At 39.2% G+C, this 72089-nt stretch overlaps 1 protein-coding gene and 2 long non-coding RNA genes across 5 annotated transcripts; 1 reads left to right on the top strand and 2 right to left on the bottom strand.

Moving 5' to 3' along the window:
• Positions 1 to 27693: 27693 nt before the first annotated feature.
• LOC127129243 (uncharacterized) lies at positions 27694 to 29784 on the bottom strand. 3 transcript variants are annotated; one of them, XR_007806241.1, is made up of 7 exons: positions 29636 to 29784; positions 29469 to 29529; positions 29208 to 29396; positions 28997 to 29121; positions 28795 to 28871; positions 28322 to 28521; positions 27694 to 28228 (listed from the first exon to the last, which is right to left on the bottom strand). It is a non-coding gene; the product is annotated as an uncharacterized LOC127129243 (long non-coding RNA). The 3 variants fall into 3 exon arrangements; XR_007806240.1 differs by having other exon boundaries at positions 27695 to 28228; positions 29216 to 29396; XR_007806239.1 differs by having other exon boundaries at positions 27696 to 28228; positions 28997 to 29396.
• Positions 29785 to 35476: 5692 nt separating this feature from the next.
• On the top strand, positions 35477 to 42594 carry LOC127131245 (uncharacterized; the record flags this gene model as incomplete). The annotated part of the gene is made up of 8 exons (XM_051060175.1): positions 35477 to 36278; positions 37068 to 37775; positions 38475 to 38651; positions 38772 to 38863; positions 39403 to 40897; positions 40973 to 41617; positions 41720 to 42083; positions 42192 to 42594. Coding segments are annotated over exons 1-8 (4686 nt in total), but the record flags the coding sequence as incomplete, so codon positions are not given.
• Positions 42595 to 46165: 3571 nt separating this feature from the next.
• On the bottom strand, positions 46166 to 48152 carry LOC127129244 (uncharacterized). Its single transcript, XR_007806242.1, has 6 exons — positions 48004 to 48152; positions 47837 to 47897; positions 47365 to 47764; positions 47163 to 47239; positions 46690 to 46889; positions 46166 to 46596 (listed from the first exon to the last, which is right to left on the bottom strand). It is a non-coding gene; the product is annotated as an uncharacterized LOC127129244 (long non-coding RNA).
• Positions 48153 to 72089: the final 23937 nt, after the last annotated feature.

The raw sequence follows: 72089 nt of genomic DNA on the forward strand, positions 1-72089 counted from the left end.
GCATCAGACACTAGTGACTGCTTGAATTCACAAGTGTCGAAAGTTCATACCAATACAATATCATACCTTGACAAGAATCCTTAGGGCACGTCAGGGGCACGATCATCATGCGTTGATCACGTCGCTATGCTCAGTTACAGGCTGGCCAGACATCTCAAAGGAAGAGATCGAGATCTTCTCGAAGACAAATACACAATGTATCAGCAAGAGATCAAACTTGGGGCACCAAGAGTATCCGCATCTACTGCGTGTTCATCATATCATCAACTACCGAGTGTCGGGAAGTCAGATCCTTCCACCAACCGATGGTCCAATCTACATTGACAATTACCAGAAAGACCAAAGCCCACCTCGCTGGCATCCACATAAAACAAATAGAACCAGCATTGGTTTCACAAAATACATTGCTTTTGAAAAGGGAGGCCAATCCCAAACAAACCAATCATCCTTTGCATTCAAACATGCATCACATGCATCATATGCATCACCTCATTACATAAATGCATACATGATATTTATCCATATGACACAAATCAAAATCCAAGTTTTAGTCGTAGGCATCCAGGCCAGCCCTCAGTTGAGTCATTGTTTTTTCTGAGTGAGTTCCTACCCTGCTATCGGGCGTTCCCCATGGAGTTACATCTTTCAACCTTTTGTTGATAAGATGTTATCCTCAGCTAAGTCAAACAATGTTTCTCCAAACACTTACCGTGTTTCGCGTTGAGAAATGCCAGCTTGCATATTTTCTTCACCCTTCACACGTGTCCCTCCGCTCACAATCTCTCAAGACTCTTCTCTCCACTATTTCTCCCACTCCCTCATTTTCGTCCCTCACAGACACTCACACTCCACTCCCCAACGTCTCTCTCCACTGCTAACAACCTCACGCTCTCTCTCTCTAAAAGACCCTCACCTTCCACTCATTTTTACGGACAACCCACAAACCCTTCTTTCACTCTCTCTCACGCAAAAGAGAAAACAGAAAGAGAAGGCGGAAGAGAAGAAGAAAAACCCTTCTTGTTCTCCAACCCCGCCGCAAACCTCCGAACCCTTTCTCCTCTCACTGACCAAAAACCCATCACAACCTCCGTCTCCACTACCTTCAAAACACAAGCTCAGCCGCCGTCAACCTCCACTGCCGCCGCGGATTCACCACCGCGAAACCATCGACCACCCAAAACCCACCGTAAACCTTCAAAATCCCAATCGTCAAACCCTTCTTCATCACAACACATTCACCGCCGCCACTACCTTAAACCTCCAAATCCACCAAACCCTAAACCATCGCTCACCCCCAATCGCCGCTCACTTTGAATCTCCGCCGTTTACCACCAACACCACAACCAACAAATACCCTCCTTCAACACAAACCCTCACACCATCATCGAAACCCTCACTCAACAACCGTTTCAACCATGGCACCACCCAGCTCGGAACGGCAAAACGCGTCCCCAAGGTAGACGTTCCGCCGGAACAGGTGCAGTCAAAAAGCGACGGCTTGGATCTATACCAACAATATCTTGAATAGGATAGTGGATCTGTCGAAGATCTTACGGCGCTCACAAGATACCTTTCTGTTCTAATGGAAATCCCGCGACAACCATGAACTCAGAGCAGCAAACAGAACATGACAATTTGATCATTTTGGTAGTATTTCGGTTAAAGCGTCGGATTTAAGTTTATGTTGTTTCTAATGAGTTTACATTCAGTTTTCAGATAAGCGATATACTTTAAATTTGCTGCTTTTACCTTCTGTATGACTACAGTCTTCACGTTTGAAAATTAATTATGGTGACTCATGGATGTTTCGATAGGGTTTCCAGCTTGGTTTGTTTGTGTTGTTTAAATTGAGGATACGAATGAGTTAGTTTATGGACTGAGAACCTGTAGATAATGAACGACTGTGATCTTGTTTTGATTATAGCATTTGTTTCTTTCCTATAAGTGTTGTATTAAAATGTGATTAGATTACCGCTTGAAGCTTGTTTAGACATTACAAGTGTGTTATATTGACTGTTAGATGTATTAGTTTTGTGGGAAGATTTTTTGTGAAATTAAAGTTTATTTCCCATCAGTGTTATCAATAGAACAAATGGATATTGGTTGAAATGCTGAACAGTTCGTTTCTTTATTCTGTACTAGCTGAATTTGTTTTGCATTAGCTGCACCTTTGAGGTCTCCTTGGACATGATTTATTTCTATTCTATTCTAATAAGAAGTCATAGTAGATGAATGATGATTGTTTGGATTTCATTTGGATAAATAATTGAATTAAAAACTGGGGATTCGATAATCTCATGTCGATTTACCGCCCAAACTTCTGATACATTTTTCCACCGTGTTTCTATTTCACATACAACATTTCAATTCATTGTTGCTATGTATGAACCGATTCCTGAGCACATTTTGTCACCGATTCAATTTTTATAAATCAAAGTTGTCACTAATTTGTTTTTTCATAAAAAATATTATTAATTGAATTTTTGTTTGATTAATTGTTTTTAACTAAATAATCTTAATTAACTTAATTATTTGAGATAATTAAATAATTTTGATAATTAGTTTTAATTAATTCGATTAATCAACTTAAGTAAAATTTGATAATAATTAAAAGATTTTCTTTTCCACCATATTTTCATAATAAACAAATTCAATTTCATACAAAACCATGATTCAAAAACCAATTTCAAAAAGCACAAACAACAATTCTCGATTCAAATATCGAGCCCACTTTCAAATACCCTTGTAAGTCGATTGCTCTTAGCATCGCCATCAACCTCACATAGCTTACTCTTGGGCTTCCTTACAATGAATCCTACTTGATTATTGATTAATCGAGTAGATGAAATAATACACTAAATAAAATTCATTTCATAAACACAAGTTCAAACCACTTTTCAAAATCATTCAATTTCAAAAGAATTTTCTCTTTTAAACATAAACTTGGGATGAAAAGGAGATAGGAGGCGTACGCCTTACTATTTCTCAATTACTCGAATAATTGGCGTACGCCATATTGCGCGAGTTCTTGTCACCCGATTAAATCTTAAATCATAAAGTTCAAATCACATCTTCTAAATCAACTCAAATCCTAAATCCTTTTAATTCCATATTTCAGATGAAAAGAGGATAGGAGGCGTACGCCTCATTATCTTTCGATTATTTGAATAATTGGCGTACGCCACATTGCTCGAATTTTCATCATCAATTCAAAACTACAATCGAATAAACTCAAATCATCTTTCGATCAAAACCTACCAATCCGATATCCAAACATATCTTTTACAATTTAAACTTCGGATGATAAAAGATGAGAGGCGTACGCCTCGCCATCTTTCGATTATTTGAATAATTGGCGAACGCCATATTGCACAAAGTATCGACTTCCGACTAAAACACACTAAATAAACTTGGATAAAGGAATAGGTGGCGTACGCCTCATTATTCTTTGAATAAGCAAGTAGGAGGTGTACGCCTCACAACCGTGCGTATTCAACATCCACAAACAAACTTTCAAAATAATTCGAACGAAAAGGGACTAGAAGGCGGACGCCTTATTATTCCTCGAAAGAATTGGATAATTGGTGTACACCATATTGCTCAATCTTTCGTCGTTCTCCAAAAACATCTCAAACGCATCAACCTAACTTCTCGCCCCCGAACGATCGAAACCAATCAAACACCCAAACATCTCAATTTAACTTGTCACCCCCGCGTGACCAAAACCTCTTCAAAAGAACACTGTCAATCCTTTCTAATGCGCCCAACAAACCAGTGCTAGAGCCTCCACCGAGAGTAGACAACGCCAGCGTTCAGCCGTTAGAACGCCGACCTACACAGTCGTTCATCAAAACAAAACACACCAAATATTCGTAGTAGCCCGGACTACGAATGCTCTGATTTCCTTATTGCACCATAAGGATACGTAGGCAGGAGATTGCTGTATCTTCGCGAGCACACTAATAAAAAACCTCCCATTTCCCCCTCCTGAGGTCTTCATCCATATCTATCATCAATTCTAACTTCTCGAAGCAAGCAGATAAACAGTCAACTAAACAGTCAAAATAGCAAAATCAGACTAAGAGGTTCCCGTTGAGTACAACGGACGTAAGGGGTGCTAATACCTTCCCCTTGCGTAATCGACTCCCGAACCCGAATATGGTTGGGATGACCATTATTCTTATCTTTAAAGGTTTTCTCGATATTTTCATATTCCTTCATTGGAATAAATAAAGTTCGGTGGCGACTCTGTTTCGAACATTTTTTCCGCGTCCTATCGCGAGGGATTGCATTATCATCATTTTTTGAGGTGTGACAGACTGGCGACTCTGCTGGGGACCCTGCTCCAAGCAAGAGAGAGTCTAGCCTAACTTAGTCTGATTTTGCTATGACTGTTGGAAGATATTTTTTTTCCATGTTTATTTCTCTGTATTTTATTTTGATTTCTTGTGTTGTATGTAATTTGTCTCGATACTTTGATATGGGACTTGGTGTATGCTGTGAGATAAGCTCCATACCCGAGCTTCGAGAAAAACTTAGAACCCGGAGTTGTGTAGTATTGAACCGGGGGGTGTACACCTCATTGGGACAATACGAAGACTCCACCTAGAGTAGATCTGTTTGGAGTTTCCATCACAATATGGCTAACCCATCATTGTGGGGGAGGTTTTAAACACGATCTGTGACTCTAGAGACCTCGCCTTAAACCCAAGTTTTGTTTTCATGATTGGTGATTATGTAGTATTGAACCGAAGGGTCTACACCCTGTTCGAACAATACGAGAATCCCACTTAGATTAGATCAGTTCAGAACTCCCATCACGATGTGGCTAGCCCACCATTGCGAGGAAGTTTTGAACTTGATCCGTGAGTCTAAGTTCCTTCCTTGAAAATATAACTTTAGAACCTACCTTTGGGAATTTCTAGTGATCAAAGAAACCTTTGCTTCTTCCAGTTGTACTGATGTACTCGACATGTGGATAATTTTGAGTCTGTATTCCTCTGTGAAAATCATGGCAAAACTTCATGCATTTGCATATCATCAACATGCATTGCATATCATCTCCCAGAAACAAAAACTCACACCATATTCTACCCTTTGTCCAGTAACGCTGACCACTCGACACCGGTACGAGACACGCCGCAACTACAAGATGACACTTGAACAGTTGGAAGAAAACCAGGTTTCGATGAGAACCGACATTGACTCCATGCAGGCAAAGATGGATCGCTTAATGGAAACCATGTTACTCTTAGCCCAAAAGGAAAAGGATGCAGAGACTAGCGCTGAAGTCAGGAAAGTTGCTGCCCAGTTTGGATCGCCATCACTTAGCATCCCTGGAGTAACTGACCTCGATGGTAACCCAACCCAGCTTGGAGGAGGACCGATCCATATTCCTGTTCCCATGGTCAACATGAACCCCCACGAGCATTCTCCTACATCTGCTTGCCATGGATCCATGATGGGTGATGAAGATCCATACGACGCCTTCTTCATGCCACAACCCGCCAAACCTGCTGTTGGGGGTCTCCCAGACCCAACTGTTGATAGACTCCATGCTTTGGAGGAAAAGTTTAAGTCCTTGGAGGTTCACACTACTCCCGGTTTGGACGTTGTTGACATGTGCCTGGTGCCAGGATTGGTGATTCCACAGAAGTTCAAAGTCCCGGACTTTGAAAAATACAAAGGGATCAGTTGCCCGAGAACTCACCTCAGAGCCTACTGTCGCAAAATGGCTGCCCACATCAGTAATGATCAACTCCTAACTTATTACTTCCAAGATAGTCTCAGTGGGGCATCCTTGGAGTGGTACATGCAACTAGAGAGAGGTCAGGTCCAGTCGTGGAGAGACCTTGCTGAAGCATTCCTAAGGCATTATCAGTACAATACTGATCTAGCGCCCAACCGCACCCAACTGCAAGACATGACTCAACGCAACAACGAGTCATTCAAGGAATACGCCCAGCGTTGGAGAGAGCTAGCAGCTCGTGTTCAACCTCCTCTCCTTGACAAAGAGTTAATCGACATGTTTATGGGAACCCTGCACACCCAATACATGGAAAAGATGGTAGGATCCAGTTTCCCAACTTTTGCTGAGGTCGTCTCCGTGGGAGAACGGATCGAGAGCCAGATCAAGAAAGGAAAGCTACCTTGTGCTGCTAATGCTTCAAGTGGGATAAAGAAGCCTTATCCCAACCTCCCAAAGAAGCCAGAAGGGCAGACCAATGCCATAACGAGAGGAGGAGGATATAGGGCACCTCCATATGCTCATACGCCTTATCATCAGGTTTCCACGGTCATCCCAACGCCATATCAGCCTCCACACCAGCAACCATATCAGAAACCATATCAACAACAGTATCAACAACCTTATCAACAGCCGGCTTACCAACAACAATATCAGAATCAACAGCAACGTGCTCCACAACGTCAACCTAACCAGCAAAGGGCAAGGAGGCCAGAGAGACATTTCGATCCTCTGCCAGTATCATATAGCAAGATCCTCCCCTACCTGCTAAAGGATGGGTCAATTGTGCTGAAGGAGATAACACCTGCAACTCTACCATATCCTCCAGGCTACGACGCCAATGCTCACTGTGAGTATCACATGGGTGCCCCAAGGCATACAATAGAGAATTGTAAGGCTTTCAAGCACAAGGTTCAAGATTTGATTGACAGTAAAGCACTTACATTCACGCCAGTGAGGCCAAACGTTGCAACAAACCCCATGCCGGCGCATGCAGAGTCGAGTGAACCTCGAAGATAAAGCTCCCCACCGGCCTGAACAAACAAAGCAATTCCGCCGAAGAATCCAAAGATGAAGGCATGTTCATTTGAATGAAGGCGATCATTATGCCCTTCTTTACCATTTCACATTCTTGTAATTTGATCTTGTTTGTTTAAGTATTGTATGCTTTGAACATTGTTGTTTTTATTTGGTCTTATTAATGGGATAATTATGCATGCTTTGAATCAATCTTTCATATTCACTCATATTATCACATTTGCATATCACAAACACATACTTTTTCACCTCACTTTCTTCATCACACTATTGTTAGTAAATGTTGGAAGGAGGATGACGAAAACAAAATACTCATAATTACTGATCGTATGCTTTCGGATAAAATCCTACTAATGATGTATAGACATTGTTTCAAATCCCCAAACACTGGAGAGATAAGGAGTTAATCCCTAGTCAACCACTTCGAGCCTAGAAGTAGGAGTTTCTTTCGGATCTAAAAAAACCCTTACGCTTAACCTGGGGCAGGGTAGTGTTCAGTTAATTTGACTACACATTTAAATTTACAAGATGAAATATCCCATACAAGGATCAACCATATGACATTCTTCACACACATCTTGAAGTGTCGAAGGAACCATACAAATCCAAATTTTATGTCGGTTGTTCTGTAATGACCAATGACTTGGCAGTCTCAATTTCAAAAAAGGTCAGAGAAAGAGCCCGCTAAGTCCAACACCTTAAAAGGGGACTTAGGAAAAAACAGGGGCAATCCCGATGGATTAAAGCTGCAGACAAAGCGGTCCATGCAAAAGTTAGGGATCAAAACAAAAATCAAGAGACTATGAAAGTCTCCAACAAAACAAAACAAGATTCAGTGACCACCATACCAAAATCAAAGGGTCACCGACATCCAAAAAAACGAAATAAGGTGGCTGCCATTCCAAGAAACCTTGAATCACCATCTTTATCCTTACACCTGCAAAAGACGAATGTGTGTGAATTAACTGAACATGGGATTGGAGATCATCATGAAGAAAGGGTGGGTTAAAATAAACTTTGAGCCTTATATCCTTTTGTTTCAATAACCATGAACCAAGCCACGTTACAACCCTCAAAAGACCTAATTGAAGTAGGGTTTGTTCTGAAAGCATACTATAGCAAGGTTGAGTAAACTGACTCCTAGAGATTTGCTAATATTCTCTTCTCACTATATCACTCACACACTAGCTAAATCAAGCACCGCGTTTGGACACATGGTCCACTCGTCACACATTACCACAACACTCCAAATGAATGATTGTTTTTCAAAGCTTGCATAACTATTGCATTAAAATCACCATTTCTTGGATAACAATTCTTAATTGTCAGTCAGTACTTGACATCAAGAAAATTCCAAGAAGGGGCAATTCAAGAGGCACTTGATCGTTGGTGCTGACACAAATCAAGACCATCCTGTGAATCAGGGGCATGTCATCTTTTGATCATGTTGACATAAGAAGTAGCCAGTATAAGACAAATCTCCAAGCATCGGTTGATCAGGGAGGAAAGACACTTAAATACTCAGGCAGTCCGGGGCAGGTTCCTCAAAGGCTAATCAGGGGCAGACCATAGCCAGATTTGGACATCAGAAAACAAACTCAGACCACGTCATGGGATAATCACTCCTAAAAGTTTCCTGTCAAGGAGAATTCCTTTGAACACCCTACAGTCAGGGGCAAGACGATTTGCAAGGGGCAGATTTCCTTCATATCTTCAAGTCAGTCAAGCAGATTGCATCAGACACTAGTGACTGCTTGAATTCACAAGTGTCGAAAGTTCATACCAATACAATATCATACCTTGACAAGAATCCTTAGGGCACGTCAGGGGCACGATCATCATGCGTTGATCACGTCGCTATGCTCAGTTACAGGCTGGCCAGACATCTCAAAGGAAGAGATCGAGATCTTCTCGAAGACAAATACACAATGTATCAGCAAGAGATCAAACTTGGGGCACCAAGAGTATCCGCATCTACTGCGTGTTCATCATATCATCAACTACCGAGTGTCGGGAAGTCAGATCCTTCCACCAACCGATGGTCCAATCTACATTGACAATTACCAGAAAGACCAAAGCCCACCTCGCTGGCATCCACATAAAACCAAATAGAACCAGCATTGGTTTCACAAAATACATTGCTTTTGAAAAGGGAGGCCAATCCCAAACAAACCAATCATCCTTTGCATTCAAACATGCATCACATGCATCATATGCATCACCTCATTACATAAATGCATACATGATATTTATCCATATGACACAAATCAAAATCCAAGTTTTAGTCGTAGGCATCCAGGCCAGCCCTCAGTTGAGTCATTGTTTTTCTGAGTGAGTTCCTACCCTGCTATCGGGCGTTCCCCATGGAGTTACATCTTTCAACCTTTTGTTGATAAGATGTTATCCTCAGCTAAGTCAAACAATGTTTCTCCAAACACTTACCGTGTTTCGCGTTGAGCGTCCCTCATTGAGTCGTTTCATGTAACCTTTTGTTGATGGAAACTACACCTCCCTAGAGAGTATTTGTTCTGCAACCTTTTGTTGGTGGATACCCCAAGCAAGTCTTACTCAGTAATGTTCCAACACTACTCAGCAAATCAGGTTAACTGAACTTTGACAGTAGCCTTATTTTTCCAATATTTTTTCTCACTATCATCCTTTTGGTGAAAGTCCGTTGAAGAATAATATTGATCATCGTCCTGTTTATGATCACCGTTATCCTTTTGGTAATGGTAAATCCTTGGCATTTGTGAACTTACTGTCATCCTTTTGGTGTCGACGATCCTTGAAGTTTTGGGCCTAACCTTCATCCTTTTGGTGAATGGCGACCTCTGCAATTATTACAGTCTACCGTCATCCTTTTGGTGTCGGCGATCCTTATGGTGATAAGGCCCTTGTCATTTTGGTTCAATCATCATCCTTTTGGTGATGACGTCCAGTTTAATCCAATATCATCCTTTTGGTGATAGAGAATATGGAGTTCAGTTTAAGCTATCATCCTTTTGGTGATGGTGACATTTGGAAAGTCCAACCCCACTGTCATCCTTTTGGTGTCAGTAATATTTGAAGTCATTATAACTTATTATCATCCTTTTGGTGGTAACAAGTTTCAAAGTTATGATCTCACCTTCATCCTTTTGGTGATGGTGATTGTGGATTCATTATCATCCTTTTGGTGATAACGAGTTCTGTTGTTTGTAGTACCTTCATCCTTTTGGTGATGGTGACTATTGACTTATTATCATCCTTTTGGTGATAACAAGTTTTGTTGATTGGTCTTACCTTCATCCTTTTGGTGACGGTGACCATTTGAGTTATGGGCTCATTATCATCCTTTTGGTGATAACGAGTTTTGTTTTGATCTTACCCTCATCCTTTTGGTGATGGCGATCACTGAGTCTGTTTCAGGTTATCATCATCCTTTTTGTGATAACAAGTTTTGAAGTTCTGTCCTTATTATCATCCTTTTGGTGATAACAAGTTCGGTTTGTTTGATCTTACTGTCATCCTTTTGGTGTCAGTGATATTTAAGGTTGTTGACTTATTATCATCCTTTTGGTGATAACAAGTTTGTGTCTTGATCCTACCTTCATCCTTTTGGTGATGGTGATCAATTGCGTTATGTGCTTATTATCATCCTTTCGGTGGTAACAAGTTTCGTCTTTTAATTATACCTTCATCCTTTTGGTGATGGTTATTGTTGACTTATTATCATCCTTTTGGTGGTAACAAGTTTGTGTCTTGATCCTACCTTCATCCTTTTGGTGATGGTGATCAATTGCGTGTGTGCTTATTATCATCCTTTAGGTGGTAACAAGTTTTGTCGTTTGACAATACCTTCATCCTTTTGGTGATGGTGATTGTTGACTTATTATCATCCTTTTGGTGGTAACAAGTTTGTGTCTTGATCTTACCTTCATCCTTTTGGTGATGGTGATCAATTGCGTTGTATGCTTATTATCATCCTTTTGGTGGTAACAAGTTTTGTCGTTTGACAATACCTTCATCCTTTTGGTGATGGTGACTGTTGACTTATTATCATCCTTTTGGTGATAACAAGTTTGTGTCTTGATCCTACCTTCATCCTTTTGGTGATGGTGATCAATTGCGTGTGTGCTTATTATCATCCTTTTGGTGGTAACAAGTTTTGTCGTTTGGCAATACCTTCATCCTTTTGGTGATGGTGATTGTCGACTTATTATCATCCTTTTGGTGATAACAAGTTGGTGTCTTGATCCTACCTTCATCCTTTTGGTGATGGTGATCAATTGCGTGTGTACTTATTATCATCCTTTTGGTGATAACGAGTTTTGTCGTTTGACAATACCTTTATCCTTTTGGTGATGGTGATTGTTGACTTATTATCATCCTTTTGGTGGTAACAAGTTTGTGTCTTGATCCTACCTTCATCCTTTTGGTGATGGTGAGCAATTGCGTGCGTGCTTATTATCATCCTTTTGGTGGTAACATGTTTTATCTTTTAATTATGCCTTCATCCTTTTGGTGATGGTGATTATCATCCTTTTGGTGATAACAAGGTTTTGTTTTGATCTTACTATCATCCTTTTGGTGATGGTGATCATTGAGTTTCGACTTATTATCATCCTTTTGGTGATAACAAGTTTGTCTTGATATTACCTTCATCCTTTTGGTGATGGTGATCAATTGCGTGTGACTTATTATCGTCCTTTTGGCGATAACAAGTTGTGTCTTTTAATTATACCTTCATCCTTTTGGTGATGGTGATTGTTGACTTATTATCATCCTTTTGGTGATAACAAGTTTGTTGTGTGATTATACCTTCATCCTTTTGGTGATGGTGATCATTGAAGTTATTTGACTTCTTATCATCCTTTTGGTGATAACAAGTTTTGTATTGATCTTACCTTCATCCTTTTGGTGACGGTGATCTTTGAAGTTGATGAGTCAACTATCATCCTTTTGGTGATAGCCTTGATACTATACTCTCGGTAATAGGAAACTTTATCAGAATAACCATCATCCTTTTAGTGACGGACATCATCCTTTTGGTGATGAAAACCTTTAGATTTGGATTGTGTTTAACTTTCATCCTTTTGGTGATAGCAAGATTTGTTGTTGATCTTACCATCATCCTTTTGGTGATGGTGATCTTTGTTGTATCCACTGTAACCATCATCCTTTTGGTGATAACTACTGTTGAAGCTCGGTTTATCCATCATCCTTTTGGTGATGACAGTCCTGACAATCATGGTGAATTCTATCATCCTTTTGGTGATGACCATTAACTTGGATTGTCATCCTTTTGGTGTCAGAAAACATGTACAGTTTTGTCTTTACATTAAAAAAAAAAAAAAAAAAACTGTGCAAGATTTGAATGTTGACTCGAGGGTTGGCACTGATCTGACATTCTACCCCTACTACCTTGGTGCTGTTAGAATCCATTGCATTTTCTTTCTGCATCCATTCCATTGCATTTCAAATGACAAAATTCGGATCCTTTCGTATTTAATTACCTTCCACCACGAATGTATGATGACCGTTGTCATTCCTACCTTCTAGTTCAAGATAATTAAATAGGGGCAGCCGTCGTACCCCAATTTTGTCCGGGCATATTTAAATTTTTTCATACAATCGATCTCATTTTATTTTTTTTCATCACATACATACCATTACATACATTTTCATCATGAATAAATGCCTAAAATGTCAGTCGAAATGAATTTATTGGAGAATACAGACAAAATCAGTTGAATCGTTAAAATTTGAGGAAAACAGTGTATTTTTCAAATAATATGTTTTGTGCTGATAATTTTGGTGTGATTGATTTAATTTTCCGAATAAATTTGTACTCGATTTTTGTTTTAATGGGTCAATATTTTTGAAGAAATTAGAATGATATTTAATTAAATATTAGTTAGATTTTTTAAAATATTAGTTAGTTTTTTTAGATATTAATTAGAATCAAATATTAATTAGATTTTTCTTTGTTGATTTTATTTTTCTTAAATAAATAATAAGTATAAAATAAATAAATAGTAAATTATAGCATTGGATTCTTGTGAGGAAATGCCAGCTTGCATATTTTCTTCACCCTTCACACGTGTCCCTCCGCTCACAATCTCTCAAGACTCTTCTCTCCACTATTTCTCCCACTCCCTCATTTTCGTCCCTCACAGACACTCACACTCCACTCCCCAACGTCTCTCTCCACTGCTAACAACCTCACGCTCTCTCTCTCTAAAAGACCCTCACCTTCCACTCATTTTTACGGACAACCCACAAACCCTTCTTTCACTCTCTCTCACGCAAAAGAGAAAACAGAAAGAGAAGGCGGAAGAGAAGAAGAAAAACCCTTCTTGTTCTCCAACCCCGCCGCAAACCTCCGAACCCTTTCTCCTCTCACTGACCAAAAACCCATCACAACCTCCGTCTCCACTACCTTCAAAACACAAGCTCAGCCGCCGTCAACCTCCACTGCCGCCGCGGATTCACCACCGCGAAACCATCGACCACCCAAAACCCACCGTAAACCTTCAAAATCCCAATCGTCAAACCCTTCTTCATCACAACACATTCACCGCCGCCACTACCTTAAACCTCCAAATCCACCAAACCCTAAACCATCGCTCACCCCCAATCGCCGCTCACTTTGAATCTCCGCCGTTTACCACCAACACCACAACCAACAAATACCCTCCTTCAACACAAACCCTCACACCATCATCGAAACCCTCACTCAACAACCGTTTCAACCATGGCACCACCCAGCTCGGAACGGCAAAACGCGTCCCCAAGGTAGACGTTCCGCCGGAACAGGTGCAGTCAAAAAGCGACGGCTTGGATCTATACCAACAATATCTTGAATAGGATAGTGGATCTGTCGAAGATCTTACGGCGCTCACAAGATACCTTTCTGTTCTAATGGAAATCCCGCGACAACCATGAACTCAGAGCAGCAAACAGAACATGACAATTTGATCATTTTGGTAGTATTTCGGTTAAAGCGTCGGATTTAAGTTTATGTTGTTTCTAATGAGTTTACATTCAGTTTTCAGATAAGCGATATACTTTAAATTTGCTGCTTTTACCTTCTGTATGACTACAGTCTTCACGTTTGAAAATTAATTATGGTGACTCATGGATGTTTCGATAGGGTTTCCAGCTTGGTTTGTTTGTGTTGTTTAAATTGAGGATACGAATGAGTTAGTTTATGGACTGAGAACCTGTAGATAATGAACGACTGTGATCTTGTTTTGATTATAGCATTTGTTTCTTTCCTATAAGTGTTGTATTAAAATGTGATTAGATTACCGCTTGAAGCTTGTTTAGACATTACAAGTGTGTTATATTGACTGTTAGATGTATTAGTTTTGTGGGAAGATTTTTTGTGAAATTAAAGTTTATTTCCCATCAGTGTTATCAATAGAACAAATGGATATTGGTTGAAATGCTGAACAGTTCGTTTCTTTATTCTGTACTAGCTGAATTTGTTTTGCATTAGCTGCACCTTTGAGGTCTCCTTGGACATGATTTATTTCTATTCTATTCTAATAAGAAGTCATAGTAGATGAATGATGATTGTTTGGATTTCATTTGGATAAATAATTGAATTAAAAACTGGGGATTCGATAATCTCATGTCGATTTACCGCCCAAACTTCTGATACATTTTTCCACCGTGTTTCTATTTCACATACAACATTTCAATTCATTGTTGCTATGTATGAACCGATTCCTGAGCACATTTTGTCACCGATTCAATTTTTATAAATCAAAGTTGTCACTAATTTGTTTTTTCATAAAAAATATTATTAATTGAATTTTTGTTTGATTAATTGTTTTTAACTAAATAATCTTAATTAACTTAATTATTTGAGATAATTAAATAATTTTGATAATTAGTTTTAATTAATTCGATTAATCAACTTAAGTAAAATTTGATAATAATTAAAAGATTTTCTTTTCCACCATATTTTCATAATAAACAAATTCAATTTCATACAAAACCATGATTCAAAAACCAATTTCAAAAAGCACAAACAACAATTCTCGATTCAAATATCGAGCCCACTTTCAAATACCCTTGTAAGTCGATTGCTCTTAGCATCGCCATCAACCTCACATAGCTTACTCTTGGGCTTCCTTACAATGAATCCTACTTGATTATTGATTAATCGAGTAGATGAAATAATACACTAAATAAAATTCATTTCATAAACACAAGTTCAAACCACTTTTCAAAATCATTCAATTTCAAAAGAATTTTCTCTTTTAAACATAAACTTGGGATGAAAAGGAGATAGGAGGCGTACGCCTTACTATTTCTCAATTACTCGAATAATTGGCGTACGCCATATTGCGCGAGTTCTTGTCACCCGATTAAATCTTAAATCATAAAGTTCAAATCACATCTTCTAAATCAACTCAAATCCTAAATCCTTTTAATTCCATATTTCAGATGAAAAGAGGATAGGAGGCGTACGCCTCATTATCTTTCGATTATTTGAATAATTGGCGTACGCCACATTGCTCGAATTTTCATCATCAATTCAAAACTACAATCGAATAAACTCAAATCATCTTTCGATCAAAACCTACCAATCCGATATCCAAACATATCTTTTACAATTTAAACTTCGGATGATAAAAGATGAGAGGCGTACGCCTCGCCATCTTTCGATTATTTGAATAATTGGCGAACGCCATATTGCACAAATTATCGACTTCCGACTAAAACACACTAAATAAACTTGGATAAAGGAATAGGTGGCGTACGCCTCATTATTCTTTGAATAAGCAAGTAGGAGGTGTACGCCTCACAACCGTGCGTATTCAACATCCACAAACAAACTTTCAAAATAATTCGAACGAAAAGGGACTAGAAGGCGGACGCCTTATTATTCCTCGAAAGAATTGGATAATTGGTGTACACCATATTGCTCAATCTTTCGTCGTTCTCCAAAAACATCTCAAACGCATCAACCTAACATCTCGCCCCCGAGCGATCGAAACCAATCAAACACCCAAACATCTCAATTTAACTTGTCACCCCCGCGTGACCAAAACCTCTTCAAAAGAACACTGTCAATCCTTTCTAATGCGCCAAACAAACCAGTGCTAGAGCCTCCACCGAGAGTAGACAACGCCAGCGTTTAGCCGTTAGAACACCGACCTACACAGTCGTTCATCAAAACAAAACACACCAAATATTCGTAGTAGCCCGGACTACGAATGCTCTGATTTCCTTATTGCACCATAAGGATACGTAGGCAGGAGATTGCTGTATCTTCGCGAGCACACTAATAAAAAACCTCCCATTTCCCCCTCCTGAGGTCTTCATCCATATCTATCATCAATTCTAACTTCTCGAAGCAAGCAGATAAACAGTCAACTAAACAGTCAAAATAGCAAAATCAGACTAAGAGGTTCCCGTTGAGTACAACGGACATAAGGGGTGCTAATACCTTCCCCTTGCGTAATCGACTCCCGAACCCGAATATGGTTGTGATGACCATTATTCTTATCTTTAAAGGTTTTCTCGATATTTTCCTATTCCTTCATTGGAATAAATAAAGTTCGGTGGCGACTCTGTTTCGAACATTTTTTCCGCGTCCTATCGCGAGGGATCGCATTATCATCATTTTTTGAGGTGCGACAGATGGGAAGGAAAAAATGTCAAGTTTCCACACAATACCACGAAGGGTGAGGGAGACTTACAATCTCGCTTACTAGAATGATATGCCTTTAGGGTCAAATTTAGTTCTATGTTAAGCAATCATAGTTGGACTTATGTAGAAGTCACAACTATCTATGGTCGGGTAATAAAAATTTAGGTGTTAATGCATGTTAGAGATTTGGTATGATGAACCAAACTCCTAAAACATACCACACACTAAAAGCAAAGATCAAGAGGGATGGACTTATCTCATCTATACTTGTATTGGTTGATCTGACACAAGGTCATTGATGAAGTAATTAGCCTTAAGACATTAGAGACTTCATTGGTCAATGAAAGGAATGAGAAAGAATAGGGATGAAGATGAAGAGGGAGGGGAGTGAGAGAAACAAAAATTGGTCATGGGAGGAATTTTATCAAATTAAGATCATTCATTCATTTTGGGAGATGAAATGTATATTTCATCAATCCCCTAAATCCAATGATTTTAATCTGACAAAAGCAATCAACCTTGACCAAGGCCCAAACAAATAGTCAAACATCACAAGACCATAAAAATAGCTCAACATAAATTTTACACATTTAATGAATTATAAATCAAATTAAAAATGCATTAAAATACAATTTAATTTGGTCAAAACCTAAAACCTCTTCAAAACACCAAATAAATGGCTAAGAGATTTATTCTAGGTCAAAGGACCTTAGACAAAAAATGTCATGATTTTTGAAAAGTCAGAAGTATTTTTAAACAATTAAAAATATGCACAAAAATATTTAATTCATGAAAAATATCAAAATTAATCCAAAAAATAATTTTAATTCAGAATATGGAAGAGAAAAATATTTAAAGATTTTTGGTGAAAGTCCCATATTTTTTGGATTAAAAATGAAATTAATATGAATTAAACAAAATAAAAGGATTAAATATAAAATCAGAAATTAAAATAAAAATAGAAAAAACAAGGGTAATCAGATCTCCCTCATTAATTGAGGTGGCATATCTGATGGCCACGTGCGTACTATCAACCATAGCCTTCAATGAACGCGTCACATAGTTGGTAATCAAAACAGATGGCTAAGATTAAAACATTTCAAACTGATCAAACGGCCAGGAGACATGACACCACATCACCGGAGCCCAAGCTTCGGTTGTCTTCTCTGGTGGACCTCACTAGACTGGTCCACCACCAACCACCATGGAAATGAAAAACAAGGACATGGATTTAAAGAAAAAATCCTCAGAAGCTCGAATCTGACCTCAATTTTCTCCAATTCCAAGTATATCAAGAGATACAAGGATTTGAATTTTGAGGATCATGAACTGAGTTGCTTCAATTTAACCTCAAAGAAACTCAATTGTGTTGCCTACATTGGTAGGACTTCAACCAACAAAAAATGACAAAGAATATTGAAGAATTGAGTGAGAATCGAAGTGATGAAAATTCTGAAAAATCACCTTCGAAGGAGCTTCAACCTTGCTTGATCTTGCTTCCAATTGTCCCTGGCTTGGCTTCAGAAGCTTGTAGGAGGTGAATTGGACCAAAGAAAAGCTTGGACTCTTGGAGTTTCAATCTCAAAATAGAATGAGATTTGAAGCTCGATTTTCAAATGAAAACCTTCAAGACTATCCTTTAATGGTGAGGGTTTAGATTGCAGGTTCAAAGCTTGGGCATGAGGACCTCAATTCTGAGTCATGAGGGTTGTATTTATAACCAATGCAATTCATTTCCACACACTTCCAAAATTTTCCTTGCATGCTTACATGGGTGCGTGATAGGCCCATCAAGTGATGTATTCAGGTCCAAAATTACTTGAGTTCAATGCTAAAATCATGTCATATGGCCATGCATTTGAAATTGGAAAGTGAAGGTGAAATTCATCCAAATGGACCTTTGAAAAGAGCCCATGCTCAAGTCCTTCATTTCTTAGCCAAATGAGATGATCATAGACTTTTTGGAAAGGTGAGATCAAGGGGAACAACTTTCATGTTGAACACTTTTCCATTTGAAGCTTGGATCATGATTCATTTTGAGGTGGAAGTTTGGAAAATCAAACATATTTGAAAATTTTCTAAGTACCAAGTCAAATGTTCACTTCTTCCGCCTTGAATAATGTTTGATATTGCCTTCAAATGGAAACAGTTCCTTCATCAAAGTTGTATATCTTTCAGACCTATTCAATTTGGTCACAAATTTGACCTAATTTGGGTTAGGCATGAAGGAGTTATGCATTTTAGAAGTTGAGGAAAATCACTTGTTCAATGGTAATGACCCAAAATGACCTATAATGTTTCCTCTTGGCACATGCATTTTCAAGTTGAATTTGAAATTCTTCCAAACCTAATGGTTGAAGAGGACATCTTGAATTCGTTCATGAAACTTGAATGGATTTCATATCATAAAAATTGAGCAAGTTATGGTCCTTGGAAGTTGACCTCCTAACTAGGGTTCAGACAAAATGACCTATAATCATTCATCATAAAAATTGACGTTACGAGCAAAACTAGCTCTTAACTTCAACATGAAATTTTTTTGGAATGTCATAAGGAGTAAGTTTTATCTTGGAATAATTTTCATATGACAAAATGTGTAGGAGATTGGGTCTAGGAAACTCCAGTTTTGACTAGTTGACTTTCTCTGGTCAACCACCATGAACTAACTTGCAAACTTGACATTATATTGATATTTGGGACTCATGGAGGATCATATATGTGTAATATGATGTAATATGAAGTATAACTTTAAATAATTGATCAAATGATGAAGAAACTTGTTGAGGAAGTCACACAAGATACCTAGATGAATTAGGGCTTCCAAGGCAAACAAGCTTCAAACTCTTGATGAATTCTTGATCAAAATGATATGTCAAGATCATGGGGATCCATATATGATGTCTAGAACCAATGTAAACCATCTCTTGATTAGTCTCCTTGCATTGAGGGTCTTAAACCCTATATATAAGCTTGATGGAGCATGGGTGAACACACACACTACCTACAAAAGCAACAAACTATATATTGACATATTTTTGGCATTTTGGTTAGTAAATAATGAAAAAAAAGTATGATACAATAAAATGTGCTTGGTGATCTCTCCCAATGCAAACTCAATGAATGAGGGGTAAGGAGGATTCCAAGGTGTGATCCCAAAGCCAATGCGTATGATGAGATAACATGAGAGGTCTTAAGGTCAAAATTAAGGTCTTATAGCAGCCCCTATTTAAGGACATTCTAACTGAGGATGTGAAGGTTAAAATATTTGTATCAACTCAATAGAATGGACTTAAATAACAACAATAGAAACAAATTTTGGTCCCTAAGAGACCTCATGATGCATATGATATGAACTGTTAAAAATAATCTTTGTGGGGAAGATATTGCCACAAAGGAAAATAATCTGGAGACACTAACAAATCCACAGGAGCATAATTCATTCTATAAGGAACACTTACTGGGGAGACAAAGACCCTAGGGATAAACAGTTGTGCGTAGGCTAGGCTACGACTTAAAAACTATTGGGGACACGAGGGAGACTTCCATGAAAATAAATCAATGGAAGGACTCAGTTGGGGATAAGGGAAATCTGCAGGGGAAATGGGTAAATCAGAATAAAATTGAAATACCTGAACCAAACAGGGGATTGGCGACTTTACTGAGGAAATACACACTCAAACTCAATTGGGGAAGGATAAACTTCAACGCAAGAGTATTAGAAGTATATTATCTACTACCAGTTACTGGGTAGGCAGATAATATATTCTGACAGAGGATCATCCGTTACCGATTAGGGTAAACATATCAAGGATGACTCGCTGAGAAAAAGGCGGTGTATTCGTTACCGTTTACTGGGTAAGAATAGCCTGCTGGGAAAAATAGGATTTACAACTACCTGTTACTGAGCAAAAGACCAAAGAGAGAATATCTGCCACTGGTTACAGTGAACATATCAAGGATAAACTCAAAGGAAGAATATCTGCCATCGGTTAGAATGAACATATCAAGGATAGACTGTCGAGGAAAATAGGAATTATATCTATCAGTTACTGGATAGAATACCAAAGAGAGAATATCTGTCACCGGTTAAGATGAACATATCAAGGATTAACTCTCTGGGGAATGAAATAGGGATTACAACTACCTTTTAACTGGGAAGAAAACCATAAAGGGAGAATATCCGTCATCGGTTAGGATGAACATATCAAGGATAGACTGCCTGGGGAAACGTGAAAATGAATCTGCTGGGGAAAGCAAAGGAAGCATATTACATTTTACCGGGTATTGGGCAAAAGTAATGTACTCAAAAATTGAGAAGAATATTATCAATTACTAGGGTAACATATTCTCAAGGGACCAAAATATCCATCTAGGTAGTAACTAGAAATAAACGGTCAAACAATGACTCAACCTAATGAGGATATAACTCAAGGGGAGTGGTTCCATCCAGATAGTTAACTGGGGAGGAAACTGAAGCAATAATCATCCACGGGGAAATAACTCAGCGGGGAAATAAGAAAGGTTAAACTCGTTCTGCTGAAGGGGATGACACTCTACAATTGAAGGAGGACAGACACACCAATCCTGTATGGGGGAATAATATCACCGTAGCAGGGGATCAAAAATAAGGAATCAAATGAAATAAAATGCATAATGAAAATATCTTATGTTGTGCTTTATGCATGAATATGTATGTATATGATTATAATTATGCAGACAAAACAATCCTAAAGGATACAAATATCACAGATTTGAATCATCGCTGCAACATTCGGCTAATCTCAACAAGATGGAAACACCAACTGGAGAAAAATGTTGGGGATGAACGCAAATCATCTCGCTCTAAATAACTCAATCCTGGTTGTGGAGAGAGAGAAAAGATCTTATGAGGATTCAACTCTACGGGGAATACAGGAGATAAAACTCTGTACGGGGTCTGAGCCATTTGCTGAGGGTGAGACCCTACTACTCAGTTGGGGGAAATGGTTTTCAAAATTATCATCATAAAAATTCAATTTTATTTAACTGAAAATAAATAAGAGTAGAAACAATTGGATAAAAAGCTCAACTTTATTTAATAGGATGGTAGTCTGTAAATGACAATACTCCATAGATCTTTACAAAAGTTAAAAATGGTAATTTAAATGGAAAAGGGCTACATTGAATACAATGATCACTACTCTCCATACCAACTTTAATATCCCTTGTACTCTTGGTTTTGGTTGAGAATGACGAATTAGAACCAAATGATTTTCTCAAAACTGCTCCAATGATCAGGACCAACCGAATGCAGTTAATTGCCATAATCCCTAATTTTTGCCTAGATTTCCCCAAGGTGGGGTACTCAATCTATCGGGATAAATTTTCTGTTTTATGTCTCTAACTTTTGCCTGGATCGCCCTTTCGGGTTTTCAATCCACCGAGACGCTCATTTTTGCCTAAGCCTCCCTTTCGGGTTTTCAACTTAGTGAGTTGTTCTTTTTCTTTTTAGGCGAAGTATTTCTTGACTACATCGGCATTCACAGGACGAGTGAACTCTTCACCATCCATAGTTGTAAGAATCAAAACACCGCCTGAAAAGGCTCTCTTCACAACATATCGGCCTTCATAATTAGGAGTCCATTTTCCCCTAGCATTTGGTTTAAAAGATAAAATCTTCTTGAGCACAAGCTCACCTTCTCTGAACACACGAGGCCTGACCTTCTTATCAAAAGCTTTCTTCATTCTTTGTTGATATAACTAACCATGACACATGGAAGTCAATCTCTTCTCTTCAATTAAGTTTAACTGGTCATATCTGGTCTGGCACCATTCAGCTTCTGTCAACTTGGCTTCCATCAAGACACAAAATGATGGGATCTCAACCTCTATTAGGAGCATAACTTCCATACCATAAACAAGAGAGAAAGGGGCTGCCCCTATTGAAGTGCGGATGGATGTACGGTACCCATGTAAAGCAAATGGGAGTATCTCATGCCAATCTTTGTACATTACAACCATCTTTTGAATGATCTTCTTGATATTCTCGTTTACAGCTTCAATAACCTCATTCATCTTAGGTCTGTAGGGAGAAGATTTATGGTGTGAAATCTTGAAGTCTTTGCAAAGAGCTTCCACCATATTATTATTCAAGTTAGATCCATTATCAGTAATGATCTTACTTGGCACACTATAACGGCATATAATCTGATTCTTGATAAACCTCATAACAACTTGCTTGGTTACATTCGCATACAATGCCGCTCCAACCCACTTTGTGAAGTAATCAATAACCACTAGAATGAAACGATGTTCGTTCGAAGCTTTGGGATCAATCATGCCAATCATATCAATCCCCCACATGGAGAAGGGCCATGGAGAGGAAATGACATTCAACAGTGTCGGAGGAACATGAATCTTATCTGCATAAATTTGACACTTGTGGCATTTCTTCACAAACTTGCAACAGTCAGATTCCATTGTCAGCCAATAGTAACATGCTCTTAACATCTTATTTCCCATAGCATACTCATTGGAATGAGTACCAAAGGAACCTTCATGGACTTCAGTCATCAACATGTCTGCTTCGTGTCTATCCACGCATCTGAGCAGAACCATATCGAAATTTCTCTTGTAAAGCACATCACCATTCAGGTAGAAGTTTAATGCTAATCTTCTCAAAGTCTTCTTATCTTTCAAATATGCCTCAGGCGGGTAAGTCTGACTTTGGAGGAAACACTTGATATCAAAATACCACGGCTTCTCATTGTTAACTTCTTCAACAACAAACACATGAGTTGGCCTATCAATACGTATCACAGTCACATTGGGAACTTCATTTCAAAATTTCACCATAATCATTGAAGCCAATGTTGCAAGAGAATCTACCATCCGGTTTTCATCTCGAGGGATATGATGAAACTCAACCTTTGTAAAGAAAGTTGAAATCCTTCTCGCATAATCTCTATACGGTATGAAACTGGGTTGATTCGTCTCCCATTCACCTTTGATCTAATTTACAACCAAAGCTGAATCTCCATAATCATCAAGGTATTTTATTATGAGATCAATGGCCTCTTCAAACCCCATAATGCAAGCTTTATACTCAAGCATGTTGTTTGTACACTTGAAAGTCAATCTTGCTGTAAATGGAAAATGAGTGCCTTGAGGAGTAATAATAACTACCCCAATACCATTACCATATGAATTAACAGCTCCATTAAATACCATGCCCCAACGGGAATCAGGTTCTAGCCCTTCTTCAAGCAATGGTTCGTCATAATCTTTCATCTTCAAGTATAAAATTTCTTCGTCGGGAAAATCATATTGTACTGACTAGTAATCTTCAATTGGTTGGTGAGCCAGGTGGTCAGCCAAGACACTACCCTTAATATCTTTTTGAGATCGGTATTCAATATCATACTCGGATAACAACATCTGCCAACGGGTAATCCTCCCAGTTAAAGCAGGCTTCTCAAAAATGTATTTGATTGGATCCATTTTGGATATCAACCAAGTAGTATGATTTAACATATATTGGCGCAGACGCTTAGCAGCCCAAGCCAATGTGCAACAAGTCTTTTCAAGCATAGAATACCGAGTCTCACTGTTGGTGAACTTCTTACTAAGGTAGTAAGTTGTGTATTCTTTCTTTCCAGATTCATCTTGCTGACCAAGAACACAACCCATACTTTCATCAAGCACAATCAAATGCATGATCAAGGGTCTTCCTTCAATAGGCGAAGACAGAATCAGAGGCTTAAGCAGAGACTCTTTGATATTATCAAAAGCTTTCTGGTAATCATTAGTCCAATCACAAGACTGATCTTTCCAAGTAAGCTTGAATATAGGCGCACATGTGGCAGTCATATGCGATATAAATCTTGAGATATAGTTCAAGCGGCCGAGAAAACCTCTGACTTGCTTCTCAGTTTTTGGCGTAGGCATTTCTTGAATTTCTTTGACCTTGGCAGGATCGACTTCAATACCCTTCTCACTGACAATAAATCCCAACAACTTACCAGAACGAACACCAAATGTACACTTATTCGGATTCAAGCGGAGTTTGTACTTCCTCAAATGCTAGAATAACTTCAACAAATGCTCAACATGTTCTTCTTAATCACTTGATTTGGCAATCATGTTATCAACATAAACTTCAATTTCTTTGTGCATCATATCATGAAAAAGAATGGTCATAGCTCTCTGGTACGTCGCACCAGCATTCTTTAAACCAAAAGGCATCACTCTATAACAGAATGTTCCTCGGGGTGTAATGAATATGGTCTTCTCCATATATTCCGGTGCCATCTTGATTTGATTATAATCGGAAAATCCGTCCATAAACGAAAAGACTTTGAATTTAGCCGTATTATCCACCAACATATCAATGTGTGGTAGAGGAAAATCATCTTTCGGACTAGCTTTGTTCAAATCTCTATAATCAACACACATGCAGACCTTTCCATCTTTCTTGGGAACAGACACAATATTGGCCACCCACTGCGGATACTCGGAGGTTACAAGAAAACCAACATCAATTTGTTTATGCGTTTCCTCTTTAATCTTAACTTCTATATCAGAATGAGTTCTTCTCAATTTCTGCTTGACCGGCAGACACTCTGCCTTCAACGGTAATCTATGCTCTACAATCTCAGAATCCAAACGAGGCATATCTTGATAGGACCAGGCAAACACATCAGAATAATCTCGAAGAAGATCAATCAACCCCTTCTTAGATTTTGGACACAGTTGAGATCCAATCTTGACTTCCTTCACATCAACCTCGGAACCCAAGTTGACCAGTTCAATCTGCTCTTTAAACGGTCCGATGGCTTTTTCCTCATGCTCAAGCAAACGGGATAACTCATCAGATACTTCATCATCATCAGTCTCTTCCTCAGCTTCGAACACAGGGAAATCAAAGTTTGGAGAGGGAGTAAAATCATTGTATTCAATGGGTTTGAGAACCAACCTGTATAATGATTTGATATTTTGATTTTGGAGAGGTGAAGTGCGAACAAATATTATGTAGATGGAAGATTATTATTTATTTATATTTTTTGTGATTACCATTTTCAGAATAACAAAAATTCAAAATAAAAACATCATAGATGTGGATGAATAAAATTGTATTTTATTGATGATAATAAGGAAAATGCCCAACAATGTTCACTTCTCCCTTAGGCATAGGAGAAGTATTTTTCTTAAAAGTGAAAAACAAATTACTTAGAGCAACGAATAATAGTAGGGACATCAACAACAACCCAATTGTTGCAAGTCTGGCCATGCGTCACAAAGTTGGTGCAAGCTTCGTCTTCATCATCACTGTCTTCAATCACAGTAGTTGAGTGCTGATCATTCCCATGAATGAACCCTCCACTGCAAAAATTCAGTTGCAGATTTTCAGTTCTTATGTTGAACGGCCCTGGTTGAAATCCCAATCCATCCATATTCTTGTTCTCAACAATCTCCATGATACGGCCCCACTGATCAATGCTGCCAGCCTCAATAGCCTTTTGTGCATCCTTTAAAGAGGACATGGGTGCCCCAGTTTTCTTCTCCTCAGCAATATACAAGGCTTGGAACAACATTCCAACCTCCTCCTCAACTTCAACATAAGAAAAAGATGACAAATGGCTCACCAATAGCGCCTTTTCTCCACCAACAACGACAAACTTTCCGTTCTTCACAAATTTTAGCTTTTGGTGTAGAGTAGACGTCACAACTCCATCTTCATGAATCCATGTCCTTCCCAAGAGACAACTGTAGGCCGGGTGGATATCCATTACCTGGAAAGTAATTTGGAAATCACTCAGACCTATCTTTACTAGAAGGTCCACTTCACCAATGACAGTTTTACGAGAACCATAGAACACTTTAACAATCACGCCACTGTATCTCATTGGGGCGCCTTGGTAAGAGAGTCATGATAGAGTTGATTTTGGATGCATATTCAATGATGACCCAGTGTCAACCAGCACATTGGACAGAGCGTCCTCCTTACAATTCATCGAAATATGCAACGCCAAATTGTGATTTCTGCCTTCCTCAGGAAGCTCCTCATCACAAAAGCTCAAGTTATTGCAAGAAGTAGTATTGACAACAATGTGGTCAAACTGATCCACAGTCACATCATGCTCAATATAAACCCGCTCGAGCACTTTCTGCAATGCCTCCCTATGTGCCTAAGAGTTCATCAATAGTGACAACACTGAGATCTTTGACGGGGTTTGGAGTAGCTGCTCCACAATATTGAACTCGCTTCTTTTGATCAATTTCAACACTTTATCATTGTCATACCCCGATTTTGGCCCTGAAAATTTTCCCCATTTCAATCTGTTTAAGCACATCTTCATATCCTTTGGATAGTTATGCATCTACTCATGGTAATCAGAATAATGAATATGAAGAAATTGGCCATAGGAATGAGGATGGTTTTGGTTGATTGTTTCCAAATTTTGTTTTGATGCTTCACTGAATGTGGTAGGCCATAAGAAATATGTTTCAACTGATGCGTCTGATGGGAGCAGCCGGGAAAAGACTTTTGGGCAGTTCTAAGAAAATTGTTGATTGTGATGCTACTCAAAAGCAGAATTTGTGGTCGGCATTTGAGATGCCACTTGATATTATAATTGACAAGTGCTTAATTCAAAAAATCATGGTTGAATACAATTATGTCAGCAAATTAATCATCAATGTGCATCAAAGGCTGGTGATGTTGAGAAGGCTTGGGAATGGTACGGAGCAATGCTCAGAGCTGGTTTGCTTCCGAATGTACCAACTTGCAATTCACTTCTCAGTGCATTTTCTTAGGGTACATCGATTGCATGGTAGCTCTCGGCCTAAGGCTTTCTTTGCAGACATATACTTTGCTTCTCAGCTGTTGTACAGATGCACAATCACAATATGATATGGATTTTTGTTGTGAGCTAGTGTAATCAATGACCTTGAAATGACAAAAAGTGGTAATCATGGAGGACGACCCTGCAACAACATTAGCTTTACTTTTTGGTGTGCCAATTCCCAAAAACAATATTGGTGTTTTGATCTCTCAAATGGTCGACTCCATGACAGATGAACGAAATTTGAGGGCGCTGCAGTTGAACTCATGGCAGTTATTCAGATTACTTCAAACATAATTGCCTAAATTGTCTTATAGAAAATTTTCATGTGATGCTTTTATTACTAATAGTGGACCCACAATTAGTGAATGCGAAAATAGCAAAGAGAAGTTGTTTTGGGTTACTTATATTTAAGTGTTGCCGCTCTTCATGATACCTGGAAGGCTGAAGCAGTCATAAAGCCTAATACTACAGAAGGTTACTACAGGAGATCAAGGTTACTACAGGAGATTCAAGATGTTGAAAATCATACGAAGCCATGGTTTGGATAAAGTGTTCATTTTCCTTGGCATCCTGATCCTTGTCATTAGTATGGGATCAAGTTCCATGATTGAGGAAAAGCATTACATTTGGCATTTTCTAACATCCACAATAAACTTGTTATTTGTTCGGAAAAGCAATACAATCGTTTGACCTTAACAAAACCGTTGGTGATCTCATTTCAGTAAGGAAAGAAAACTACATATTGGGATACTCCAAGGAAAATATTGAAGTTCTTCCGATCAATGGTTCGAATAGAAAGTCATCCCACAATGATAAGAAGATGAGATCTCAAATGGACGTGGATGTCAACGGTGTCGCTGCTTTCATTATCAATGTTCAGTGAATCAGACACGAAATCCGGTCACAAAGATGCGTTGGTGCCCGAAGAAAAAGAAGCTTCCAAAGTCGTCATCAGCAAGAGAGCTACACCTGTAAATACAGAGAATTTGCTATCAAGAGTTAATAATTCAAACTCTGGTGATAGAACTGCAGAAGAAGAGAATGGTTTCTGTGAGGACAAACCTAATTCTGGTGTAAAACTGCATCAGCTGCTTGATGCCAACCCCAGAGCTATCCTACTGCTGCATCAACAACAGCACTAGCTCTAAGCCTGCAAAATGGTGCTTGTTCCTGTTACTGTTACATCACTTGTAATAAATGAAAAAAGTAATAATAGTTATTGTGGAGAATCCGCAGCAACTTTCCTCCACACCAACCATAACCTGCAAACCACAAACACATTCACATCATCCGGAATAGCTCAGGCAAGTTTTAATGTGATTCATCAAACAAGTTTTGGTGTGATTCTTTAAACATATTTTGGTAATGGATGGTATTGGAAGAGAAGAGCTACCCTCACATACAGGAAAATCCAAACTGTTTTGCGATAACAATGGTACTCTAAACGGTAATTAATTGATCAATCAAAGAATTCAGAGTCGGCTTTTCTTGCCAAGAGATTAGTGCAATGCAATGCGAACAAAGTGAAGTCATACCAAATGTTGAGTGTTGCTGGACATGCTGGGCATTATTTTGTACTTTGTTATGTCTCTGCTGCTGCCGTTTGAGTAACCTGCAAAGAATCAAACCAAATTCTCGTGACTTCAGTTGCATCCATACCCAACTCAGAAAAACCAAAACAGCAGCATCAGAATATGAAGATGATATTCTCAAGTTTTTGTGAAGAAAGTGGATTACCTGTTGCCGAAGATGAAACCGTAGATAAAATTCAAGAGAATCCCAAGATAATGACAAAATGCTCTCGTCATTATGCACCTATGAATGGATGGGGAGAAGTGACAATCGTCCAGATAGTGGTCAGGCTGCAGTGAAAAGAAAGATCTCTAAGAATCAGAGAGAATTTGAATTTTGAAGACGGTATTCTAGGAATAATTCAACACAAAAATACCGTGTAACCCGTGCTTGGGATGAATCTACCGATCTGGAGACTATTAACACGCAGCAAGTTCATTCAAGCACTTCTGAAAATGCCACGAATTTATCTTTGGATGTTCATGGTTTGCCCGAAGCTTCGGTATCGAATGCTGAGATCAAGCCAAATGATTCACCTTATCATAATGGTGTTGAACATGTCCTCCTGCAAGCGCCAAGCAACACAATTAGATTTCGATAATCCCAGGGAAAATGTATATTTTATTCAAGTGAATACCTGCAGAAACAATTAGCCAACAAAACCATATCAGAGGTTGCAATGAAGCCATGGAAACGCCCTGCAGTAAAAAAAACGCGTAAACACTCAGTAAAGCAGTAAAATTCCAAAGTTCCCAAATTGGAATTGGGACAAAAAGCGATTGGAAAAGCTTAAGTGCAGATTACCGTTTCGAAATCTATCATCAGATAGGAAAAGCACTTCTGAGCATCCGAAAAGTGCTTCTGAAAGCTTTCTCTTTTGGAACCTTGGAGCATCAATCTGAACCCTAATTTGAAGAGGATAAATAGGAGGGGATTCAGAGAGAAAAAAAGGAGGAATCGGAGGCGGAAAGGAGGAAAAGCAGTGAAAACTTAAAAAACCCTAAATCTAAAAAGAGATCGAGAACAACGAACCTAACAGAGAGAGCTCATTGCAAGCTCGCTGCCACCACCGAGTCATATCCAAAGGTGAGCACCACTTCGTTTTCCCTCTGAATCTCTCTTATTTGGCGTCCTTAGGTTTGAGAGGTTTGGGATGAGAGAAACGCGACTGGAAGGGATTGAGAGAGTTGTTTGCGCTTGAGATAGGTTTGGGATGAGGGACTGGAAGCTTGAGAGGCGCGAGTGAGAGAGTCTTTCGTGAAGAAGACGAACGACTTTGTTGTTTGTTTCACGCGTCTCTATCTCTGTTTTCTTTTATTTTCCAGAATAATCTTTAAAACCTATTTAAAAATCACTTACCTTTTGGTTCCCCTAGGTATTTCTTTTAATTCTGTTGGTATTAGTGTTGATTAACATTTTCCCACCCAACAGCCAGGCGGCTAGGGTTGCGTTTGGGATTCCCCATTTAGTTTAATTAATCATCCATTATTAGACCATTTTTTTTTATTTTTATTTTAATTCATACTTTTAATTTACATTAGTTTGTATATTTAAGTTAGCAGTAAATTATTAGTCAGTTAGTAAGTGGTCTGGTGGAGAGGGGTTAATTCCATAGCCTTAGGTGGAGTGAGTTCGATACTCATGTGTAGCACATTTTTTTTTAGTATTTCTTTTTCTTTAGTTTTTTTGGTATTCCATTTTTCTTTTAGATTTTATTTTTTATTATTTTATTGTCTTTTAGTATTTTGTTTCTTGTAATATTTTTTATGTTCATGTTTCTTTATTAATTTCATCATATATTCGACACCATTTTAAAATAATAAAAATAAATCACCTAATTCTCGATTCAACGTCGAGCCAATTTCCATACCCTTGTAAGTCGCGTGCTTTTAAGCATCGCCATCAACCTCACATGGCTTACTCTTGGGCCTTCTTACAATGAGCGTTTAAGCAATACCAACTTAATTTTCAATAATTTCAAACATTTGTACATTAATCATTTTTAATTTAATTTCAAACCTCGGTACTTTAATTGTTTTAATTTAATATCTAAATCTTTTTCTAAATAAAACGTGAAGAAAAAGATTACCTGGATGTAATGTCCAGTCGTAATCCCGAATATTAGGCTCAAGCTGTAAGAGCTTGTAAGCCGTTAATATCCGTCTTCTCTCTAATATTCAAATCGTTTTTCTAAATAAAGCATGAAGAAAAAGATTACCTGGATAGAATGTCCAGTCGTAATCCCGAATATTAGGCTCAAGCTGTAAGAGCTTGCAAGCCGTTAATATTCGTCTTCTCTTTAACAATCAAATATTTAAACCATTTTTCTAATAAAGTTGGGAGAAAAAGATTACCTGGATGGAATGTCCAGTCGTAATCCCGAATATTAGGCTCAAGCTGTAAGAGCTTGTAAGCCATAAATATTCGTCTTCTCTCCAAAACACCTGTAAATATCTCAAACCATCTTCTTAACAAAGTTGGGAGAAAAAGATTACCTGGAGGGAATATCCAGTTGTAATCCCGAATATTAGGCTCAAGCTGTAAGAGCTTGCAAGCCATAAATATTCGTCTTCCCTCCAAAACACTCCTAAATATTCGAATCATTTTCTTAGCAATATTGGAAAGAAACAGACTGCCTGGGTGGAATGTCCAGACGTAGTCCCGAGTATTAGACCCAAGCTGTAAGAGCTTGTAGGTCACAAGTACTCGTCTTTCAAACTTCAAAATACCTAATTCCTACCTTAATACTTCTTCAATAAAGATGGAAATGGAACATGGTGTATACCATGCACTCCTGAGGCTAGAATTCGAGATGTATATCTCGCTCATCCAAGTTCTCGCCATCACTCAAAATACCTCCAACCAATCAAACTTTTTTCTCGCCGCCGTGCGATTAATCAAAAACATTTTTCATAAATGAAAGATATATTGTCTTAAGTGATACAAAACAATGTTTCGGCCACGATTGTTGAGTAGAGATAAATGACGCTTTTCTGAATGTAGATTTATAAATCCGTTCGATGTGTGGTATGCGTTCACTCCTCATCTATTTTGGGTAAAACGATGTTTTCGTCGATTAATACAATATAGCTTTCGCTAAAATCGATCAACAAACAAACATTTTTCTACCCAGAACTACGTAAGCCTTGATTTCTCTGTTGAGATACGTAGGAGCAGGATTTGTAAATCTTGTCAGGCCCACTAATAAAAAACTTAGGTTTAGTCCTTCGTTAAAAAATCCAAAAACATTTCTTCTCTCTTTTATTCTTTCTTTCCCACCTAATAATTTGAAAAGCCTAACATTTCAAACTAACATTAATGCACACAACTGACCTAATGGTTCCCGTTGAGTACAACGGACGTGAGGGGTGCTAATACCTTCCCCTTGCGTAATCGACTCCCGAACCCTGATATTGGTTGCGATGACCATATCTTATCCTTTCTTTTGTCTTGGGTTTTATCGATATTTCCCCTTTCCTTTTTAGGAATAAATAAAGTTCGGTGGCGACTCTGTTCAGTCCATCATTGCGAGCGTGCGATCGCGCTTCGCTTTGAAGTCGTATCCCCATTTTTTTCGAGGTACGACAGATGGCGACTCTGCTGGGGAATGGTGGTCCCTAAGTGAGTCAAGCCTAGTTAGGTCGTTTGTGTGCCTTTGTGTGTTTACCTATGTGGCTTTTCTTTATTGATTTTGTTATCTTTATTGTCATATTGCTATAACCTGTTATATTGGTTCGATATGCTTTGGTCCTTGGAGAGACTCTGATTGCAAACCTTGTGGGAAAGACTTTTTACCTGAGTCTCGAGTAAAGACATAAGATAGGACGAGGTTGAGTAGTGCGGGTCCGCGAGATGTATTTCTCGTTGGGTCGGTACGAGAACCTCACTTAGAGTAGATTCTTGAGAGGATGTCGTCGCTCGGCAAGTAAGTTGCCGTAAGCTTCGATGTTTTCTTTAGGATCCATGACTCTGAGAACCATTTGTAGAACCTTAGTTCTTTACCCCATTAGGAAAGATGGTTGCGTAGTGTGGGTCTGCGAGATGTATTTCTCGTTAGATCGATACGAGAACCTCACCTAGAGTAGATTCTTTAGATGGAGTTGATGCCCGACAAGTAAGTTGCCGCAGGTAGCAAACAGTCTAATGGATCCATGACTCTAGGAACTTTTTCAAGAAAAAACCTTAGATCATACCTGGTGAGAACCATGTTCTATACAAAGCAATCAGACTTATCCATGCCTTAAGCCCATTGAACCTATACAAAAAAAATGCATCACATTCATACATTGCATCAACATCATAAAAAGCAAACTCTTAGTTACCTCTTATTTGTTTCAGGAATTGAGAACTTGAAAATGACAACTTCAGTGAGACACACTTTCACGCTCAAGTACAAGGAACCTAAGTTGGATAGTCTGAAGGGTTTGATCTCTGATTTGTCTCTCAGCAGACGTGATGATTTTGGAAAGAGCTATGGGAAAATTTTGAGCCTGCTAAATAAGAAAGTGGACTATGGAATCATCGGCTCTCTGGCACAATATTATGATCCACCTCTGCGTTGTTTCACATTCGTTGATTTCCAGCTAGCTCCTACTTTGGAAGAAGTTGAGAGGATCGTGGGACTCAAGTTGAAAGATTTTAATCCGTTTCCAAAGCTCGAAGAAGATATGGGCCCAAAGAAGATAGCTTCGGCCCTAAGTATCAATGTCCCGACTGTTCGAGACAATTGGGCTGAGAAAGGGGGTTGCAAAGGTTTTGCCGCGATGTTTTTAGAGGATTTAGCTCTAAAGTTCAAGAAAAGTGGAAATTGGAATGCATTTTATGCTGTGGTGGCTTTATTGATCCATGGGATTGTGTTATTCCCAAATGTTGAAAAATTTGTGGATCAAGTGGCCATAGAAGTCTTTCTCTCTGGCAATCCAGTACCGTTTCTCTTAGCTGATATTTACTATGCCCTTCACACTCGACATGAAAAGAAGGGTGGAATGTTGTTGTGTTGTGCTCCGTTGATTTACACTTGGTTCATGCAACACATGCCTGAAGAAGGTCCTTTTGTGGCAAAAGAACTTAAGTCTCCTCAGAAATTAGCTTCTCTCACCGCAAGTTCCATCAGATGGTATATCCGCGAGTGGGAAACCCCAGACATTATAGTCAGCTGTGGGGAATTTCCTAATGTACCGTTGTTGGGTACCAAGGGTTGCATCAACTATAACCCTATGTTATCTCGATTACAACACGGTTACTCCATGGATGGTCCTCCTGACGCAAAGGACTTACAACCATTTGTGCTCTCTGACATCCAAGCAAGCAATCCTGATGTAAGAGCAGTACGAAAGGCTTGGTTAAAGGTTGTAAGAATGGGTAAAGAGTTTGGAAAGAGAAACATTCTTGCCAAAGAACCTTACACGCAATGGGTGAAAGAAAGAGTTGAGAAAATCCAGTTGCCATATATCTTAAAGGCTCCAGCTTTTCCTAAAACTCCTGAGCCCGAGCCCATACTCCTTGAGGACATGGAGAAACTCGTTACTAAGGTTAAGGAGCTTGAAGTGGAGAATGCCGATTTACGAATTCAGATGAACCGAGTTATCTTGGAAAATCAGAATTTGAAAGAGGAACGTAAGGGAAAAGCCCAAGAACTTGAGGATAGCAACAAGAGAGCTAGGCTTTTGGAAGACCAGAAAGATGATCTTGATCATATCTTATTGGGTTCCACATCAGTGATCCGAACCCGGAAGGAGGAGCTCAAGAAAGCTGAGTATAGGATCTGTGAGCTAGGGAGATTGTTGGATAAATCTCTTATGGATAAAAAGGAAATTAAGCTTGACTTTGAGGCACAGATCCGTGACTTGAGGGAAGCTCTGAAGAAATGCGAGGAAAAGTTGTCTCGCGAGATCCTCCAAAAGGAAGAAGCTGAAAGGAACTGTCACCATCTCAGGTACCAGTTAGAAGAAGCTACTAGGAGGTTTGCAGTTTTGGAGAGCCAGGAAGGTGATGCAGCCTACTTACTCCTAAAAAATGATTGTGTGTACTGGAAGAGGTTGTACAGAGAAGCTAGAGCAACCTTAGATGAAGATCAAAAGGTCATCAAGGAACTCCAAGAGCTCTATGTTGAATGGAATGGCAAGTTCCGCAACTTGGCCAGGTTTGTTAACCTCAACATGTTGGAACTTCCAGAAAAACTCCAGGAAGCGGATTGGTGTATGTGTCCAGAAAACACGCCTCCTCAAGTTTTCAACTTCGTCAAGTTTATCAAGAAGATGATGAATGAGCTCACCACAGATTTGGCTACGATCTTAAGAGCTGAGACAGAACTTAAGTTTACTTGTACTTGAATTTGAATTGCTGGTGTTTAAATTTTTGTATTCAAATCGTGTGTACTTGAAGTTAAATCTCTTTGTATTTGGATCTGATTTTAATTAATGGAAGTTGTCATTTTAGTTCTCAATTATTACATGTTATTCTTATATTCTAACATTGCTTGAATAAATAATAAAGATAACTAAGAGTTTTGCTAACAAATGCATCCATACATGCATTCATACACTTTTAAAAAAAAAAACAGAGTCTCATTCTGTCCTTTCTTCCTCCAGTTTCACGCTGAATTTTCAACACCAATACAATACTCGTGCCAGAGCTCGTCAAAGAATGGCAGATCAGGAGCATGAATTGGAGCGAGTGAGCTCAGAGCTCGAAGACCTGCGTGGAAACATGGGGCAGGTCATGGAGATATTACAGGTGATCAGGGCAAAGCTTGACACCCAAACAACGGTTGTTTCTGAAATCGCCGGTCCATCGGTTGAACCCCAACCTGCGAGGGCGGTACCAACAACCTGGCCAACCTATGGTTTACCTCCTGGTTTCACGCCTACAGTTGAAGGTGCACCTGGTTTTGCACCACCTGCTCAGCAGACAGCTCCTCTACCGACCATCAATGAAAACCATCCAGTGGTTCACACGTTCGCACCTCCTCTCGTCCGGGCGCATGTGCAACCTTACTTTGAGGACCAGCAACATGCTCCAGACTTTTCAGATGAAGATGAGGAAAGGCAAGAGGACCTAAGAGGGATGAAGGAGAATTACCAGATGCTGGAGAAGAGATTGAGGGCTATGGAAGGTGACCAAGTTTTTGGTGCTACAGCTAAGGAGATGTGCCTGGTGTCCGGTCTTGTGATCCCAGCAAAGTTCAGGACCCCAGATTTCGATAAGTATGAGGGCCACTCGTGTCCTAAGAGTCACCTCATTATGTATTATCGAAAAATGGCTGCGCATGTGGAGGATGATAAACTCATGATACATTGCTTCCAGGACAGCTTGAGGGGTGCTCCCTCCAAGTGGTACTTGAGCCTTGATCAGAGTAAGATCCGTTGTTTTCAAGATTTATCTGATGCCTTCATCCAACATTACAAGTACAACATGGATATGGCCCCGGATAGGAGACAACTACTCAGTATGTCCCAGAAAGACAAGGAGTCTTTTAAGGAATACGCGCAAAGATGGAGGGAAGTGGCCTCGCAAGTCGAACCACCTTTGGCTGAGAAGGAATTAGCGGATTGGTTCATGGATACAGTTAAACCTGTGTTTTATGAAAGAATGGTAAGTAGTGTATCTGCAAGTTTCTCTGACCTGGTCGCTGTAGGCATAAAGGTCGAACTTGGATTAAAGAATGGAAAGATAACGACTACCTCTGAAACATCTGGTAGTAATGCCAAAAAGTTTCCTGGAGGATTTCAAAGAAAGAAGGAGGGGGATACGAATGCAGTATCAACCAGTCAAAGAAGGAGTCAGTCATGGAAGAAACAACACCAATTTTCTCAACAACAACCAATATACCCAGTACAATATGTCCAACAACCGTATGTGGCAGCTGTTACACCAAATTTTAACCAACCACAAGCTTCAGTTTATCAACCTGTTCCTGCTCAACAAGCGCCGATATATCAGCAAGCGCCCGCGCCACCTGCTTATCAACAGCCGAGGGCACAGGCTCCTCGTCCGCAAAATCCTCAAAATCAAAATAGGGTGCCAAGAACTAGAGTCCCGTTTGCTTCAATCCCTATGACATACACTGAATTGTACCCATCATTGCTACAAAAAGGGTTAGTGACGCCCAGATCTTTGGGTCCTCCACCAAATCCTTTACCTCCATGGTACAATCCAGATGCTCATTGTCCTTTCCATGGGGGTGCCCCTGGACATGATTTAGAAGGATGTTATGCTTTAAAGCATATTGTGCGAGACTTGGTCGAAAAGAAGATTCTGTCGTTTCGAGACGTCGGACCCAATGTCAAGAATAACCCTTTGCCAGCACATGGTGATGTCAATGCCGTCGAAGATGCTTCTGATGTGTGTGTAATCAAGAATGTGGAAGATGTTAAAACTCCGTTGCTAGCACTTCATGCGGGATTGGTGAAGGCTAGATTGATTGATACTTGTCACGATAGCTGTGAGGACTGTGTCATTCAGCCGAAAGGATGTAAAGTGGTGCGAAATGACATTCAGAATTTGATGAATCAAGGTGTTTTACAAATCTCTGGTCCAACAATAAATGAGGAAATTTCGGTCATTGAACCTGTCTTTAACATACCAGAACCATTTGAGGTAACTTATCACAAAAGAGATGATGTTCATCCGTCACCCGTGGTGGTATGCATGCCTACACCATTTCCTTTTGAAAGTACCAAGGCAGTACCCTGGAAGTACGACATAACAGTGGTAGATGGAGTGGTAGATGGAAAACCTGAGGCCACCGAAAGTAAGAAAGGTATGGAGAATGTTAACGCCGACATCACCAACATCGCAGGGACAAGCAGGATGACCCGTAGTGGTCGGATTTATACTCCCAATTTTGATGTGAACCCTCAAGAGTCTACAAGGGGAGCTACAAATGTAAATCCTACCCCAGAACAGGGAGGGGCACAGTCGGCTGTGCAAACAGATGAAGCAAGTGAGTTCCTAAGGATAATAAAGAAATCTGACTACAAGATAGTTGATCAGTTGCATCAAACGCCATCAAAAATATCTATCTTGTCTTTGCTTCTGAATTCCGAAGCTCATAGGGAGGCTCTGCTAAAAGTGCTTGCTCAGGCTCATGTTACCCAGGATATCACGGTCGGCCAATTTGATGGAGTGGTCGCCAATATCACAACTTGCAATACTTTAAGCTTCAGCAATGAAGAGCTACCCAAAGAGGGGAAGAATCACAACCGTGCTTTGCATGTATCCATAAAGTGCCAAGAAGATGCTCTTGCCAGAGTTTTAGTTGACACTGGATCATCCCTCAATGTTCTACCAAAGAGGGCACTTGCTAAATTGTCTTACCAAGGTTCGGAGTTGAAACCTAGTGCGCTTGTAGTGAAAGCTTTTGATGGCTCTCGAAGGACAGTAGTTGGGGAGGTAGAGTTACCGATACAGATTGGACCGCATGTATTCCCCATCAATTTCCAAGTCATGGACATAAATCCAGCGTATAGTTGCCTTTTGGGACGCCCATGGATACATGCCGCTGGGGCAGTAACTTCTACTCTACATCAAAAGATGAAGTTCGTTGTCGATAACAAGCTTGTTATTGTCTCAGGTGAAGAGGACTTTATCATCAGTCAACTCTCCTCTTTCCGTTATATTGAGGCTGATGAGGATGCTTTAGAAACCTCTTTTCAAGCCCTTGAAATATCCAATGCTACACTTGAAGAGGTTAAGGATCCTGTTGAGAAAGCTAGTTTGTCATTCGCTTCTTTGAAGAGTGCAAAATCAGCAGTTGAAAGTGGAGGCCCTGCAGGTTGGGGGCAAGTTATCAACGTCAATGAAAAGAATGACCGTTTTGGTTTGGGGTACAAGTCTTCTGCTAATGGAGGAGCCCTGGTCCCTGCAAAGGACCGTGTGCGGAGCATTCAAGAAGTTTTCCTGAGTAAAGGATTTATCCATGGAGAACAAGTTGGTGCAGTGGAAGATGACACTGAAGATGAAGAAGCATTGAATCTGGTATACCGGTGTGAAGCAGCCCTAACAAACTGGGAAGCGGTTGAGATTCCAGAAGTTTTTCCTGTGTCAAAGTAATTGTTGTTTTCCTTTGTGTGTTTTTTGAAAATCCTTAGCTCTGCCCAAGGCTAATGGATCATTTGTAGGGCCCCTTTTTGAATTTCAAAAAAAAATCATTATGACAAATAAAGAGCATTTTGTTCAAATTCTTGTCTTTTCATTTATCTGTTGTTTTTCTTAAAATGGAAATCCTTTCAAAAACTACAAAAATATTTTTACTTCTTTTTGCATTCTATTTCCATTTTTCTAAAAAAACCCATCATTAAAAAACATGCAGAATAATCAATAAACCAGTTGAATTCGATGACCCCGCTACTTCCTATAATTTTGAACTCCCCATCTACCAAGCGGAAGAGGAGAGTGAGGAAGATTGTGATTTCCCAGAAGAACTGGAAAGGATGCTCGAGCACGAGTCAAAGGCCCTTCAGCCACATCAAGAACCAGTGGAAACAATCAACCTTGGCACCGAGGAAGACAAGAAAGAGGTCAAAGTTGGGACTACACTTGAGGCAAGCATCAAAGAAAGATTGATCAAATTGCTACATGAATATGTAGATGTATTTGCTTGGTCATATCAGGATATGCCAGGTTTAGATACTGACATTGTTGTCCACAAGCTACCACTACAGCCAGATTGTCCGCCGGTGAAGCAGAAGCTCCGAAGGGCAAGACCCGACATGGCTCTAAAGATTTGCGACGAGGTGAAACGTCAATTTGATGCCGGTTTTCTAGCAGTTGCAAAGTACCCTCAATGGGTAGCCAACATTGTGCCAGTACCCAAAAAGGATGGCAAGGTCAGGATGTGTGTTGATTATAGGGATTTAAACAAAGCCAGTCCAAAGGACGATTTCCCCCTGCCACATATTGACACTCTGGTAGACAACACTGCTAAGTTCGCAGTCTTCTCCTTTATGGACGGATTCTCGGGTTACAATCAAATTAAGATGGATCCAGAGGACATGGAAAAGACCACATTCATCACCCCTTGGGGAACATTTTGCTACAAGGTAATGCCATTCGGTCTCAAAAATGCTGGGGCAACTTACCAAAGAGCAATGGTCACTCTTTTCCATGATATGATGCATAAGGAAATTGAGGTCTATGTGGATGATATGATTGCAAAATCTCAAAGTGAGGAGGATCATATAGACCACTTGCAGAAGTTGTTTGAGCGTCTTCGGAAATTTCGACTACGACTAAATCCTGCTAAATGCACCTTCGGTGTCCGATCCGGGAAGTTGCTTGGTTTCATTGTTAGCCAACGAGGAATTGAGGTAGATCCTGACAAAGTCCGAGCTATACAAGAGATGCCTGCTCCACGCACCGAGCGAGAGGTTAGAGGCTTCCTGGGGCGTTTGAATTATATCTCAAGGTTTATCTCACATATGACGGCCACATGTGAGCCTATCTTCAAATTGCTTCGAAAAGATCAAGCAGTTGAATGGAATTCTGACTGCCAAATGGCTTTTGAGAGAATCGGACAGTACCTGCAAGAGTCCCCTATTCTAATTCCACCTGTTCAAGGGAGACCACTCTTTATGTACTTAACCGTGCTTGAAAAGTCAATGGGATGTGTGTTGGGACAACATGATGAAACCGGTCGAAAGGAACATGCCATCTATTATCTAAGTAAGAGATTTACCGATTGTGAAACCCGATACTCACTCTTGGAGAAAACTTGTTGCGCTTTAGCATGGGCCGCTCGTCGTCTAAGACAATACATGATTTGCCACACTACTTTGTTGATCTCAAAAATGGATCCAATAAAGTACATCTTTGAAAAGCCTGCTTTGACTGGAAGACTCGCCCGTTGGCAGATGTTACTATCTGAGTATGACATCCAATATGTGTCTCAGAAAGCCATCAAAGGAAGTGTGTTGTCTGATTACCTGGCAAACCAGCCCGTTGAAGATTACCAGCCGTTGAAGTTTGACTTCCCGGATGAAGACATTATGGTAGTGAAAGACTGTGAAATCCCAGGACCTGATGAAGGACCTGAACCCGGATCTCGGTGGAAGCTCATGTTTGATGGTTCCTCCAATTACATGGGGCATGGCGTAGGAGCTGTCCTGCTGAATCCAAACGGTGGATATACTCCCTTCACAGCAAGGTTGTGTTTTGATTGCACGAACAATATAGCAGAATATGAGGCGTGCATCCTAGGCATTGAAGCAGCAATTGATCTCCGAATCAAAATCCTTGAAGTATGTGGAGACTCAGCCTTGGTGATATACCAAGTCAAGGGCGAATGGGAAACCCGTGATACCAAATTGATCCCGTATCGTGCCTATGTCATGGAATTAATAAAATACTTTGACGAAATCACTTTCCGTCATATCCCGAGAACTGAGAATCAAATTGCTGATGCTTTGGCTATGTTGGCTTCAATGTACCAAGTTAGATTCCATAATGAAGCACCTCTCATTCAGATCGAGCGGAAAGTTGAGCCTGCCTACTGCCAGTCAGTGGAAGAGGAAGTCGATGGTAAACCCTGGTTTCACGACATCAAATGCTTTTTGCAAAATCAAGAATATCCAACAGATGCAACAACCCTTGACAAGAAAACATTGAGGAAGTTAGCGTCCAAATTCTTCTTAAGCAATGGTGTATTGTACAAGAGAAATCACGACATGATTCTGCTCAGATGCGTGGATGAACGTGAAGCGGACCTGTTGATCAAGGAGATTCATGAAGGATCCTTTGGAACTCATGCCAATGGGCATGCCATGGCCAAGAAGATTTTGAGAGCTGGTTATTACTGGTTGACCATGGAATCCGACTGCTTCAATTATGCTAGAAAATGTCATAAATGCCAAATCTATGCCGACAAGGTACACGTGCCTCCGACCCTACTAAATGTTTTGACGTCACCTTGGCCTTTCTCAATGTGGGGCATCGACATGATTGGCGCCATCGAGCCTAAAGCTTCCAATGGTCACCGCTTTATCCTGGTTGCCATTGATTACTTTACCAAATGGGTAGAAGCCGCCTCTTATGCTAATGTGACAAAACAAGTGGTTGCACGGTTTCTCAAGAAAGAGATCATTTGCCGATATGGAATTCCAAACCGGATCATCACAGACAATGGGACGAATCTGAACAATAAGACCATGAAAGAATTATGCGAGAGCTTCAAGATTGAGCACCATAACTCTTCACCATATCGTCCAAAGATGAATGGCGCTGTTGAAGCCGCTAACAAAAACATCAAGAAGATCCTGCAGAAAATGGTAAAAACCTATAAGGATTGGCACGAAATGCTACCCTTCGCACTGCATGGATACCGGACTTCCGTCCGCACTTCAACAGGGGCAACCCCGTTCTCTTTGGTATATGGGATGGAAGCAGTTCTCCCAATTGAAGTAGAGATACCTTCAATGAGAATCCTGATGGAGACCAAGCTAGAAGAGGCTGAGTGGATTCAAAACAGATTTGATCAATTGAACCTCATAGATGAGAAGCGATTGACTTCTTTGTGCCATGGACAATTATACCAGAAACGGCTTAAAAGGGCTTTTGACAAGAAGGTACGTGTTCGGGAATTCAGAGAAGGAGACCTCGTGCTTAAGAAGATCTTGCCAATACACAAGGATTCACGTGGGAAGTGGACTCCCAATTATGAAGGCCCATATGTTGTGAAGAAAGCTTTCTCCGGAGGCGCCTTGATTCTCACAACTATGGATGATGAAGAGCTCTCACACCCCGTGAACTCTGATGCAGTTAAAAAATACTATGCCTAACAAAAACCCGCTAAATCGAAAACCTGAAAGGGCGATTTAGGCAAAAAAGGGTATCCCGGTGGATTGAAAACCCGAAAGGGCGGTCCAGGCAAAAGTTAGGGATGAATAAAAATTGGTAGCTCGCTAAGTTGAAAACCTGAAAAGGCGACTTAGGCAAAAAAGAGCGTCCCGGTGGATTGAAAACCCGAAAGGGCGATCCATGCAAAAGTTAGGGGCATAAAGGCATAAACTGCATCAGTTGTTACTGATTAACACCGAAGAATTTGAGGTGGAAGATTAATCCAGTCACTCCCCTCAGAAGCAAGGTTTTGGGAAGTCATATCTAGTAAGGATGTTAGTGGTCACTGAATTCAATGTAAACCTTTCCTTATTGCCATTTTCAAAAAAATGTAACACTCTATGGAGCTACGCCATTTGTGTGCTACCATTCTCGAATAAAATACAAGTTTTCCCAATCATTGTTAATTTGTGTTCATCTATGCTCTTCTTTGTTATGCAAAATGTCATTTATTTGTTAATAATGAAATTTTGAAACTTGGAAAAAGAATTTGAAACTTAGAACAAATTTACTTTGATACATGTGAAAATCGAAGGAAAATCATTTGTTTCCCCAAAAGGCTCAAAGTTTGCATAAATACTCCAGGATCACCAACAAAAGTCCCCATGGAATACAACTCATGAATCCTCTAGAAGGATGGACCTTTGGTTATTTATAACTGTCAGTCATGATAGTTTCTCCTCTGGTTGCGCCTGTTAATTGCACGAGTATGAGTTATTGGTGTTGATAAATCAGAATCTCTGTCTCTACAAACACCCAGTCTGCCAAGTGTCAGCATAATCATGATCATTCATACATCAAAATATGCAAATCATGCATAGCCGAAATGTACTTCATGCTCATTTTGCATTGACCCAGGTCTTGTTGTCAATCCTATGTCCTTGAACCTCTAATTCCAATTTGTCTTTGGTATCCTTAAACCAACATCCGGTTTTCGTGGTCATTTTCAAGTCCAATTGTTATTGGCAAAATCCGTTAAAAGCTGTTTGTAGTCCATTGCTTACGGTCAGAGTCCAATTGTTGTTATTCCGGTGTCAGGTCATACTCGAACCTGTACTGAAGTTTGTTCTCTGTCTGTTCAATCCTATTCAGGTCATATATGAACCTGTTATTGAACTTTTATCCATTGTCAGGTCATATATGAACCTGTCGTTCAATCCTATTCAGGTCATGTTTGAACCTGTTGTTGAACCCTTTTTATTCCGGGGTCCGGTCATACTTGAACCTGCTCTGAAGATTCTTTGTTCAATCCTATTCAGGTCATGTATGAACTTGTTGTTGAACCTTTTTATTCCGGGGTCCGGTCATACTTGAACCTGCCCTGAAGAAGTTTTGTTCAATCCTATTCAGGTCATGTATGAACCTGTTGTTGAACCTTTTTATTCCGGGGTCCGGTCATACTTGAACCTGCTCTGAAGATTCTTTGTTCAATCCTATTCAGGTCATGTATGAACCTGTTGTTGAACCTTTTTATTCCGGGGTCCGGTCATACTTGAACCTGCTCTGAAGATTCTTTGTTCAATCCTATTCAGGTCATGTATGAACTTGTTGTTGAACCTTTTTATTCCGGGGTCCGGTCATACTTGAACCTGCTCTGAAGATTCTTTGTTCAATCCTATTCAGGTCATGTATGAACCTGTTGTTGAACCTTTTTATTCCGGGGTCCGGTCATACATGAACCTGCTCTGAAGAATTTTTCCAATTTTTGTTCAATACTATTCAGGTCATGTATGAACCTGTTGTTGAACCTTTTTATTCCGGTGTCAGGTCATACTTGAACCTGCTCTGAAGATTCTTTTCTCTGTTTGTTCAATACCATTCAGGTCATGTATGAACCTGTTGTTGAACCCTTATTCCGGTATCAGGTCGTACATGAACCTGTTCTGAAGAGTTTTCTCCTTGATTATCCCCCAGCGTTGTCAGGTCATATATGAACCTGTTGTAGCATCTTTTCCTTCATTCGGGTTTAGTAAGTCATGTGTGAACTTATTACCGAAATCCTTTGTACTCTAAGTGTCGTTTATCAAATCTCACTTTGAATACTCCCAGTGTGTGTCTGATTCTCCAGCAGGACTGTCTCCCCAGCAAGTTATTTCTTACCATTTGTTTGTCTCCCTGTGGATCATCAGCATTCCCCACATATTGGTCTGTCTAGTAGCATCTCCTGTCAGGGGCTCATCATATTCCTAGCAGATGAAAAATTACAAAAAAAGAATCATGCATCCATGCATATCATGCATATCATGCATATCATGGCATATCATGGCATATCATATCATATCACGTCATGTCATGGGGATTCAGGATCAAAATCCGGGTCTTCTCAGTATTTAATCATCTCCCACTATGATCATATGAAGAGTGTCCTGCTTCATATTTCTCTAGTTGAAGATACTTAAATAGGGGCAACTGTCATACCCCGATTTTGGCCCTGAAAATTCTCCCCATTTCAATCTGTTTAAGCACATCTTCATATCCTTTGGATAGTTATGCATCTACTCATGGTAATCAGAATAATGAATATGAAGAAATTGGCCATAGGAATGAGGATGGTTTTGGTTGATTGTTTCCAAATTTTGTTTTGATGCTTCACTGAATGTGGTAGGCCATAAGAAATATGTTTCAACTGATGCGTCTGATGGGAGCAGCCGGGAAAAGACTTTTGGGCAGTTCTAAGAAAATTGTTGATTGTGATGCTACTCAAAAGCAGAATTTGTGGTCGGCATTTGAGATGCCACTTGATATTATAATTGACAAGTGCTTAATTCAAAAAATCATGGTTGAATACAATTATGTCAGCAAATTAATCATCAATGTGCATCAAAGGCTGGTGATGTTGAGAAGGCTTGGGAATGGTACGGAGCAATGCTCAGAGCTGGTTTGCTTCCGAATGTACCAACTTGCAATTCACTTCTCAGTGCATTTTCTTAGGGTACATCGATTGCATGGTAGCTCTCGGCCTAAGGCTTTCTTTGCAGACATATACTTTGCTTCTCAGCTGTTGTACAGATGCACAATCACAATATGATATGGATTTTTGTTGTGAGCTAGTGTAATCAATGACCTTGAAATGACAAAAAGTGGTAATCATGGAGGACGACCCTGCAACAACATTAGCTTTACTTTTTGGTGTGCCAATTCCCAAAAACAATATTGGTGTTTTGATCTCTCAAATGGTCGACTCCATGACAGATGAACGAAATTTGAGGGCGCTGCAGTTGAACTCATGGCAGTTATTCAGATTACTTCAAACATAATTGCCTAAATTGTCTTATAGAAAATTTTCATGTGATGCTTTTATTACTAATAGTGGACCCACAATTAGTGAATACGAAAATAGCAAAGAGAAGTTGTTTTGGGTTACTTATATTTAAGTGTTGCCGCTCTTCATGATACCTGGAAGGCTGAAGCAGTCATAAAGCCTAATACTACAGAAGGCTACTACAGGAGATCAAGGTTACTACAGGAGATTCAAGATGTTGAAAATCATACGAAGCCATGGTTTGGATAAAGTGTTCATTTTCCTTGGCATCCTGATCCTTGTCATTAGTATGGGATCAAGTTCCATGATTGAGGAAAAGCATTACATTTGGCATTTTCTAACATCCACAATAAACTTGTTATTTGTTCGGAAAAGCAATACAATCGTTTGACCTTAACAAAACCGTTGGTGATCTCATTTCAGTAAGGAAAGAAAACTACATATTGGGATACTCCAAGGAAAATATTGAAGTTCTTCCGATCAATGGTTCGAATAGAAAGTCATCCCACAATGATAAGAAGATGAGATCTCAAATGGACGTGGATGTCAACGGTGTCGCTGCTTTCATTATCAATGTTCAGTGAATCAGACACGAAATCCGGTCACAAAGATGCGTTGGTGCCCGAAGAAAAAGAAGCTTCCAAAGTCGTCATCAGCAAGAGAGCTACACCTGTAAATACAGAGAATTTGCTATCAAGAGTTAATAATTCAAACTCTGGTGATAGAACTGCAGAAGAAGAGAATGGTTTCTGTGAGGACAAACCTAATTCTGGTGTAAAACTGCATCAACTGCTTGATGCCAACCCCAGAGCTATCCTACTGCTGCATCAACAACAGCACTAGCTCTAAGCCTGCAAAATGGTGCTTGTTCCTGTTACTGTTACATCACTTGTAATAAATGAAAAAAGTAATAATAGTGATTGTGGAGAATCCGCAACAACTTTCCTCCACACCAACCATAACCTGCAAACCACAAACACATTCACATCATCCGGAATAGCTCAGGCAAGTTTTAATGTGATTCATCAAACAAGTTTTGGTGTGATTCTTTAAACATATTTTGGTAATGGATGGTATTGGAAGAGAAGAGCTACCCTCACATACAGGAAAATCCAAACTGTTTTGCGATAACAATGGTACTCTAAACGGTAATTAATTGATCAATCAAAGAATTCAGAGTCGGCTTTTCTTGCCAAGAGATTAGTGCAATGCAATGCGAACAAAGTGAAGTCATACCAAATGTTGAGTGTTGCTGGACATGCTGGGCATTATTTTGTACTTTGTTATGTCTCTGCTGCTGCCGTTTGAGTAACCTGCAAAGAATCAAACCAAATTCTCGTGACTTCAGTTGCATCCATACCCAACTCAGAAAAACCAAAACAGCAGCATCAGAATATGAAGATGATATTCTCAAGTTTTTGTGAAGAAAGTGGATTACCTGTTGCCGAAGATGAAACCGTAGATAAAATTCAAGAGAATCCCAAGATAATGACAAAATGCTCTCGTCATTATGCACCTATGAATGGATGGGGAGAAGTGACAATCGTCCAGATAGTGGTCAGGCTGCAGTGAAAAGAAAGATCTCTAAGAATCAGAGAGAATTTGAATTTTGAAGACGGTATTCTAGGAATAATTCAACACAAAAATACCGTGTAACCCGTGCTTGGGATGAATCTACCGATCTGGAGACTATTAACACGCAGCAAGTTCATTCAAGCACTTCTGAAAATGCCACGAATTTATCTTTGGATGTTCATGGTTTGCCCGAAGCTTCGGTATCGAATGCTGAGATCAAGCCAAATGATTCACCTTATCATAATGGTGTTGAACATGTCCTCCTGCAAGCGCCAAGCAACACAATTAGATTTCGATAATCCCAGGGAAAATGTATATTTTATTCAAGTGAATACCTGCAGAAACAATTAGCCAACAAAACCATATCAGAGGTTGCAATGAAGCCATGGAAACGCCCTGCAGTAAAAAAAACGCGTAAACACTCAGTAAAGCAGTAAAATTCCAAAGTTCCCAAATTGGAATTGGGACAAAAAGCGATTGGAAAAGCTTAAGTGCAGATTACCGTTTCGAAATCTATCATCAGATAGGAAAAGCACTTCTGAGCATCCGAAAAGTGCTTCTGAAAGCTTTCTCTTTTGGAACCTTGGAGCATCAATCTGAACCCTAATTTGAAGAGGATAAATAGGAGGGGATTCAGAGAGAAAAAAAGGAGGAATCGGAGGCGGAAAGGAGGAAAAGCAGTGAAAACTTAAAAAACCCTAAATCTAAAAAGAGATCGAGAACAACGAACCTAACAGAGAGAGCTCATTGCAAGCTCGCTGCCACCACCGAGTCATATCCAAAGGTGAGCACCACTTCGTTTTCCCTCTGAATCTCTCTTATTTGGCGTCCTTAGGTTTGAGAGGTTTGGGATGAGAGAAACGCGACTGGAAGGGATTGAGAGAGTTGTTTGCGCTTGAGATAGGTTTGGGATGAGGGACTGGAAGCTTGAGAGGCGCGAGTGAGAGAGTCTTTCGTGAAGAAGACGAACGACTTTGTTGTTTGTTTCACGCGTCTCTATCTCTGTTTTCTTTTATTTTCCAGAATAATCTTTAAAACCTATTTAAAAATCACTTACCTTTTGGTTCCCCTAGGTATTTCTTTTAATTCTGTTGGTATTAGTGTTGATTAACATTTTCCCACCCAACAGCCAGGCGGCTAGGGTTGCGTTTGGGATTCCCCATTTAGTTTAATTAATCATCCATTATTAGACCATTTTTTTTTATTTTTATTTTAATTCATACTTTTAATTTACATTAGTTTGTATATTTAAGTTAGCAGTAAATTATTAGTCAGTTAGTAAGTGGTCTGGTGGAGAGGGGTTAATTCCATAGCCTTAGGTGGAGTGAGTTCGATACTCATGTGTAGCACATTTTTTTTTAGTATTTCTTTTTCTTTAGTTTTTTGGTATTCCATTTTTCTTTTAGATTTTATTTTTTATTATTTTATTGTCTTTTAGTATTTTGTTTCTTGTAATATTTTTTATGTTCATGTTTCTTTATTAATTTCATCATATATTCGACACCATTTTAAAATAATAAAAATAAATCACCTAATTCTCGATTCAACGTCGAGCCAATTTCCATACCCTTGTAAGTCGCGTGCTTTTAAGCATCGCCATCAACCTCACATGGCTTACTCTTGGGCCTTCTTACAATGAGCGTTTAAGCAATACCAACTTAATTTTCAATAATTTCAAACATTTGTACATTAATCATTTTTAATTTAATTTCAAACCTCGGTACTTTAATTGTTTTAATTTAATATCTAAATCTTTTTCTAAATAAAACGTGAAGAAAAAGATTACCTGGATGTAATGTCCAGTCGTAATCCCGAATATTAGGCTCAAGCTGTAAGAGCTTGTAAGCCGTTAATATCCGTCTTCTCTCTAATATTCAAATCGTTTTTCTAAATAAAGCATGAAGAAAAAGATTACCTGGATAGAATGTCCAGTCGTAATCCCGAATATTAGGCTCAAGCTGTAAGAGCTTGCAAGCCGTTAATATTCGTCTTCTCTTTAACAATCAAATATTTAAACCATTTTTCTAATAAAGTTGGGAGAAAAAGATTACCTGGATGGAATGTCCAGTCGTAATCCCGAATATTAGGCTCAAGCTGTAAGAGCTTGTAAGCCATAAATATTCGTCTTCTCTCCAAAACACCTGTAAATATCTCAAACCATCTTCTTAACAAAGTTGGGAGAAAAAGATTACCTGGAGGGAATATCCAGTTGTAATCCCGAATATTAGGCTCAAGCTGTAAGAGCTTGCAAGCCATAAATATTCGTCTTCCCTCCAAAACACTCCTAAATATTCGAATCATTTTCTTAGCAATATTGGAAAGAAACAGACTGCCTGGGTGGAATGTCCAGACGTAGTCCCGAGTATTAGACCCAAGCTGTAAGAGCTTGTAGGTCACAAGTACTCGTCTTTCAAACTTCAAAATACCTAATTCCTACCTTAATACTTCTTCAATAAAGATGGAAATGGAACATGGTGTATACCATGCACTCCTGAGGCTAGAATTCGAGATGTATATCTCGCTCATCCAAGTTCTCGCCATCACTCAAAATACCTCCAACCAATCAAACTTTTTTCTCGCCGCCGTGCGATTAATCAAAAACATTTTTCATAAATGAAAGATATATTGTCTTAAGTGATACAAAACAATGTTTCGGCCACGATTGTTGAGTAGAGATAAATGACGCTTTTCTGAATGTAGATTTATAAATCCGTTCGATGTGTGGTATGCGTTCACTCCTCATCTATTTTGGGTAAAACGATGTTTTCGTCGATTAATACAATATAGCTTTCGCTAAAATCGATCAACAAACAAACATTTTTCTACCCAGAACTACGTAAGCCTTGATTTCTCTGTTGAGATACGTAGGAGCAGGATTTGTAAATCTTGTCAGGCCCACTAATAAAAAACTTAGGTTTAGTCCTTCGTTAAAAAATCCAAAAACATTTCTTCTCTCTTTTATTCTTTCTTTCCCACCTAATAATTTGAAAAGCCTAACATTTCAAACTAACATTAATGCACACAATTGACCTAATGGTTCCCGTTGAGTACAACGGACGTGAGGGGTGCTAATACCTTCCCCTTGCGTAATCGACTTTCGAACCCTGATATTGGTTGCGATGACCATATCTTATCCTTTCTTTTGTCTTGGGTTTTATCGATATTTCCCCTTTCCTTTTTAGGAATAAATAAAGTTCGGTGGCGACTCTGTTCAGTCCATCATTGCGAGCGTGCGATCGCGCTTCGCTTTGAAGTCGTATCCCCATTTTTTTCGAGGTACGACAATCATCATTGTTAGTCTTCAGTTTGATGGATTCACCAGACTGACACACTGAAGTACTAACCGAATTCGCTACTGGAATCTCTTCCTTCTTACTTGCTACAACACCTTTTACCTCTTTCGGAAAAACCGGACCGAACACACGATCACTACGGGTCACCTTTGCAACATCAGCAATATTCACCATAGAGTCTGCAACTGGTAGAGGAACCTCTTGACTATTTTCTACCATTGTGGTGTTGTATTGATAAGGCACAACTTTATAAGATGCATACAGAACAGGGCCCGCTAACCGTATAACCAATGGTGATACCAATTTGTTGTCATTGTAACTACTGCTGCTATCAAACTGGATAACTACCCGCTCAGGGGTCTTGAATACTGGCGCGATCATATTCACATCACCAATATCTCTTGAATGGAAAATCTGAATAAGTCCTTCATCCATCAACCTCTGAATATCCCTCTTGACAATAATACATCCGCGAGGGTTCACGCTACAGATCACACAACCATCAAGGTCATGCTCACAGTCACTCACCAAACAGATATCTTTATGAATTGCCACCAAAGATTTTCTGATATGGCGAACATCATAAACCTTGTACTCACCAGGACAACCATCTACCATGTTGACTGAAGCATTACCAAGAGCATGCAACGAATTAGCTTTCACATTAGGCGCTCTATCCTCAAAGGACACCATCCCACTCTTCACAAGCTTTTGTACTTCATACTTCAACAGATAGAAGTTCTCTATGTCATGGCCAGGGGCTCCCTGGTGAAAAGCACAGTGAAGTTCGGGTTTGAACCACCATGGAAGTGGCTCAGGAATTTGTGGAGGATTTCTTGGTTGAATGAGGTTCTTGAGAACCAAGGATGCGTATAATTCTGCATACGACATAGGAATAGGGTCAAAAGAGACCTTCTTCCTCTCAAAGCTTTGTTGGTTATTATTGTTGTTGTTGTAGCTGGTTCTTTGTTGCGGTTGTTGTTGACGTTGTTGTTGCTGAATTTGAACTGATTGATTGTTGGAATTGTTGGAAAATACAGGGATCGCTGATGAAACTTGATGTTGATGTTGACGAGGTTGAGAACTCTTTCTGACATGAGGCCTCCTCTGTCTCCCCACTGACACTGAATAAGTTTCTCCCTCCTTCCTCTTGGAGAAACTCCCACCATACTTCTTGCTAGACGATGCTTCTTATTTAGACAGACGTCCTTCACAGACCCCTTCTTCTAGCCCCATCCCCATATTTACCATTTCAGTAAAGTCATTGGGGGCACTAGCAATCATACGTTCGTAGTAAAACGAACTCAGCATCCTCAAGAAGATCTTCGTCATCTCTTTCTCTTCCAATGGTGGACTTATCTTGGTAGCCAACTCCCTCTATCTCTGGGCATACTCTTCGAATGTCTCCTTATCTTTTTGAGGCATAGATCTCAGCTAGTCTCTATCGGGCACCATATCAACATTGTACTTGTACTGCTTAACAAAAGCTTCACCCAAGTCATTGATAGTATGGATACTTGCACTGTCTAAACCCATATACCATCTCAAAGCGGCACCAGTTAAACTGTCTTGGAAGTAGTGAATCAGTAACTGATCATTATCAAATTGAGTAGACATCTTTCTGGCGTACATCACAAGGTGGCTTACCGGAAAAGTGTTCCCCTTATACTTTTCAAAGTCAGGGACCTTGAATTTCATCGGGATTTTCACATTGGGTACCGGGCAGAACTCAACAGCGCTATTCCCAAACAAGTCCTTTCCTCTTAAGGTCTTCAACTCTTTACACAGTTCGAGGAACTGATCATTCATCTCATCCATTTTCTCATACACGTTTGGACCCTCAGATGGCTCATAATGGTAGATAGTGTCCTCAACACAAGGCAGAGTGTGAACAACTGGAGGAGGCACTGACATGACCGGGCTAGATGCCGGCAGAGAAACAAAAGTGGGTGAATACCCTTCTGGTATAAAGTTGGATGGCATCCACCAAGGGAATCCAGCAGGCATTGAAAGACCAGATTGGCTGGCAGCAACAGGAACGGTTGAGGTAGCAAACTCAAAGATGACAGTCCTCTGGGGAGGAGTTGCAGGAGTTGGTGAAGATTGGTTTTGTGCAGCAATGACAGATTCCATTAGCGCCGCTAACCTGGAAATCTCATCCCACAAATCTCTGTTCTCTTGCTCTAGATGCTCCATTATCCTTGGTTGATTAGCGTGAGTGTTGTATCGGTGAGTCAGCTTGGCTTAAACACATAAGAATAATCGATAAGACATCTGGCAGAAGAAAACTTGTTATGCAAATGATGCATGAAATGCAATGTTTTTGTTTGTTTTTAATTTCAAGGAACATATGATGTTCTATTTTCAAATATAAATTTAAATAACAACAATAGTAACAATTTGATTGACCATAAAAATATCTTTTTATTCATAAAATTTTGGAAGGATTACACTGAGTACAATTTCAGAAACCCAAAATACAAATATAAGAGAAAAGGAAACTAACCATCCTAAGGATCCCTTAGCAACAATATCAGATGATTTGGCTGCAGGCGCATACTTCCTTCGGATGCGTCGAATCTCGGACTCAAAAGATGTCTTCATCTGAGCCTTCTCAAGAACTAGATGATCAACAATCTTCTTCCAAGCACCAGAAGGTTGAGGAATACTAGAGGAAGGTAAACCTTCTGGATCTCTCTGTCTCTTCACTGCTCGGTCTTCAAGAAGTTCAATACGCGCATCCTTGTCTTTCGACTCAAGCTGCAACTCTTCGTGTTGTCGGCTCAAAGCATGGAACCGCTCTTCCCACATATCTTTCTCTTGCTTCATCTTGGTGAGTGCATCTTCCATCTCCTCTACATCTTGGTTAGGGAGAGTTGATGGCTCAGCCACAACCAAAGACATGGGTCTTTCACAAGCGTAAGGCATCTTCAGCTCCAAAGCTCTCTTCTTCACCCAAGTAGTGTAAGCTTCCAAAGCTACACAGTTGCACGGACCAAGCTCGGATATTCCTTTCCTATGCACATTATTCCAAGCATGTATCATCTTCTGCTTCAAATGTTGGGGTTCTTTACCCTCTTGATAAAATAAACCTTTTAACTGAGTGTTATTGGGTTTATCTTCAAGGGGAACCCAAGTTGACGATGAGCCAAAGTACGGTTGTAGTTGATTCCTCCTTCTGTACCAATGAGAGGCATGTAGCGGGGTTTTCGTTACCTTTAGGTTTATTGACTAAACCAAAAGTCAACATATAATTCGAGTCGCCACCGCACTTTTATTTGTCCAAAGGAAAGGCTAAAAAGCGAACAAAAGCCAAGTAAGAAGTTTTTCAAATCAAAAACTAATAAAAATGTCAGAGATCTGGGTAAGGGGGTTGGTTATTAAATGGGAAGGTTTTACGCACCCAAAACATCCTTAGTACTCTAAGGGAACCCTTTTTGCAAATATGTGTTGTAGGTTGGTATTTGTGAAAAGATTTGTACAAAAGATTGGTGGGATGAGAAGAGAATAGATTATATTTACAAATTTTGTTGTTTGAATGGATGAACCCATTGCCTACGTACCATCACAAAGGTAGGATCAAAACCTCGTAGTTCGGGGTAAACATCTCAAAGATTGGTGAATTGATTTTACCAAAAGCCTTAAGGTCTTTTGTTATCAACGAGAGAAAACTCAACCTAAACCAACAATCCACCATATAAGGAAGGCTTCAACATGCTAGTGAGGGGTTAACCCTATAATAAGCATGGAAGACTTGTAATCCAACACTAAGGATGAGGTGAGATTTACATCAACCACTATGATAACTCAAACCTATGGCTAATGTTTTTGAAACGTTTTAACAAGTGGTCATTGAAACCACAAAAACAACTTGAAGTGAGTTATATTTACAAGTTAGATTTATTTACAAAATGAAGTCAAAGTTGGATTAAGATTTATTCACAATGAGTATTGATGAAAATGGTTTTGGAAAAGTCAAAGGCTTAAGGCCTAGGTTTCTAATTTGAAACAAAGTCAAAGTTTAGAAAATGAATTTTGGCTTGGTTAGAGTGGGGAGAAGAAGAGAAGGGCTATTCCTAAAGCATACAAAGATAGGAGGGGAAAGATAAACCCTTGGAGTTCCTTTTTCTTGAAGTCATAGAGATGACTCAAGATGCTCCTTTCTTTTGGACTTAGCACTCAAGCAAGCAATCAAACAAATTGAACTCAAGCTCCTAGGATTTCCATTTGGCTTTGGCTCTTAACTTGGCTACTCATGACAATGGTTCTCTTTTCACAATCTCAAGATGGGATCCCTATCACACAAGAGCAAACATCAAAAAGTTCACAACACAATAAGGGGAGTGGACAAAGAATAAGTTTGAAAGAGAAGTCCTTTTGAGATCAACTTGGAATTTTAGCATTCTAAAGGCATGAGGCCTAGTTGCTCTTCAACAAATTTTGCATTCTAAAGGCATGAGGCCTAGTTGCTCTTGAACTCCTTTAAGCATAGGTAAATCCTAATTCTAAGTCCTTTCTCCTTTTGCATTTGGTTCACACAAAACAAACACAAAGCAAACACAAGATAGCAATATATTTATACACAATAATTGGCTCAAATGAGCAAAAGAAAAATGACATAAACATAAAATATGTGCTCAAGTGAGCAAAGTGAAAATCAATATGAATAATGAGCAAGAAATAAATGACATTAAAAGTAAATGACAAGAAATTAAATGCTCAAATTAAAGTTAGTAATTAGTAAGGTTATGTTAGCTTTTCATAAGACAATGTAGCGCTATGTTAAGCAATCGTAAGTGGACTAATGTAGTAGTCACACCTATCTGAGGTCGGTCAATAAAAATATAGGCAAAGAACACAAGTTAGAGATCATGACTAGTAAGTCAATCTCCATAAACTTGCCATGCCAAAACAAAAGGGGAAGGGCCTTGTATTGACTTTAGGTTATTTGCTTGACCAAGAAGCAACCTATCTTTGACACAAAATAACTCACTTGATCATGGATCAAGTTGAGTTTGGTTTGGATCAAAGAAGGTTAAACTTCTCATTTGTCAAGACCAACCATAAGACTTTAACGCATTGGCCATTGATGGAAAGAAAGGGGTTAAGATGAAAGGGAGGGGAAAATAAGACCACAACCAAATTCAATTGATCAAATGTGAATCAAATCAACATCAACCAATACCAAATAGAAAAGAAATGAAGATAACAAGTCAACAAGTCAACAATATTTTTTTGGTATTTTTTTGAATTAAAATAAAATGCAAATATAAAATAAACAACTAAGGTCAAACCTCAAATTCAATTCAAAACAATTTGAACAAGTCCAATTAAATTCTCATAGGTTCAACATAGTCAAACAAGCTTTGACTAATTTTCTCACAAATTTTTGAAACCAGAAAGTATTTAAAATCAATTAAAAACAATTAAAAATAGTACAAAATGAATTAAAATCTCAAATAATCTCAAATCAAATAAGAAATTGATGAGACTATTTTTCATTGACTTATCATGATCCATAAATGCTATGAAAATATTTTTGGATTTTTCAAAAGTCAGAAAGTATTTTAAAATGAATTAAAACTATTAAAAACCAAATAATTCACAAAAAATATTAAATGAAGTCACAAAAATAATTAAAAATCAAAATATGAAACTAGATTTTTCAAGAAATTTTTTGGAGTTGGTCTCATATTTTTATGACTTCAAATCATGGAGAACACGGTGAAATTAACTGAAATTAAAAGAAAATAGAATAAATGGAAAAAACCAGCGCCACAGGATGAAGATCATTAATTGACGTGGCAAGGCTGAATGACTCAGATCATGGAGAACACGGTGCAACCAAGTCAAACGCGTAGCAATATGTATTAAATGAAGTAAACATAATGGAGGATCAAGATTAGAACGTGGAATCCATATCCAATGGCCAGGAGACAAAACACGTAGTGGTGGTGGTGGAAACCACCGTCTTCTACGGCGAGTCAACAGAATCCGACCACCAGTTGTAGAGAAAAAAAGTTTCATGAAAATGGAAAACAAGGACATGGAAATGAAGCTTGTGTGATGGAGATTATCACTTTACCATTGGATCTTCTTCACTCTTCCTATATTGAGAGAAACGTGAAGAAGAAAATCATGGTGTTCCAATTGTAAGCTCAAGAAATGGTAAATTGAAAGCACCAATGGCTTGCCTCAAGTGTGAGGACTTCAGAAAACCACACAAACACAAGGATACTACATTGAATTAAGAGTTCTAGATCCAAAAAGTTTGAATGTATACCTCTGAATTAGAGCACTTCAGGCCACGATTCCTTCAAGATCTTGGCTCCTCTTTGCTCTAGGGATGCAGTGGAAGTGAAAGGCTAAGGAATTAAGCTTTGAAGATCAGCTAATGATGCTAAATTTCAAGCTCGAAAGTGAGAAAAATTTTGAACAAAATTCCTTTGGTATGGCTATGGTTTCAATGCTACAGCAATTCAGATCTCCAAAAGGTTACTAAATGAATGAGAGGGAACCTTTATTTATAGCTCAATATGGCTGATCACACACTTCTCTCGTGTGCATGAAATTTGAGCTTTGATGTGCATGGGCCTGTACAGGCGTGTGGAAGGCCCAATGATGGATGCAAAAGCTTGTTGAGTTCACCTAGAAAAGATTTGGACGTGCATTTTGGAGGGAACTAGCTTGCATACCAAATTATAACATGAAATGCCAAAATGCACATAAATAGAAAGGTCTTCGAAACTCCCAAATGGTAAGTCCAAAAGAGCATTGTGAGTAATAGTTGGAAAACCCTTGAAATAAGGAACAAAAGTTTTGTTGGGAAAAAATTCATTTGGCTTTTGGAAATTGATGAAAACTGGCTGTAAAAATCCAAGTACAAAACATATTCAAAACACTTTGAAAAATTTCACCAAAAGCAAGCTTAACCAAACCCCTCTGTTTTCATGATGAAAGCTTCAAATGGAAAAACCTCCAACATCAAAGTTGTATATCTTTTCAAGATGATCAATATAGACTCAAAGTTTTCATCATTTGGATTTTCTATAACAAAGTTATGGGCATTTGAAGTTAGGTATTTTTTCAAATTCAATGCATTAGGTCCAAGATGACCTATAATGTTTTGTATTATCACATGTATTTATTTTAGGATTATGAAATTTTGTCCAACATAACATTTGAATTAGACATCGTAATATTTCCAATGCATTTGGTCTCACCTCAGAATCATAAAAATTAAAGAAGTTATGCCCTTGGTAAGTTGACCTAAAATTAGGGTTTCAGTCAAAATGACCTATAATGTTTTGAAATGAATGATGACCTTCCATGTATCAAATGGATTTTTGATGAACATGAAAGTTGTTCAGATGGTTCCTAAGAACATTTTTTGTTTTGGGGTCATCTTCATTTGACAAACACATCAAAGGTTATATCTCAGTGATCCTCAATTTAGTCAGATGATTTGACTGGTCAACTTTTCAAGGCCAAACTTCTAATCTTGATGAATAAATGATTGAGGATCCTAAAATAGGCTCATATATGCATAAAATTATGAATTAAATAACTTCCCTTGATTAAATTTGATAATAGGTTGAGGTTGCTTCATGGGCAAGGCACGGTCAAAACACAGTTGATTTAGGGTTTCCTTGGGAAACAATCTTCAAGCCCCTTGGGTTATATTGACAAAATTGGCAAATTGAGATACTTGGGAGACATATATGATGATTAGGAACTTTGTGGACCATTCTCATTCTTTTTCTAATCTTCATCTAGCCATTTCATTGGGCTTAGGAGCCTCCTAGGAGCATTGGAGCACATGATCACTTGAGCTTCAAAACAAAAAGAGTTAGTGACATATTTTTGTGCTTTTGGTTAGTAATCAAATAAGAAAAGCAATAACATACAATACAAGCATGCTTGGTGATCTCAAAACACTCAAACAAAACCTACCCCTAGGGTTTAGGAGCCAAACATGCTATGATCCTTGAGGCAATGCACTTGTGCAATAACATGATGCCATGAGGGATCTTAGGTTCAAAATTAGGGTCTTACAGATGCCCCTATTTAAGTTCGTTCTAGCCGGAGATATGAAGGTTAAAATCTTCGTCTCGACGAGATAGAATGAGCTTAAATAATAACAAAGAGACGAATTTTGGTCCCTAAGAGACCTCATGATGCAAATGTATGCATGCAAAATAAAATCTTCATGGTGAATAATTGCCATAAAGGAAAAGAAATCAGAAGAGACTGGACAATCCATAGGAGTAACACACTCACTAGGGAGACAGAGGCTTTGGGGGGAAATAAGGTAAAAATGCGTGAGCAGGTCACGACTTGAAACTTGCTGAGAGACACGAAGGGATTCCACGAAAATAAATCGATGGAAAGACTTGAGCTGACGCGAAGATGCATGTATTGGGAAAAGGCCAATACAGCAAAACTATTCACAAAGGATACATCGGATAAAAAATCCGGACTCAGGCGGGGACGTCCACAAAGGACTCAGCTGAGGAAGAGACAACGAGATATTACCGGTTAATGGGTAATAAACTCAAAGGGGACAGATGTCATAATAGGGAGCAGAAGGAAGGAACACCAGGGATACCGATTACTGGGCATATAATAGGTGACCAACTAGACGTGAATTGGGAACATATCCAAGACACTCATCATCCGAAAGGAGGGCTGAAAAAGCAAACTCGACTTACAGGATGGACATTCGATTCCACAAGGAAATGCGAATCTTACTCGACTGAGGAAGAGAAAGACTTCGACTGAAGAGCGCATGAGATATATTATCTATTACCATCATAACGTAGATAACATACTCACATGGAAGATTATCCAAAACCGGTTACTAGGTTAATGAAGGATAAATCGACCGAAAAGAAAGGACATCGGGATACCGGTTACTGGGTATAAAATGATGACCAATCAGGAGGAGGAGCAATCATTACCAAACAAGGGTAAATGAAAGATGACTCGCTAGGGATAAATTGCCTGACAAAAGAAATTATCCAAGAGATATATCACCGGTTACTGGGTGGTATACTCAAAGGCGAAGGACTATCAATACCGGTTACTGGGTAAAGATAACCAACAAAGAGGGGATTACATCTACCGGTTACTGGGTAGAAAACCACAAAAGTAGGACTTACAACTACCGGTTACTGGTGTAGCGGGGTATTCGTTATCATTAGAGATATTGACTAAATCTAAGGTAAACCATACAAGTCGAGTCGCCACCGCACTTCTATTTATCCAAAGGAATGGTTAGAAAGCGAACAAAAACCTAAAAGTTTTATCGAATAAAAAACTAGTAAAAATGTCAGAGATCGGGGTAAGGGGGTTGGTTATGCAATGAGAATGTTTTAAGCACCCAAAACATCCTAGGTACTCCTAGGGAGCCCTTTTCATAATTGTTGTAAGGTTGGTATTTTATGAAAAATTGTTTGTGCAAACATGATTGAAGAGATGAGAAGAGAATATACAAGTTATTTACATTTTTGTGTTTGGATGGATAAACCCATTGCCTACGTACCATCTTAAAAAAGATTAGGATCAAAACCTCGTAGTTCGGGGTAAAAATCTCAAAAATGAGTTGGTGAATTGATTGGTCCAAAAGCCTTAAGGTCTTTTGTTATCCAAGGGAGAAAACTCAACCTAAAACCACAAATCTACCATGTGAGGATAACTTCAACATGCTAGTGAGGGGTTAACCCTATAATAAGCATGGAAGACTCATTGTCCATCACTAAGGATATAGGTGAGTATTACATCTACCTCAAGAATAACTCAAACCTAATAGCTAAAGGTTATGAAAAAGATTTTAATTAAGAAAGTGGCCATTGAAACCACAAAAAAGGTATTTGAGTGAGTGGTATTTACCAATGAAAAGTATTTACAAAATATGGTCAAAGTTGACTTAGGATTCAATTCAAAATAAGTGTTATGAAACAAGTTTGAAAATCAAAAGCATAAGGCTTAGGTTTCTAATGTTTGAAAAGAAGTGTTAAATGTTTGCACAAAAGTTTTTGCTTCGGTTAGAGTGGAAGGAAGAAGAAGAATGGCTAAAGTTCTAATCATACAAGAGATAAGGGATAAGAAACAAGACCACAAATGGAGTTCCTCTCTTGAGATCATATTGATGATCCAAGTAGCTCCCATCCTTTGGAATATGCAAGCAAAATAAGTGATAAGCTCAAGCAATCAACACAATCAAATAAGCTTCTTAGAAGATCCCCAATGTCTCTTGTATCTTTCACATTTGGATGGACATGGCAATGGTTCTTCAATTTGAGCTCTCATAGGATCCCCTAGCATAAAAATACACACACATCAAAGAGTCTTATGAAGCAAATCAAGAATGGACAAGAGTGAGTTTAGAGGTTTGGTCCTTCTAATCCATCTTCAACATTAGGATCCTTTTACTCCAATTTTGCATAGGGAATGTCCTAGAAACTAAGTCCATTTGTCCATTTCTTTGCATTTGGTCCACAACAATCAAAATAAAACACAAGCACAATAATATATACACAATTATGTGCTCAAGTGAGCAAAAGGCAAATTGCATTAACATAAACATGTGCTCAAGTGAGCAAAGGATAAAAGCAAATGAATAATATGTACAAGAATAGTAAATTGCATAAATGTAAAGAGCAAGAATTAAATGTTAATGGTTAATGGTTAGTGTTAGTAGTTAGTGAGCCATAAGGCAAATTTAGCGCTATGTTAAGTAATCGTAATTGGAGTTATGTAGAAGTCACAACTATCTGAGGCCGGTCAAAAATAATGTAGGCAACAACACAAGTTAGAGGTCTTGATTAGTGAATCAATCTCCAACAACTTGCCATGCCAAAAAGAAGATGTGAAATGATCTTGTATTGATTTAGGTTCTTTGCATGATTTAGGAAGCAATCTATCCTTAATGCAAAGCCATTCACTTGATCCATGATCAAGATGAATTAGATTTGAATCAAGGAAGATTAAACTTCCATAATCAATGCTAACCACCAATCGTTAACTCATTGATCAAAAAGAAAAAATAAGAAGAAGAAGAAGAAGAAGAAGAAGAAGAAGAATTAAAGTGCATTAAATGAAATGGAATGAGATAATTCACTTGGACTCGCAAGTCAACTGGCTAAGGAATACTCCACACCAGTCAATGAGACTGCGCCATTCTCCTATCCTAGAGTGCACTCGAGTTCGGGTATAGAACTCATCTCACAGAGATCACCAAAGCAAACAGCAATTGTATATCAAGCAATTCAAACATTACAATCAATACAGTTATCCCAAATTGTACAAAAATATGTCAAATAACACATAAACAATTATCATACAACAAGGGTGAAAAGTAGGCAATACCACCAGGGAAGGTCTAATAAGAATCCCCAGCAGAGTCGCCACTTTTCTGTAGCGGTGTATTCGACGCTATATGATTTATTGATTAAACCATAAGCAAAGCATACAATGAATCGAGTCGCCACCGCACTTTTATTTATCCTAAGGACTGGTTAAAAAGCGAACAAAAACCTAAGAAGTTTTACACGTAGAAAACCAATAAAAAGATCAGAGAGTCTGGGTAAGGGGTAAATTACGCAATGGGAAGGTGTTAGGCACCCATCACGTCCTAGGTACTCCTAGGGAGCCCTTTTCACACTTGTTGTATAAAAATGTTTATTTGTTTTGACATATTGTGCAAACATGAATGGGATGATGAGAAAAGAATATACAAGTTAGTTATTTTTTGTGTTTGAACGGATGAACCCGTTGCCTACGTACCTTCCATCAAAGGTAAGGATCAAAACGCCGTAGTTCGGCTAAAAGATTTCCAAAAATTAGTGAGTTTATTTTAAAACACAAGCATTAAGGCTTTTCATTACCAATGGGAGAAAACTCAACCCGAATCAACAATCCACCATGCGAGGACGGCTTCAACATACTAGTGAGGGGTTAACCCTATAATAAGTATGGAAGACTTACAATCAACTCACTAAGGATAAGGTAAGATTTACATCAACCACTATGGTAATTAAAACCTAAGGCTAATGCATGAAAACATATTAACAGTGGACAAGGCCATAAAACAATTGAATGTGTGAGGTTAATTGATTATGAGTATTCACAAAATATGGTCAAGGTATGATTAAGATTGATTCAAAGAAGTGTTATGAAAAGTGAAGTTTGAAAAGTCAAGGACTTATGGTCCAAGTTTCTAATTTGAAAAGAGATGAGAATGTTTGCACAACATGCATTTACAAGTTTTTAAAAGTCAACAAGTGAAAAGGGGTTTTGAAACAAAAAGGGTGTGGATGATGGAATGTAAAACTTCCTAGAAGTTCACCTCTTGAAATCATATAGAAGATGATTCAAGTGTGTCCTTAAGAATGAGGCAACAAAGCAAGTAAGCAAATAAAAGCAAGGTGATACCGGATGCCATCAATGGACTTATACCAATCTCACAAACAAAAGCGGATACCGGATACCAATAAATGGATTTACACCAATCTCCTAAAACAAAAACAATGATACCGGATGCCATCAATGGACTTATACCAATCTCACAAAGCAAAAGCGGATATCGGATACCAATAAATGGGTTTACACCAATCTCCTAAGGTAAAATAAAACTTGGAAGTCAGATGCCAATCTATCTGGACTTATACCAACCTCCAAAGGATGATCATGGGAGTACAAATGCCAACAACATGGTCTTACAATTGCATCCTCACATACAACAAACAAACAAGCATTTAAGCAATGGACATGAGTAGCCAAGTGAGATGGTCTTACACTCTATCCCTTCCAAATCACAAGAACAATGGCCAATGAATGGACTTACAGTTGTCCTCAATGGGTAAACTCAAACAAACCACAAGGGTATGCAATAATGATCATGCTATAATGAACAATTAATGATGATAAATGCACAAAGGCAATCAAGCAAATATGTACAAATGCAACAAACAATCAATCAAACAAAGTCATTTAGCACCCACTATAACCAAACAATCAGGCTCAATCAAAGGGTTAGACTTAAAAAGTCAACTGGAATAGGGTAAATGGTGCTCTTAACCTTGACATTGAGAGCCAAGGTGAAGCAGATGAAAGGATATGAGGGGTGTGCCTCATCACTCTTATCCCTGGTCAGGGAGAGCATTGAATATCAGAAGGTGTGGTAGTTCAGAAAGATGGAACTCTCTCCACAAATTAAAGACTCGATAGATCTTGGGTTTTTACTCACTATGCATCAACACATGTGGTGTGAGCAAGGTGAGTGACTCACAGAATAGTAGGAGATAGGCTACATATCTCTTTTGTCTACCAATTGCCTCACATGAGGTCTTTTCCTGCTTGGGGACAAAGTTAAACAATCACAAACATTGCCTCTTAAGGAGGACTTCAGACAGGTGCCTGGCTAAGTAACAAGCCAGGTCCTCCAGATTACATGGAGACAAGAGAGTCTACCTCAATGCTTAAGCAAAGCAAAGCAATAGCAAGTTCTCGAAGGAACTAAAGCAACTATGGTACCTCTTGGAGATGCAACTCTGGTTTTCGTGCGAATCAAGCCTCCAATTGCAAAAACAGATGGCCTATGATGTTGTAGAGGATGAATGCAAGTGGAATCTTAGCTCAGCAGTGCTTGATGATGAAGAAACTTCAAAATGCCATGGATGAGCAAGGTTCCAACAGTCGCGATTTAGCCAAGTTCTTCCGCAATTCTCCTTCAACAGTTGTCGAATTATACCTGCCAATGACAAACACTACAAGAATAAGCACGAAGCACAGTGAAATTTGATGAATCAAAGTGAAAAAAGTGTGAGAAAAGTTGAGAGAATTTTTGGAGATTTTTGATTTGGATCTGAAATTCTGATTGTGGATGCTGAATTTCTGTTATGATTAAGGCTATATAGTTCTGTTAATCCAACTGTTAAACATGATTAAGCAAATTGGAAATGGATTAGTGAGATGCTCATGTTATGTCATTTGGCCAAAATTCCCCTTTTTCAATTTGAACCAATGGAACAGTGAAATTCATGTTTAAGAAAACCCAATTTTCTGTTTGAAAGCCATTTGAATTGATTTGGCATGAAAATTGCATGTACTTTTCAAATTCATTATTTTTCCCACCAAAACTTAATTGGTTCACTTGAAAAATGACCTTTTTATGTGATGCTTTTTGATGAAATGTGATGATGGATCATGATAGTTCATGTCAAATGGGATTTGTTCAAAAAAGAATCACCCAATTTGGCCAAATGGTTCAAGAGTTATGCCTCCTTGAAGTTCAACTTTTTCTGAAAATGATTTGATCATAACTTGCCAACCACACGTGAGAAATGAGTGTTCTTGGACTTTTTGGAAAGGTGAGAGCAAGATCTTCAACTTTCATGTTGGAAAAAATTTGATTTGAAGCTTGCTTGATGATGTAAAGTTGAGGAGAAGGACTTTCCATTTTGGGCAGTTGAAAATTACAGGTCTTTACTATTTTGGGAAACTTTTTGTCTGACGTCAAGTCCTTCACTGTGGATGTTTGACAGGTTATATGAGGCTTGTATGGACATGAATGAGACCTTTCCAACCATCTCACACCCTCAAATCCCTGATTAAATGCACAGTTGACCACAATTGACTTTGCTAGGGTTTTGGTTGACTGAGCCATGTTCTGCTGAATTTCAAGTCTCTACCACTTGAGATCTTGATACCAAATGATGTCACAACTCATATGAACTCTTAATGAATGATCATGGTGCCCAAATTCTTCAAGAATGGCCACCATCCATTGCTCAATGAATGATTTGACTGTCTTGACCTAGTTTGCTTCATCTGCAAGTAACATGGTTATATGACAATATTTTTGTACTTTTGGTTAGTAAACAAATGAAAAGCAATGATATACAAATGCTAAACATGCTTGGTGATCAAGAACCACACTCACAATGATAACCCACCCAATAGGAGGGAGGTAAGGTGTACAATGATCCTTGAGGCAAATGAATGATATGATATGATATGATGAGGGATCTTAGGGCAAAAATTGGGGTCTTACAGATGCCCCTATTTAAGGTCATTCTAGCCGGAGAATTGAAGTTTAGAAATCTTCATATCGACGCGGTAGAATGGGCTTAAATAACAGTAATGAGACAAATTTTGGTCCCTAAGAGACCTCATGATGCGAATGTATGCATGCGAAAGACACAAACTCTGTGGGGAATATGATTCACACAGAAGAACAGACGATCCGTCGGAGTATTACACTCACCAGGAACAGAGACTCTAACAGGACTCTTGCGGACTCTTATTGGGGATAATAAAATGAAAAAGAAAGCGTGAGCAGGACACGACTCTGATTTAGGGAAACAAAACTGGCACAATGTGCGCAAGACACGACTCGATCGGACTGGAGACCTCACTGGGGAAAAGAAAGGACTCACACTGGGGAACAAAAGATTCCAAAGGGCAAACCTCCATTGGAAAGACAACAAGCTGACTCAAACTATCCACAAAGGATACTTCGGATAAAAATCCGGACTCGGACCAGGAAAAGATCCACAAAGAATCTCCCTGCCGGGAAAATGCATATACTGGGGAAAACACCAATATAGCAAAAGGGTAAAATCACAACAAGAAATCCCACTGGAGAAGGTCTAACAAAGAGATTCTCCTGGGGAAAAGCAACAAGATGAGGTGTTACCTGTATAAGGATAACAAACTCAGGAAGAATGAATATCTAAGACCGGTATAAGGGTGAGAGATATCAATCAACCAACATCTGAGAAAGACCTGAAAAAGGTACATAAACTCAGGGAAATCTGACTCCGCAAGGGACCAAGGTCATAATAGGGAGCAGAAAGGAAGGAACACCAGGGATACCGAGGTATATAATAGGCGACCGACCGAAACGTGAATTGGTATATATGCCAAGACACTCATCATCCTGAAGAAAGCTAGAAAAGCAGACTTGTTTATAGGATGGATATTCGATTCCACAAGGAATATGAATCTTACTCTGCGGAGAAAACAATCAAAAGATTGATCCAAGAGTGTATGAGACATATTATTCATTACCGGCAGACCGTGAATAATATACTCGAAAAGGAAGAGACACCAGAGATACCGGAGTATATACTAGGTGACCTACCAAAGACGTGAATTGGTATATATGCCAAAACACTCATCATCCGAAAGGAGGGCTTGAAAAAGCAAATCGACTTACAGGATGGACATTCGAATCCACAACAGGAAAGCGAATCTTACTCAACTGGGGACACAAATCCAAAGAGTGCATGAGATACAATATCCATTACCGTCAGAACATGGATAGAATACTCGCATGAGATATATCATCTATTACCGGCGGACCGTGGATAATACACTCGCATGGTAAGAAACACCAAGGATACCGGTTACTGGGTAGATAATAGGTGATCTACCGAAAATGTGAATTGGTATATATGCCAAAACACTCATCATCCAAAACACAAACTGGTTAAAGGATGGGTATTCGATTCTACAAAGAATACGAATCTTACTCTACTGGGGAAGATCAACAAAGGACTCCAACCAAAGAGTGAAAGAGATATATTATTCATTACCGGCAGACCGTGAATAATACTCGAAAAGGAAGAGGCACCAGAGATACCGAAGTATATAATAGGTGACTAACCCAAGGAGAGACAATCGATACCAAGCATCCGGGTAAACGAAAGACAACTCAAAGGGATAAATTGCAAGCATCCGGCAATCATCCGAAACAACAAATATTCGACTCCGCAAATGGAATAACGAATCTTACTCTACTAGGGAAACACAAAAGGCTTCGACTGAAGAGTGCATGAGATATATTATCCATTACCGTCAGAACGTGGATAACACACTCGCATGGAAGATTATCCACAACCGGTTACTGGGTTAACAAAGGATAAATCGACCGAAAAGAAAGGCATCGGGATACCAGCACTAGGTATATAATGATGACCAATCAAAGGGAGCAACAATCATTACCGAGCAAACGGGTAAATGAAAGGCGATCCGCTGGGAATGAATTGCAAGTATACGACAATTATCCAGAAGACAACTTGCTGGGGATACAATTGCTAGCAACCGGCAATCATCCACAAGCAAAGGGAGGAATATCAACATCAAATATTGAATGAAGATAACCACAAAGAGTAACCATCATCGGTTAGGATGAACAACAAGGTTAACTCTGCAAAAGAGAGAAATTAGGGTTTACAACTACCAAACACGGGGTAGAATACCATACTCTGGTGGGAATAAACACAAATTAGGGTTTACATCTACCGAATACTGGGTAGAAGACCAACAACTCTGCGTGGGGATGGAACGAATCACAAATCCGCACGGGAAACAAAATAGGGTTTATAATAAACCACAAACTGCTGGAGAGCAGGCAAATAGGATTTACGACTACCGACTACTGGGTAGAAGACCAACAACTCTTGCTTGAGGAATAAAAGGTATATAACCACAAATTCCGCCAAGAAGCAAGAACATAGGACTTACAACTACCGGTTACTGGGTAGAGGCCCAACAAAACTCCGCTGGGGATAAACGAATTGATGCCGGTTACCGGGCAAATCATTCATTTCTTCCACAGGGAAGCACAAGAAACAGCTGACAAAATGCCAATTCGGGATTGATCCGAAAAGACAGACTGAATCAAAACACGTCCTATGAGGATATAACTCAATAGGAAAATCCATCCCAATATATGTGTTGGGAGGAAACGGAAGAAACCGTCATCCACGAGGACATATCTCAGTGGGGAACTGCAGAAGGAAAGACAGACACTTTCTGTTTATGGGCTGACTCTATATGGAGAGATTAACCACCCAACATCTGCATGGGAAGATCTATAAAGAGATCTACAAAACCCATAGCAAGAGATATATGGCAAAAAAATGCAACATGAATATCTGAATGTTTTATGATTATGCGTGAATATGCGTGATTTGTGTTTGATGAATGCTGACAAAACAGACATATCTAACACAAACAGGCCCAGGAATCAAACGCCCGGTACTATACTTCCAGGGGAACCAATTGGAAAGCCAATCTGCTAGAGATCCACATGTTGTAAAGCAAAGATCTGCGGGTACTGCAGGGGATCAGGAGAATCCTGAGGATATCTGCAGGGAATCCCAGCATCAACTGAGAAACAAGAGTTCATGGCTCAACCAAGAACTGCTGCAAAAGCAACTCCAAACAACTCCGGGGAACCACCCACTGAAGGAGAATCATCCGAGTAGAATCTAACTGCACAAGCAACTCTACTGGGGAAAACTGTCATCTATCCTTTCGGAGAACAAACCAATGAGGGAGAAAGCACCACACAAGTAGATTCTGCAACAAGCCACTCTACTCGGGGAGAAAATACATCCGACGGATCACACAAGTAGATTCTGCAATAAGTCACTCTATTGAGGATCAAAAGTAATCAGGAAATCACTCCAATCTTTGGGATGCTAGAGCCACCAAACGACCCTTACTGGGGATTTAGAGAGCTTTCAACAGGCAGAAACTGCCACAACAACCATTCTGCAGACTAAGCTGAGAAAAATGGAAAGCAACCATGCTGAGGAGAGACATAACAACTCTGCTGGTGACTGCACTGGGGAGAGACTACTGCTGGAGAAGAACGCGAAGTCTTCAACAACATTTCTGCTTGCGACTATACTGGGGAACAACCCCACCAACAGCTCTGCTTGCGACAATGCTGGGGAAAGCGGTAAAGTACTGGGATATCAATCCACCAACCACTGAATCTACCACGAGGAGAACACCCATGCTGGGGAGATTACTGCTGGAGAAGAAACGAAGTCTTCAACAACACTCTGCTTAGGGAACAACCCTAACAAAAGCTCTGCTTGGGGAGCAACCCCAACAAAAAGCAGGATAAAGAGGATACAACCAATGCCAGGAATATGAACGAATGTCTTACCTGTTGGAAATCATGCCACCCTTGGGAGAGCGCTGAGAGATTCTTAAGTATCCTTTCATCATTGTGAATGTTCACTTTGTTTAAAACAACAATTTGAAAATTTTATTTGTTTAAAACAACGACATTTTATCAATTAAAACATGCAAAACATTTGTTGAATTGAAACAAATAAGAGTGCAAATAATTGGATAAAAGCTCAAATTTATTTGATGGAATGGTAGCCTGCAAATGGCAAGACTCCATAGATCTGTACAAATTTGAAATCAGTGATATATATTGGAAGAGGGCTACATTGAACATAATGATCCTTTCTCTACCAATTTGAATCTCGATGTATTCGAAGCTTCAGTTGATGACGAAAAGGCAGCTGCGGAACAGAAAGTCTTGTCAGGATGCAGTTACTTGCCAAATCCCTAATTTTTGCCTAGATTGCCCCAGGGTGAGGTACTCAATCTAGCGGGATGCAAATTTATTTTTTCAAGTCTCTAATTTTTGCCTGGATTACCCTTGCAGGTTATCCACCGAGACGCTCATTTTTGCCTAAGCCGCCCTTTCGGGTTTTCAACTTAGCGAGCCATTCTGTTTTTCATTTGCATATACTTTTTTTTAGGCAAAGTATTTCTTGACTGCATCTGAATTCACAGGACGAGTGAAATCCTCCCCATCCATTGTTGTAAGCATCAAAGCACCGCCTGAAAAGGCTCTCTTAACAACATATGGACCCTCATAGTTTGGAGTCCACTTGCCCCTGGAATCGGGCACGAAAGACAAGACTTTCTTGAGCACGAGGTCACCTTCTCGGAACACACGAGGCTTGACCTTCTTATCGAATGCTTTCTTCATTCTCTGCTGATATAACTGACCATGGCACATGGCAGTCAATCGCTTCTCTTCAATCAAATTCAGCTGGCCATAACGACTCTGAATCCATTCAACATCAGTCAACTAGGGACTTGAGGGTATAATTTTTCTTTTTTCTTTTTGAAAAAATTTTGAAATTTTTTTCCTGATTTTTGATTTTTTCATCTTTTTCACCCTCTTTTTTTTTTACATTACATTTGTAATGCCCCAGTTTGACTGTTTTGCTGATTCTCATGATACAGCTGAACGAGCTTTTTTGGTGCTCAAGAAGGCGGGTAATCTCATCAGGAATCCCCTTCAACATCATCCTCTGCTTCGAATACAAAGAATTCAAGATTGGGAGATGGCGTTGGATCATTATGTTCAATGGGTTTAGAAATCCCTGCATAATGATTTTGGATAATGAAGAGCTTTTGAATTTAAACAAGCAAATCATTTATGCAGATGAAAAGATTGTTTTCTTGTTTTTCAGGGTTTTTTGTGATCACTGATTTCATGCAAAAGCAAAAAGTGAAAACAAATGGAAAAACAAATGTTTAACAATGCATTAACTGAATGAAACATCATTGTATTAAATGCTGCCAACAATGTCATCACTTCTCCTTTTGGCATGGGAAAAGGGTTTTAAACAAAGTGAACAATTACTCTGATCTATGGATGACTGTAGGAACATCTACAGCGACCCAATTGTGGCAGACACCACCAGGAATGACGAAATTGTTCAAATCCTCTGCATCCTCTTCCAAGATAGCAGCAGCTTCTTCAGGTTGATCGTCGTGGATGAATCCTCCACTCGTGAACAAACCTTGCTCATTAAATGCCCCAGAACAGTAGCCAATGCCAGCCCGGGATCTATTGTCTTCAAGCTCAATCACCTTCCCCAAACCAGCAACTGCACCACATTCAATGGCCAGTTTCGCATCTTTGTAGGAAGAAAATGAAGGAGACTTCTTCTCAATTGGTTCATCAATAGATAAAGCTTGGAACGGAGTTCCAACTTCATCCTCAGCGTCAATATATGAGACAAGTGGCTAACCAGGAATAAATCCATCAAAAGCACTTAGTCCGGCGAATTATCCTCGAGTTCACAGCTCTCTTGCTCAATATGATCCATCAATCTGGCAGAGACAACGCAATGTAGTACCGGCGAGGTGCGTCTTCAAAATAAATGAAGAGCACAGGGATCAGACCACAGGACGGGAGACCGGAACAAAACACCCGCTTATGCAAATGATGCATGAAATGCTCGTGCATATGCTTGGTTTTTATTTCAAAGGGAACTCAAGGGTTTTACTTGCAAACCTTGAAATATTTACATTTTGATCGTATATGAGAATATCTCATCATATATATCAGGTGAAAAAATTTTCCCGGTTTTTCCATGTTTGAAAAGTTTTGCAAATAAACTCCTTTGAGTTCCTTGAAAATTTTCTTTTTATCTGATGATATGGATGCAGATGAATG

This window comes from Lathyrus oleraceus, chromosome 3 (genome assembly GCF_024323335.1).
Source record: "Lathyrus oleraceus cultivar Zhongwan6 chromosome 3, CAAS_Psat_ZW6_1.0, whole genome shotgun sequence".
Lineage (NCBI taxonomy): Eukaryota > Viridiplantae > Streptophyta > Magnoliopsida > Fabales > Fabaceae > Lathyrus > Lathyrus oleraceus.